This window comes from Miscanthus floridulus, chromosome 18 (assembly GCF_019320115.1).
Source record: "Miscanthus floridulus cultivar M001 chromosome 18, ASM1932011v1, whole genome shotgun sequence".
Taxonomy (NCBI): domain Eukaryota; kingdom Viridiplantae; phylum Streptophyta; class Magnoliopsida; order Poales; family Poaceae; genus Miscanthus; species Miscanthus floridulus.
This window is the reverse complement of record NC_089597.1, coordinates 91,828,384-91,900,472: the sequence shown is the minus strand read 5'-3', so window position 1 is coordinate 91,900,472 and position 72,089 is coordinate 91,828,384. Positions and strand designations below refer to the sequence as shown.

General features: G+C 42.1%; 1 protein-coding gene across 1 annotated transcript; it reads left to right on the top strand.

The window, feature by feature from the left end:
* The first annotated feature begins 32,957 nt into the window (after nucleotides 1–32,957).
* On the top strand, nucleotides 32,958–68,797 carry LOC136521073 (achilleol B synthase-like). Its single transcript, XM_066514792.1, has 19 exons — nucleotides 32,958–33,155; nucleotides 33,337–33,525; nucleotides 33,673–33,762; nucleotides 33,982–34,167; nucleotides 43,396–43,480; nucleotides 44,326–44,492; nucleotides 45,972–46,160; nucleotides 59,533–59,646; nucleotides 62,999–63,121; nucleotides 63,201–63,323; nucleotides 63,441–63,533; nucleotides 64,050–64,106; nucleotides 65,791–65,837; nucleotides 65,926–66,069; nucleotides 66,148–66,325; nucleotides 67,475–67,549; nucleotides 67,787–67,826; nucleotides 68,102–68,145; nucleotides 68,681–68,797. The coding sequence occupies exons 1-19, from the start codon at nucleotides 32,958–32,960 to the stop codon at nucleotides 68,795–68,797; spliced, it is 2,259 nt and encodes a 752-aa protein (XP_066370889.1).
* Nucleotides 68,798–72,089: the final 3,292 nt, after the last annotated feature.

Below are 72,089 nucleotides of genomic sequence, written 5' to 3'. Positions count from 1 at the left end.
GAGTACAAAAGTACTCAACAAGACTTAACTGGAATAAAAACTGAGAAGACTCAGGAATGCAGGCTCAGGGATTCAAGGTATGGCTTTAGCAATAGTCAAAGTTCTTTTTGCGTAAAAGCTCTTTAACAAAATTCTTTATATTAACATTAAAAACTTCGTAAGAACCATATATGAATCTGCCATGATCCGTAATGAGACCATGAACCTCATATCAAACTCTTTCTCAAAATCCAGCTTAAGTTTCATTTATTAACTATGATGATGAATAGTGAGTTGATTCTCCATAACCGAGGAGCAACGATGATTCGAACTGATTAAAACTTAGCTGGGGATTATAGACCACATGACATATGCAGGTCCCCAACCTACATATACCAACCTACCCTCAGGTCCCTAAAACAAGAATAGGTCTGTGCCACCCGAGAATACAGTACTCCACCATTCCAGCCCATGGCCACGTGGGTACACGCTACTCCCGCCATCTCTCGACTCCCAGTGCGTGAGTAGCCATTCTCGTAATAGAATAGCCGAGTTAAGGCTTACCGGAGTATGTGGTTAGTACTACAAAGTCTCACCTCATGCAATTCAACAACGGACGGACCTTAATCGACACAGGCGGAAAGAAGCCGCTCACAAGACCTCCACGTCTTGTGGCTCTCACACAGTAGGCATATACGAATTAAAATTGGTAATAGGGTAGATATGGAAAAACAAGGTTGGTAATGCACCAATTAGGTTCTCACTTAACTCCTAATCACTCAATGCAGTAAAGAAGAGCAAAAGCAAAATCAATTTGTAAATCACAAGGTAGGTTTAAATGCATCCGGGGCTTACCTTCGTTGACGGAAAAGTATGGTTCCTGAGACGTTCCACAATTATCAGATCCGACCTCAACAGATGGATTAACCACCTCCGCAACTTGATTAACTACCATGTGTTCACCTTTGTTCACTACACATAGTAACAATACCATGTTTAACATGATGCGAAATATAAAACATGATGCTCGATAATGGATGCAAAAATTAACAGCTTGAATACAACTTTCCTTCGTGGGACAGTTACAAGTCAAACTAATTAAACCTTTTTCATAACACTTAATTCCATTGCCAAGAATCATTATCAACTAATTACCCAAGGTCATCACTCAATCCAAAATTTCAAACAAAACCTAAATCATTAAAGGTTACTATTTGCTTTTATGAATTAATTATTTTATTCAAAATTATGAAATAAATCAACTTATTCTAATTGAGCTCAAATTTTTTGTAAATGTTCATCACATGATAACTAAGTGGTAAAACAAGTTTCATAATTTTTGGATAATTAATTAAGCCTAGAAAAATCATGGAAACTCATTTATTAATTAATTGAGAAATTTTTATCACATTCAAAAATACTGAAAATAAACATTTTATATTTTTCCTAAATAATATACATCATATAGAAGTCACACAAAAATTTTCATAATTTTTGAAGCTCTAAATAAATCTACACAAAAATAACAAAAACATATACTATTCATTCATCTCTGAAAATTGAAAAACTCATTTTCAAACCGCTGAGTCACTGACAAGGTGACCCCACCCGTCATCCCCTTCCTCCCGCTTTGACTATGGCGATGACGGCTCTGACCGACGATTTCTCGTCGCCGGTGAGACCAACGGCGATGGCGAAGACATCAACACGTTCACCATGACTAGGCGCACCTACTAATGTCCCTACTTGCACCGATTACGGCACAACCCGAGCTCGGCACCGGCCATGGCAGACACGGTGGCTCGGCGACACTATGCCAGTGATAGGAGCCTAGTAGCAATTAAATAAATGGCATAGGAAGGTCCACCAGCTCACCCCAAACATGACTGAGCAGAGAGCAAGGCCGGAGGAGCAATGGAGACGCGGTTCGACGGTCACAGCGGCCACGGCGGAGCAAGCAATGACGACGGTGGTGCTCCAGTGACTGCGGTGGACAAAAGGAGCAATCAACAGGTCATAGAGCATCACGGGAACAAGGTAGAGCTAGAGGTACACTAAGCAAGAGCAATGGCTCACCGGAGAGCGCTGGCCACGATGACGTGCTTGCGACGGTGACGCTGCCGGCCATGAGGAAGAAAAGCATCGAGAGGCATTTCCCGGTGATAGCAAGCGATCAGGGCTAGATGGCTAGGTGCGCAAGGATGAGGCGAAGCTGGGACTAGCTTTGCCAAGACGATGGAGGCACTACGGCGACAACACGGGCTCGCCGGAGTTGAGCGGTGGCGACGGGAAAAGCAGAGGAAGAGAAAGGAGACGAATGACGACGGCACCAGGGCTTTATAGGCGGCTAGGATGCAAAGAGAAGCCACACAGGGCCTTCTCTGCACCAGCGTGATGCCAAAGACGGCCACGCGTGCGCCTGGAATCGAGAAGAAGGTCGCCGGCGGTGTAGCTTGAGCGGCGAGCACTGTTCACCATATTTATAGAATTGCCATCTGATTTGAAACTCAATTTACTCCCAAATTTATGTAACAACTCAAAAATCTCCAAAAATAAAAGTTGTTCAAAACCTAAAGTTCTACAACTTTGCCTTTATAACCACCCCCTAATTTGGTCCACATTTTGAAATGCAAATTTGAATTCAAATAGGGGACATTTAAAGAATTTCGCATTTTCAAATTACTTCAAATTTTTCATAACAACTTTGAAAACTCCAAAAACAAACTTTGTATAACTTGACAAGCTCTACACTTTTGCTTTTAGGCTCAACCCCAAAATATGCTTAGATTTTGAAATGAGTTTTCAGGGTAGGATTTAAATACTGAAAATCAGGGTTTTCTTGAAAATTCAAATCCAAACAAAATTTTTAACTTGATTCAAACAATACAATTCAACACATACCACATAAAGGTAAACTTGTTTTAGTGTATGCATATCAAAATTTTCACTACACATGAATGATGTGCTATGCATATGATGACATGGCATATTTTAGTATTTAAACACCCGAGGTGTTACAAGGCTCCCCTTCGAATATTGGTTCTCCAGCACCTCCTAGATTGGATCTATGCCATCCTTTTATGTCGGCTTGATCCGAGCGTCCAAAATTGATGCTATCCCCTATATATACAGCCATGTACCCCCTCTAGGAGAGCCATCTTGAAACCCTAATTCATATCCTCCTCATCAGGATCAGAGCTAGCTCTCCAGATGTAGAAGTAGAATAGCTCTAGTTGAGAGTTAGGGAGAGTTGAGCCATGCTCAGGTTCTAGAGAAATCTTCAAAGATTGGATATATCTTTGTATCTCATCTTTGCAAGACTTATGCTTTAATATAATTATCTTCTCTATCTACTTTATGCCTTTCATGTGTATGGTTAGTATAGTTATCATACCTTAGCATGGGATCTCCGCTCGCATCGAGTGCTTTAGTTATTATATGTGACTAAAGTAGTAATCAATAGTGTAGATGTGGTGTCTAGACTATAGGTTACCTGAGATTGCGCTCAATCCTACAGTTAGTTGTGGAAGCCTCAGGGGTGACAGCTTTGTCAGGCCATTGTAATCCACTATGTTAGGATTGGTGTTCGTAGAGCTTTAGGCAGACTTCCCCTAACTACATTTTCTCACCCTCTCGAGAGTTGGAAAGGTATTGTTGCTCTAAAGTGTTATTTTATGTGATTGCTATATCTACACATGAATTAGTTATACCAGAAGTATTTAGGAACCTTGAACTCACCCGTTATCCTCTCAATTTAGTTAGACTGCTCACTTAATTTACCATGGGACTCTCTTATGTGTGTGTTATTATTCATAACTCTTATCATTATCAACACTTACCCCCACTTTAGTTTAGTCAGTATACTAGTTAGTAGATATATGATGGTGATCTATCAAGTTCTTTAACTATTGTTTCCCTGTGGATAAATATGATACTCTGGAATACTCCTGGATGAAAGCTACATTGGTATCTGTGCACTCTACCATCAACATAAGAAACAAAACATAAAAAGAGAGTAGAAAACTATAAGGGAAAAATCAGCCAAGGAGAAAAGACTAACCATGGCACACCGAGCCTCCGCCATCAAACAAGCGTCCACACGGCCAAACTTCACCTAGAAGGACTTCATGAAATTGCGGACCAATCTTGCTAGGGCTCAGGAAGTCTCCCTAAGGGCGGTCGGGCTCTCAATATCCTTCTTTACAATGCCTCCAGTGTGCGTACAACCAAACTAGGCCAGCATCTTCGATAGATTCGTAGCAGCAGAAAGAGCTCCAAAATTAATAGCCCCGCCAATGAAATCTAGAAGCTTCACAAAATTGGACTTCAACCAAGAGAGGATGATGAACGCCAAGGGCTCAGGGGTTAGCTAAGAGGTAACACCCCCAAACTAGCCAAGCACACCAATATAAACTTCAGTTGCGGCCAACCCAACAACCTTGGCATCCTCCAACCATTTGGCCAGCATATCCACCTATGCCTTCAAAGCCACGCTCGACTCCCTTTCTACATTTACTTCCTTGCAAAGGTTCTCGGCAGTCTCAATGGCCTTTAGGGCACACTCAGTAGCAAGTTGCTCAGCGCCCTCAAGATCCTTGCCCAAGGACTCCGCCTTTCCCTGCAATTCTTCAAGATCAGCACAGACCATTTGAAGGCCCATAGTTTCCCCTGCAAGCTGGGTCTTTTTGGCCTCTAGGTTGTCTAGCTCTTTCTTTAGGGCCTCAATGGCCAAGTTCTAGTTGACCACCTCCTGAGTGTCGTGTTCCTCAAGAGCCTCCATGAGATGGTGACTCTATGGAAGCAAAGGTCACTAGCATTACATAAACCATGGAAAAACAAGAGAGACAAAAGCCGCAATGATAATACACACCATGCATTGCTGCTCCAAGTTGTACCACAGTAGCTTGAAGTAGTCTACATGCCTCAAATGGTGGCGAAGGCGGCCTAACAACAAACAAAACGTAAGAAAGGTAAGACCAAAAAATAAGAAAAAATGTAGAAAAAAACAACCTCCTATATCATTGTAAATAGCCTCAAGGCACTCTGCCCACCCACTTATTGTGTTGTCCAAAGTCCCTTGAATAGCAACCAAACATCATAAAAAACTCACATAAAAATGAGATAGCACTTAAACAAAGGATAGAAGCGAATGTAACCTTCGCCACTAGCCTGGCCTGACCCAAAAGGACTAGGAGTCACCCCAGCAAGTGGCAGCCTCGGGGGAGCTCCCAAACCGACCTAAGCAAGATCTTGGTTAACAGGCTCGGTAGGGTTCCCGATAGCCTTTGTCAAATCAGCTAAAGCAGCCAAATTATGCAAACTTTAGAAAACACAAAGAAAAAAGACCAAACATAACGAAAGATTAAAGAACAACTCACTAAGAAACAGAGGGCTGGGAACAACCTTCGTAGTACCAGCATCTTCGGTGCACTGCGCTGCGGCCTAGAACGCCACACTATGGAATTGAGTAGGCGGAGAGCGCTCCTCCGCCTCATCCTCAGACACTTCCAAAGCACCCGCAACATGACGGCGGTTCACACTACCTACCTCCACATCTTTAGGCGGGGAAGCACCACCACCACCAATGTCTTCGCCCTTGAAGTCGGATGACTCATCACCCAAGACATCGGGCATAGGCACCACAATGGAGGGCTCAGCAATATAGATAGCACGCATCCCCTAGAGGTCAGTGGATGTCGCAGAGTGTTTGCCCCCCATGCCGACCACCATAGAAGCAGAGCCCCCATGAATGCCCTTCGCGACTTATTCATCAAAGCCAGTAGAAGCAACAGTGGAGGTGGCCCCAACCTTCCGTTTCTTGCTGACGGCCTTCGCCGCACCAGTACCCCTCCTCTTCTTAGACTCGACCGCTATGGTGTTGTTCTTCATAGCAGCCTTCTTGCCCTTGTCCTCAAGGGACTTCAACACCTTTGTAGGAACCTTGTGTTCCTCATGGTGTATCCCCAACTCCTCAAACACTCGGTTAAGCTGAGGCATCATGCCTACAACAACCCTCCTAGTGAGAAACTCCTTATCAGAGATATCCCCAACAATCCCCCGCACCTCTTGTTCCATGACTACAACAAAATCTTTAGGAGTTTCATCCTCCGACAGCTCTATCCCAAAACAAGGAAAAGGAACCCCACTAGCTTCACCATAAACAAGGAGATTCACCATCTCCACATTGAATGAAGGCCTAGACTTACCGAGATGACAGAACCTGGCAGCCACCATCTCCTCCACAAGATCACGGCCTCCGGTGTGCCAGAAAGCCAAAATGAAGGACTTGTCACAAGCCTATCGATGAGGGGTAACCTCGCTGCTAGGTGCCACCTTCATTAAAGGCTTCATATTTGTCATAACAGAGGCAAGAGGATACATAGTAACCTTCTTCCCATCCTGATGAGTAGAAGTAACGCCGAAGGTGATGTAGACTCAGCCCGATCTTCTGAAAGGTATGACAGCGTCGATTGGTGGAGACTCGACGTTCACGATCTAGGCTTCGAACCAAGACTAATTCAGACCCCTGCAACCATTACACCACTGCTCCATTGGTTATCAACAACGCAAACGCGATTGACCTCACCGAGAAGGCTTTCCTGCAAGCGAATCGAGAACACAAGCAAGAACGAGATAAACGCAATCTGAAATTGCAAATAAATATGAGGCTTATGATAATGAGAAAGAGTTCAAGTCTTTATTTGAAAGGACTAATCACCACAGGCGAACAAGATCAAGAACTGGGGCCCTGGTTCACAGCAAGCGGCCTTAGCGGCGACAGTTGCAGCAAAACGACGTCTGTTTCATGAGAAAATCAAGAACTAAACAAAACCCAAACCCTAAGGAGAGCGACAGCTGCTATTTATAGAGTCTTGGGTGTCACCCCCCTGGACGCGCCCCCTAATGGGCCCAAACACGATACACGGTCCAACGGACCAAAAGACGGTGTCGTAGCACCCTGGCAGATTCTGGACGTTGATTTGTTTCGATGATTCCTGATGATTCCGTAGGTCTTTTGACCTGAAACCAATTGGGTTGGCTTCCTTATCCAATTATCTTTCCATCCATATGTGGATCATTGAAAATGGAGTCCGAATGCCTCCTGGGTGACCAGTTTAAGGCAGACTAGTCCTGGAACCCGAGATGGGCTCGAACTTGAGTTGCTTTGGGCCTCCACCTCAGGGACTCGAACCGAATTAGCCTCAGACCTCCTTCTTGACTTGGACACCCTCGCTGATCTCCTTGGTATCCATATGGTTCTCCAAGCATGGTCATATGTATGGAGGTCATGTCCTCATCATCCTCCCTTTCTTGATGAAAAGCTGTCCTCGGCGTCGATTTTGTTTGAAGGCGATCCTGCACAACATGAGGACAAACGATGTTTCCAAAATAATGGGAATGGACAATGTTGTGAGAAAGAATATGACCACATGTGCAGATTTGTAGCATGTCTTGTCCTACAGACATGTAGTCTGCTCGATTGAAATACACACGATCTTTGCCAATACTATCCTACAAAAGATTAGTACTAACAAGAAATATATGCTCCCTTTCTTTGAATTCCACTCGTGTTCGAAAAGCAAAACTAGAGGAATATGGCATACCAACAGTGTTGATTTTACGGTCCTCTAGTTGATCATTAATTTGTACAACAAAAGGAGAATTTAGATTTGTACAAATGTAACCTCGTTGTATCAAATATTGCCCTTGGTTGTTATATTTACCAAAAACATAATATGTATGTCTAGAGAACCATGGCAAATCAGCATATGCATAAAGTTTCTCCTCTAAAGAACTAAGATTACACGGAACATCAAATTCAATGTAACCCAAAGTATTTAAAGAAGACAACAATTTCAGTTCATCAACTTCACTATCATTATGAATAACAAGTCTATTTTCAGCATAAGTGCTCGATTTCAGCACACATATAGCATGGTCATTCTTCAATGATTGCATGGGTATAACATAAATATCATCATGCAAGTCATCTTCATCACAAGAAACATCAAGCAAATCATCTTGTGACAAAGGTAAATCAAGCGAAGGCTCCACTAAAATTTGCTCTATCATAGCATGATTGGTGAAAAAATTCAGCACATCAAGAGAACTCTCACTTTCCGTGAGTTTAGCATCGTGGGCTTTACCTTTGCTCTCATGTTCAGCAGGAGTAATAGTTGATGGTTCTGAATTGTCACATAAGACTGTAGGCATCTCATTTTCTATCATGTCATCCTCGCTCTTTTGTACTTGTCCTACAAAAGGTTAGGCATAGCAGGAGGAATAACAAGAGATTGATCTAGTTGATGCACCTCATCATTTGAATTAATTACAAGAGATGGATTAACAAAATTTTCACTCATAAGATCTTTCATATCATTCCAAGTTTGAGGTTTATCAAAAGGATCTAAAGACTCCCACCAAGATAAAGCAGAATGTCGCAAAACACTAGATGCATTTTTTTACCTTCCTCCTTGGACACATAAAGCGAGTAGCAAATATGTTATCTATGGCAATTTCCCACTCTATGTACTCATCAGCACCTATACCATCATAAGTCGGTGGATATGAACAACATGTCATTGTTAGAATCAAACAAAAAAACACATAAGTATGTATTTTCCTATGAACTACTATAGGATGTGGTCAAGGAGTAAAGTCACACACTCTCAAGCGTCTTACCACGGTCTTACAAGTGTTCTTACCAAAGCAACAGGCGGTGCAATCGGTCGGTGACTGTGATACCATTGTAGCTTGAGTGTAACAATTGCAAGGTGAACCTGTACTTGGTTAGAAGAAAGTGGAGCTCGAACAGGCACAATATAGTAGCAAGGAATAGGAAAATTCGCAACTAAATAGCAAAGCTGAATAAGTATCCTAAGTACTTGTCTTAGTTGCTGGCCTACTCACGTTCCAAGTACCAGATGTATCAAGTGATGTGAACAACAAGAATATGATTAGGAACAAGGTAGAAATTAGCACACGCAAACATAGCTCAAATGGCGCTCTCTATGTGCTCCTCTAGATATTGTTCCACTTTTGCCCCTCTCTTTTTTTCTCTATTTTTGGGCTATCATTGTTTTTTTGGGATTCTTTGACTTTTTCTTTTTTTTGATATTTTTTCTTCACTTAGGAGCACAAAAGAAGTAACCACAGAAAATATGAGCTTAAACAAGTGAAAGACGTGGCCCGTGGAATTTCCAGAAGACGTGCTCGAAATCGATAAAGACCTTGTGACCATGAAAAGAGGATCTTGTGACCACTTTTTGACCAAAATAAAAATCTCCAACCCCAGCAACATAGGGGATGGACGGATCCAAAAAAAATTTCTAATTGATTTTGATATATGGAACGTCGAAATCCGAGTTCGTATGCAAAAACTAGACCAGTTTTAAGAACGGACTCCGAATTAGAGGACAAAGCGGGAACAATGCATGCAAAATTGGTCACGGCAGCAAGGATTTGATGGAAACAGTGAAGACAAGTATAACAAATAAGATGGCATGGACTAGAGTTTGATGAATACAAAGGAAACTCAATATGACTTGGAGATGTTCATGGATTTTGATGAAAAACAAAGGGGAAAACACAAACTGGACTAAAAACGATCTAAAACCAGCAACAAGAACTTGACCTAGGGCACAAACTCAACAACGAGAAATAGAGATGAAATTGCATGGCACAATGAGGCTATAGGACAGGGAATATGTGACGATGTATATTTTTTTGGCTTTTTGTGGACTGTATGTAATGCAAAAACAGTAACAATCTAAAGGGGAAACAAAGTTATACCTAACGGGCGACATGGTCTCTGATACCACTTGATGTAGACTCGGCCCGATCTTCTGAAAGGTATGATAGTGTCGATTGGTGGAGACTCGATGTTCACGATCTAGGCTTCGAACCAAGACTGATTCGGACCCCCGCAACCGTTACACCACTGCTCCGTTGGTTATCAACCTCGCGAACGCGATTGACCTCGCCGAGAAGGCTTTCCTGCAAGCGAATCGAGAACACAAGCAAGAACGAGATAAACACAATCTGAAATTGCAAATAAATATGAGGCTTATGATAATAAGAAAGAGTTCAAGTCTTTATTCGAAAGGACTAATCGCCACAGGCGAACAAGATCCAGAACTGGGGCCCTGGTTCACAGCAAGCGGCCTTGGCGACGACAGTTGCAGCAAAACGACGTCTGTTTCATGAGGAAATCAAGAACTAAACAAAACCCAAACCCTAAGGAGAGCGACGGCAGCTATTTATAGAGTCTTGGGCATCACCCCCCTGGACGTGCCCCCTAATGGGCCCAAACACGATACACGGTCCAATGGACCAAAAGACGGTGTTGCAGCACCCTGGCAGATTCTGAATGCTGATTGTTTCGACGATTCCTGTTGATTCCGAAGGTCTTTTGATGTGAAACTAATTGAGTTGGCTTCCTTATCCAATTAGCTTTCCATCCATATGTGGATCATCGAAAATGGAGTCCGGATACGTCCTGGGTGACCAGTTTAAGGCAGACTAGTCCTAGAACCCAAGATGGGCTCGAACTTGAGTTGCTTTGGGCCTCCACCTTGGGGACTCGAACCGAATTAGCCTCAGACCCCCTTCTTGACTTGGACACCCTCGCTGATCTCCTTGGTATCCATATGGTTCTCCAAGCATGGTCATATGTATGGAGGTCATGTCCTCATCATCCTCCCATTCTTGACGAAAAGCCGTCCTCGGCGTCGATTTTGTTTGAAGGCGATCCTGCACAACATGAGGACAAACAATGTTTCCAAAATAATGGGAATGGACAATGTTGTGAGAAAGAATATGACCACATGTGCAGATTTGTAGCATATCTTATCCTACAGACATGTAGTCTGCTCGATTGAAATACACACGATCTTTGCCAATACTATCCTGCAAAAGATTAGTACTAACAAGAAATATATGCTCCCTTTCTTTGAATTCCACTCATGTTCAAAAAGCAAAACTAGAGGAATATGGCATACCAACAGTGTTGATTTTACTGTCCTCTAGTTGATCATTAATTTGTACAACAAAAGGAGAATTCGGATTTGTACAAATGTAAACTCGTTGTATCAAATATTGCCCTTGGTTGTTATATTTACCAAAAACATAATATGTATGTCTAGAGAACCATGGCAAATCAGCATATGCATAAAGTTTCTCCTCTAAAGAACTAAGATTACATGGAACATCAAATTCAATGTAACCCAAAGTATTTAAAGAAGACAACAATTTCAGTTCATCAACTTCACTAGCATTATGAATAACAAGTCTATTTTCAGCATAAGTGCTCGATTTCAGCACACATATAGCATGGTCATTCTTCAATGATTGCATGGGTATAACATAAATATCATCATGCAAGTCATCTTCATCATAAGAAACATCAAGCAAATCATCTTGTGACAAAGGTAAATCAAGCGAAGGCTCCACTAAAATTTGCTCTATCATAGCATGATTGGTGAAAAAATTCAGCACATCAAGACAACTCTCACCTTCCGTGAGTTTAGCATCGTGGGCTTTACCTTTGCTCTCATGTTCAGCAGGAGTAATAGTTGATGGTTCTGAATTGTCACATGAGACTGTAAGCATCTCATTTTCTATCACGTCATCCTCGCACTTTTGTACATTGTCCTACAAAAGTTTAGGCATAGCAGGAGGAATAACAAGAGATTGATCTAGTTGATGCACCTCATCATTTGAATTAATTACAAGAGATGGATTAACAAAATTTTCTCTCATAAGATCTTTCATATCATTCCAAGTTTGAGGTTTATCAGAAGGATCTAAAGACTCCCACAAAGATAAAGCAGAATATCGCAAAACACTAGATGCATTTTTTACCTTCCTCCTTGGACACATAAAGCGAGTAGCAAATATGTTATCTATGGCAATTTCCCACTCCATGTACTTATCAGCACCTATACCATCATAAGTCGGTGGATATGAACAACCTATCATTGTTAGAATCAAACAAGGAAACACATAAGTATGTATTTTCCGATGAACTACTATAGGATATGGCCAAGGAGTAACGTCACACACTCTCAAGCGTCTTACCACGGTCTTACAAGTGTTCTTACCAAAGCAACAGGCGGTGCAATCGGTTGGTGACTATGATACCGTTGTAGCTTGAGTGTAACAGTTGCATGATGAACCTATACTTGGTTAGAATAAAGTGGAGCTCGAACAGGCACAATATAGTAGCAAGGAATAGGAAAATTCGCAACTGAATAGCAAAGCTGAATAAGTATCCTAAGTACTTGTCTTAGTTGCTGGCCTACTCACATTCCAAGTACCAAATGTATCAAGTGATGTGAACAACAAGAATATATTAGGAACAAGGTAGAAATCAGCACACGCAAACACAGCTCAAATGACGCTCTCTATGCGCTCCTCTAGATATTGTTCCACTTTTGCCCTTTGCCCTCTCTTTTTTCTCTATTTTTGGGCTGTCGTTGTTTTTTTGGGATTCTTTGACTTTTTCTTTTTATTTTTTTGATATTTTTTCTTCACTTAGGAGTACAAAAGAAGTAACCATAGAAAATATGAGCTTAAACAAGTGAAAGACGTGGCCCGTGGAATTTCCAGAAGACGTGCTCAAAATCGACAAAGACCTTGTGACCACGAAAAGAGGATCTTGTGACCACTTTTTGTCCAAAATAAAAATCTTTGACCCTAGCAACGCAGGGGACGAATGGATCCTAAAAAAATTTTTGATCGATTTTGATATATGGAACATCGAAATCTGAGTTCGTATGCAAAAACTAGACCAGTTTTAAGAACGGACTCTGAATTAGAGGACAAAACGGGAACAATGCGCGCAAAATTGGTCATGGCAGCAAGGATTTGATGAAAACAGTGAAGACAAGTATAACAAATAAGATGGCATGGACTAGGGTTTGATGAATACAAAGGAAACTCAACAAAACTTGGAGATGTTCACGGATTATGATGAAAAACAAAGGGAAATACACAAACTGGACTAAAAAACGATCTAAAACCAGCAACAAGAACTTAACCTAGGCACAAACTCAACAACGCGAAACAGAGACAAAATTGCATGGGACAATGAGGCTATAGGACAGGGAATATGTGATGATGTATATTTTTTTGGCTTTCTTGTGACTGTAGGTAACGAAAAAATAGTAACAATCTAAAGGGGGAAACAAAGTTATACCTAACCGGCAACAAGGTCTCTGATACCACTTGATGTAGACTAGGCCCGATCTTCCGAAAGGTATGATAGCGTCGATTGGTGGAGACTTGACGTTCATGATCTAGGCTTCGAACCAAGACTGATTCGGACCCCCGCAACCATTACACCACTGTTCCGTTGGTTATCAACCACGCGAACGCGATTGACCTCGCCGAGAAGGTTTTCCTGCAAGCGAATCGAGAACACAAGCAAGAATGAGATAAACGCAATCTAAAATTGCAAATAAATATGAGGCTTATGATAATGAGAAAGAGTTCAAGTCTTTATTCGAAAGGACTAATCGTCATAGGCGAACAAGATCAAGAACAGGGGTCCTGGTTCACAGCAAGCGGCCTTGGCGGCGATAGTTGCAGCAAAATGACGTCTGTTTCACGAGGAAATCAAGAACTAAACAAAACCTAAACCCTAAGGAGAGTGACGGCTGCTATTTATAGAGTCTTGGGCGTCACCCCCCTGGACGCGCCCCTAATGGGCCCAAACACGATACACGGTCCAAGGGACCAAAAGTTGGTGTCGCAGCACCCTGGCAGATTCTGGATGCTGACTTGTTTCAATGATTCCTGTTGATTTTAAAGGTCTTTTGACATGAAACTAATTGGGTTGGCTTCCTTATCCAATTATCTTTCCATCCATATGTGGATCATCGAAAACGGAGTCTGGATGCGTCCTGGGTGACTAGTTTAATGCAGACTGGTCCTAGAACCCGAGATGGGGTCGAACTTGAGTTGCTTTGGGCCGCCACCTCGGGGACTCGAACCGAATTAGCCTCAGATCTCCTTCTTGACTTGGACACCCTCGCTGATCTCCTTGGTATCCATATGGTTCTCCAAGCATGGTCATATGTATGGAGGTCATGTCCTCATTAGAAGGTCTGCACGTAAAACCAATAGCGCATCCAATCCTTATCCCACTTGTTCTGGCAATACAAGATTTCCAGCCTAGAATCCCCCTGCTACCTCTTCGCCATAAATGTGTAGCTCCCATACTGAGCTATAAGCATGTCATCACCAACCTTATTGGGCTGGTGCTGAAGCTCGTAATACTAACAAAAGGTGTCTAGATCCAGCTCAACACCATAGGACTCACAAGCCCAGCAAAACATACTCAAAGCAAGGAAGCCATTAGGAGTAAGATGATGGATCTGCACATCAAACTCCTCTAGCACTTCACAAAGAAATCAGACGGAGGGAAGGCGAAGGCCGTAGGAAAAGTAATCCTTAAAGACAACAGCATAATCCTTACCAGGCGTTGGGACAGTCTTGCCCTACGAAAGTTTAGATCTGCCTACGGGAATGCAGCCATCCTTCTCGAGTTCAAGAATCATCTTCTTGGTCATGAGTGAAGGCCCAAAATCCTAGGTCTTGCCAGCCATAACCTCTGCTTCTTCCGCCCTAACCAAATCACCAAGTGAGACCTCAACACTAGCTAGATCCTCCTCAAGCTCCTGGACCTCCGTAATAGCAACCATACACTCCTCAAAGTGCATGGACCACCCACTTGCCCTAACACCAAGGAGGCAGGAGTAAGGACCAAAAATGGTAGCCCGGTGGGGAGAGGGGCTGACAGCAGAAGCCACCACTAAAATGCTAAGAAGACCAAAGAAAAAGCAGAGGCAAGTCGCAAACCAAGCGAAGGCTAAATGCAAAAGAAGGCTTAGACAATGAAAGAAATGAAAGTGATTGCTTAGGTAGGCATGGGGGGTCTTCACCCACCGCCCCCTTATATAGGCCATGGACGGACGCTTCAACTTCTAGACCCAACGGTCATGTCCGCTCAGCAACACGTCAGTTCTAGAGCCACCATAACCAATAAGAAAGTGACATGTCATGGCAACAACAGTCTGATACGGGCGACCTAGGGGGAAAGGGGGGAAGCCTCCGCAGCTCAATATCAAATGTGAAAATTGAGGGTCATGGCCCGCTCGCATCCGACCACACCCTCAAGGGGGGAACTGTTGGGACATAGACATATGAGTAGCGGAGGCCCCTATGTAACAACAACTGATTACATGTTCCATGGTGCGCAGGTATACCAGGAGGAGCCTTTGGGTCCAACCACTGGCGTGGTGAAGGTCAAAGCACAGGAACGCTAAGGAAAGCCTTCGCCTCTGACCACCTGAAAGGTGAAGGTCCAAGCGTAGACCCCAAAGGTGCCCGAAGGAGCTCCTCGGTGGAGGTCGTAGAGCGTAGGCGGAGGCTCTAGCGGTTTAGGCGAAGGCCGTGTGATCCCCGCCTGGGAGAAGGGAGCTCTTATAGCACTATGGCCCAGAGTTAGAAATGGGCCTCCCTGTCACACCCAATTTTAAGGATAAAATTGAATGCACTAACTCATGTGTGCCCAGGGATCAATCACACACATAAGCTGACAAATTATAAGAGAGTATCATCACAGTGTATCTTACATCATGATAATAACAATACATAGTCTTATACATCACAGCGGAATATAAAAGATAATCTCTCTCACATGGAACACCATCACAAGGAAGGTCAACTGGTTGACCACAAGCCTAATAATCCTCAGGGAATTCCTCATACCCGTTGTCATCTGTTACCCATTCGGGATTTTTGTCCAAATAAAGAAATAAACAAGCATAAGTACTCCCCGTACTTAACAAGATAACATGGGGTTATGTAGCTCAAAAAGGACGACACTGGCTTACTACAGTTAGCACTTTTAGTAAGTCAAAATTTTATTACCAATTATTATCAAGTTATGCTTAAGCTCCCATTTAAACCCACTTAATCAGATATCAGCACCATTTGGATCATATCATCATAAACCATCATAACTGAACAACAATGAGTAACCAATTATTCTATGAGTTTTTTGGGCCGCTCGTGACCATGAGCACGGCTGTTATAACAGTTTGTAACCCTCTGTAGAGGTGGTGCAATTCACCACAAGTCGTGATTCCCATATGCTTGGGTTAATTACTCCCATGTCACTGCCAAGGTGAGCAGGCAAGGTACACTATGAAGCCATTTCATAGGTTTCTCTAACAAGTTAGGGCCGCTAGGTTTCCTCGGTAGGCAGATGTAGGAACCCCCCTTTCCTATGGCACATATCCATCGTGGCTATACACATAGGAACAGAGGTAGCACTATACCCAACATGGCAAGCCCCTTTTGTGCCATAAAGGTAATCTCTAATAAGATAGAAAAGGTCATATTATTGAGCTAAAGTCAGAGCCATATGACTCTCATGGTTGCACTATCAGTCCTAGCTTTTGCCGACAGATAAGTCCTTATGGAGGGCCAAGAGCAACATGATCAAAAGTCATTTGCACCTTCGCCCTATGGATCAGTTGTTATGATTCATGTTATACTTTTAGTTCCATAGAACCATTCACCATCATATAGATCATGTTTAGTTAGAGCACTAGCAATCTACCCATATGCAATTAACCCATAGGAGTCAAGGGAACAAGTCATCAAGTGACTAGAATGTCCTTATGGTTATCAAAATTAGACACATGCACATGAGTAAATGATTAAAGTGAATAGGACATCAAGGTAGGCCCATGCTATAATTGCCTTGGTTCACAAACTCTTGCTGGTCCTGCTGGTCGTCGAAGAACTCTTGATCTCCAACTTTCTCCTCACCGTCTGAACGCGACCAACACGGCAACATACAACATTCCAAAAGCATTCATACAAAGCAAACAATCCTATAGTTAGAACAGTACACCAACAGTATAGAAAACAAGATAAAATGTTTATGAAAAGAACCTACGTCTCGCTACGATCATGTCAACGCGAAGTTCACGGAAATCAGAGCTAAAACGCGAAAGTTATGAATTAAACGGGGTTTTCTATAGCACTTTATGTAATTAAAACTAATCATGAAATTTAAAAGTTGCAAACTTGATTAACAGTGGTACTAACATGTAGATTATGAAATTACGAAGCTAATGCATTTTGAACGGATCAATTCGGAGCTAAAATGACGATTTTATAAGCAAAACAATATAAATGGCATTTCTGTAAATACTGAAAACGTACTTTGGACTAAAACAGTTTAGTTTATGTTTTCAAAAGAAGAAAGCGTACTCAGGGAAATGTGCTATGGACTGCGGGTCCAATTTATTGAAAACTGAGGGGTTCTTTAGCAAAACCACCCACGAAGGGGTATCGGCCAACGGTGGCCGTTGGATCAAGATCGGACGGCCCAGAACAGATGGGAGGGAGAGAGAAAGTGGCGCCAGCGCCGAAATAGTGCGGCCAGCGGCAAGGCGCCATCGCCAGTGGTGTGGAGGTCACCGAAGCACGCAGTTCAGGGGCTAGGGGCCACGGTTCGGAGAACCAAGGGCACCGGGGAGTTGTAGAGGAGCAGGGGATCTCAGCTTGGCCTATACGGCGGCCGGAGAAGAGGGCCGACACGGCGGTCGCCATGGCCAGTGAGCAAGAGCTCACGAGCACACTCGTCTAAGGCACAAAGGACCACAAAATAAGAAAGTAACGGCACTGGAGGAGAGAGGGGAGCACGAGGATTCTCACCGCGGTGCAAAACGGGGATGAAGGCGGCTCGAGGACGACGGACGACGCGGATGGCGGACGGCGGACCTCGGGGTCACGGCGGTTACATCTTCCATGCACAGCGAGCGCGAAGGAGGGAGCGGGGGTAGCAGGGGGGCGCGTGGGGGGTCTCAGCTTCGTTTTAAAGAGGCCAAAGAGTGGGCGACACGCCCACGATGCGCGAGGAGCGGGCGCAGTTCGGTGGCGGTTTCTCCAGGCGCGAGCGGGCGGTTGCGGGACACGCGGAAGGAGGAGGGGGGAGGAGCTGATAGGCGGGGCTGGGATGTCAGCCGCTGAAGAGGGAAGGAGGCGCGGTGGTAGTTGCCTGGCCAAGATGGGCCGGCGCGGCGACGGTTGCTGGGCTGACGCGCTTGCTAGGCTCGGCGGGGCTGGGCTGGCACGGAGGCAAGGAGGGCCAGCGGCCAACTAGGCCAGCGGGAGGGAGAAATGCCATGGGTCAAAATGAAAAAGAAGAGGGGAGAGAAATGAAGAAACCTTTTTCTTTTTATTTTTAGAGTTTTTCAAAAGTATTTTCAAATGGATTTGAATTCTTTTGAGTTTAAATCAAAAACCACTCAACATATTAAATACAATGCTCCAGCATGAGTGCATCAACATGTTACTAACCTTATATTTGATTTTATTTTCACAAAAAATATTTCTTTCCTATATTTCAATGTTCATATAATAACATAATTAAATCGAGTTTTCTTATTTCAAAAAGGCTGAAATTTTGGGTGTTACAATTCTACCCCCCTTAAGATGAATCTCATCCTCGAGATTCGGATGATTGCTTACTCAAACAGTTGGGGATAAGACTTTCTCAGATCCTCTTCTCTTTCCCAAGTAGCTTCATCCTCTGTATACCGATTCCACTGCACCTTGCACATCTTTATAGTTCGGCTTCTTGTAACTCTTTTGGCAGTTTACAAGATCTTTATCGGATACTCTTCATAAGTAAGATCTTCCTTAACAGCAAGTTCTTCCCAAGGAATCTGCTCTTCTGGTACCCTCAAACACTTTTTCAATTGGGAAACTTGGAACATGTCGTGCACACCTGACAAACTCTTAGGCAGTTCCAACTGATAAGCTACTTCTCCACGTCTCTCTAGGATCTTAAAAGGTCCTATATACCTTGGTGCTAACTTTCCCTTCATATTGAATCTTTTCACACTTCTCATTGGTGACACCTTCAAGTACACATAATCACCAACTTCGAAACTCAGCTCTCTTCTGCGAGTATCAGCGTAACTCTTCTGTCGGGACTGAGCCACTCTCAAATTGTCTCTAATCATTCTCACTTGTTCTTCCGCGTCTCTAAGGACATCAGGTCGAAACACTTGAGTTTCACCAGTCTGATTCCAGAACAAAGGTGTTCTACATATACGTCCATACAACGCCTCGAAAGGTGCCATCTTGAGACTCTTCTAGTAACTGTTGTTGTACGAGAACTCTGCGTATGGCAGACTCTTATCCCAACTATCACCATACTGTAGTGCACAGGCTCTCAACATATCTTCCAAAATCTGGTTGATACTTTCAGTCTGTCCATCAGTTTGCGGATGGTAAGCAGAACAGAAATTCAACTTTGTCCCCAAAGATCTATGTACTTTATGCCAGAATTGCGATGTAAACTGAGTGCCTCTATCCGACACAATTTTCTTGGGAACACCATGTAAGCACACTATTCTTTCCATGTACAACTCTGCTAATCTTGCACCCGTATAGGTAGTCTTGACTGGTAAAAAGTGAGCAACCTTGGTGAGTCGATTCACTATTACCCATATTGAATCATAACCTCTTTGAGTGTGGGGCAAACCTACGATAAAATCCATACTAACTTCTTCCCATTTCCATTTAGGAATCTTCATTGGTTGTAGCAACCCTGCAGGTCTTTGATGCTCAGCTTTCACTCTTTGACAAGTGTCACACAAGGCCACATACTCTGTCACATCTCTCTTCAAACCATACCACCAATACTTCTCCTTGAGATCCAAATACATCTTGGTACTTTCGGGATGTATAGAATAAGCAGACTCATGGGCCTCTTGTAGAATTGCATCACGGATAACCTTCACTTCAGGTACACATATCCTTTTTCCAAACCAAAGAGTATCATTCTCATCCATCCTGAATCCTGGTGCCTTTCCAAGCACTACATTCTCCGCTATCTCTTTTAGTTTTTCATCCTCCAATTGACCTTTGCATATCTCTTGTTCCAATGTAGGCTCTATGACCAATTCCATTGCATTAGTGACAAAACTCAAGTTGAGATGCTCCATTTCAGCACACAACTCTGCTGACATAAATGTCATCCCAAGTCCATTAACATAACTCTTCCTGCTAAGTGCATCAGCTACGACGTTTGCTTTTCCCGGATGATAATGCACTTCCAAGTCATAGTCTTTGATCAATTCTAACCAACGACGTTATCTTAGATTCAGATCTGATTGGGTAAAGATATACTTCAAACTCTTGTGATCTGTATAGATATCACTCTTATGCCCAATTAGATAATGTCTCCAGATTTTCAAAGCATGTACCACAGCTGCCAATTCCAAGTCATGAGTAGGGTAATTCAACTCATGCTTCCTCAATTGTCTAGATGCATATGCCACCACTCTTCCTTCTTGCATAAGCACACATCCAAGGGCCAAACGGGATGCATCACAATATATAGAGAAGTTCTTGCTTAAATCGGGCAAAATTAATACTGGCGCTGTAGTCAACCTCTTCTTTAGCTCATCAAAGTTTGCCTGGCATTTATCCAACCATACATACTTGGCATTCTTTTCCATTAGAGCTGTCATAGGCTTAGAAAGTTTGGAAAAACCTTCAATGAACCTCCTGTAGTATCCAGCCAATCCCAAAAAGCTACGAATCTCACTTACATTGGTTGGTGGTTTCCAATTCAACACATCTTGTACCTTGCCTGGATCCACTGCTATTCCACCATTGGAGACAACATGACCCATAAAAGAGACTTCCTTCAACCAAAACTCACACTTGCTCTGCTTAGCATACAACTTATGTTCTCTAAGCTTTTGCAAGACTAACCTTATATGTTTAGCATGTTCTTCTTCAGTCTTGGAGAATATCAGTATGTCATCTATGAATACCACCACAAATTTATCTAGAAACTCCATGAACACCTTATTCATCAGATACATGAAGTATGCAGGTGCATTGGTCAATCCAAAAGACATAATGGTATACTCATACAATCCATACTGTGTAGTGAATGTTGTCTTGGGTATGTCCGAGTTTCAAATCTTTAGCTGATGGTACCCTGAGCAGAGATCAATCTTGGAGAACACATGGGCTCCTCTCAACTGATCAAACAAATCATCAATCCAAGGCAAAGGGTATTTATTCTTGATTGTAACCGCATTAAGTGAACAGTAATCCACACACATCCATTGACTACCATCCTTCTTATCCACAAAGATCACAGGTGCCCTCCATGGGGAAGAACTAGGGCGTATGAAACCTTTTTCTTGCAACTCTTTTAGTTGTTTCTTAAGCTCTTCTAATTCATTAACCCCCATTCTATATGGACATTTAGCTATTGGTGCAGTTCCAGGTAATAATTCAATAATGAATTCAATGTCTCGGTCAGGTGGCATACCTGGCAAGTCATCAGGGAAGACATCCAGGAACTCCTCCACGACACGATCTTGTTTATTGGCTTCACCATCTAGCTGGTTCACTGTGGCTATAGGCTGAGCTTGCACTACCACTTCTACATAGATTCTATCTCCATTGAGTGATATCACAACCATAGATTTCTCCTGATACTGAATCACTGCCCGATGTTGTTTCATCCAATCCATTCCCAGAATAAGATCAATTCCCGCTGTTCTCAACACAATTGGTTTCACTTTGAAGTCTATCCCACTTAAGGAAATGCTAGTTGAGGGACTCCAATATGAAGCGGGCATCCGACCTCCCGGTGAATTTACTAGTATGGGTTTTTTCATGGCACACAAAGGTATGCTATGCATTCTAACAAACGCTTGGGAAATAAAAGAATGCGAAGCACTAGAATCAAAAAGTACTGTAGCAGAGATAGAGTTGACGCTGAACGTACCCAACATGACCTCGGGCGTCTCCTGAGCTGCATCAGATGACACATAGTTTACTATCGTAGTGTGAGGTGGTTGGGCATTGAACTTCTGATTGCCAGTCTGGTTCTGAGGTGCTTGTTGGTTCTGCTTCTTAGGACACTAATGAGCATAGTGACCTACTTCTCCACAGCAGTAGCATGCATTGGGGTTATTGCGTGCACCACTCTTCACAGGAGCATTGTTGGATGGTCCCTGGCATGTTGTCAGATTGTCAGTCTGTTGTAGGGGATGTTGATTACCATACTATTGCTGGTACTGAGAGCGTTGCTGGAACTGATTACGTTGAGGATACTGACCACGGTTTCTCTGGTTAGATGGTCCTTGATTCCTTTGTTGAAAACCCTGCTGTGGATATGCATGTGGGCAAGTGTTACTTCCAGAAGCTTGCCCTTGAAGCCTCCTCTTCTTGGCTTCCATCTCTTTACGCTTATCGTCGATCACAATAGCGCGGTTCACTAATGACTAAAAGTTGGGGTAGGTGTTGGACATCAGTTGAAGCTGCAGCCCATCATAGAGTCCCTTGAGGAAATGACATTGCTTATCCTTGTCCTCAGCTACATCATTTGGAGCATAGCGTGACAGTTGAGCAAACTTGTCACGATACTCCGCCACAGTCATGGATCCTTGCTTGAGGGACCTGAATTCCTCCTGCTTCAATTCCATGAGTCCATCCAGGATATGATAAAGACCGGAAATTGTCCTTGAATTCCTGCCAGGTGACAATAGGAGCATTGTTGGGACGTCCATACTGGAAAGAATCCCACCAATCTTGAGCTGCTCCCTGGAGTTGACCAGAAGCATACAACACCTTCTCAAGATCGTTGCATTGTGCTATGTTAAGTTGCTTCTCTACAGCATGCAACCAATCATCTGCCTCCATAGGGTCTGAGGCATGAGTGAACATCAGTGGACGACCCTTCATAAACTCTCTACGCTTATCTCTGACCTGAACAGGCGGTGGTCCTCTTGCAGGTTCATTGTCCAAGTGCTGCATCATAGCTTGCATCAACTATGCTTGTATTCCCAATATTTGTTCCATGGTCATAGGCGGTGGCGGTGGTGGATTTTTGAGAGCATCACGCCCACGACCACGGCCTCTACCTCTTCCTCCTCTTGCGGCCATCTGTTTTCCAACAAATGCACAAAATTTAGAGATTTTCCAAATTATAGAGAGCTTACAAAAGATAAGAAACAATGCTGAGAATTTTCTGGACAAGATTCAATTTTAGCAGTTCAGTAAAACTGTTATAACTCGAGTTTTAGAGATCCAACAGAGGTGTACCAAGAACGGTTGGAGAGCTTAGGAGATTAGCTACAACTTTTATTTAGATCACTTTTACAGATTCTGACATACACATGGTCAAAAATAGAGCTAAACCGAATCTGTTCTGGGTTCCAGTCTGCACAGAAACCACAACTTGTGACAGCTAGATCCCACAAACCTGAACATCTATTGACATGATTCCAGAGACATTTGAAAGATACAGAAGTCTAGTTATCTCCACAAAAATTTCAGAATTTTTGACAGCATAGATTTCAAGATACAAGATAAAGATCACAGGCTGCTCCAGAAAACAGCACAGCAGAGATAAGATAAAGCAAACCATCTGCATTAAGATTTCATCTAAACTTAAGGTTTCAATCTAAGAAAGTTGTGGACATGCCCACAAACTTCCAGCAAACAACCAAACTCCAAATCAACCAAGTTCACAAATTAAAACATCTAATCATCCAAGTTCACAAGACCAAACAAGACTAAATATGAAACACGAACTAACGATGTTGTAATCTAAATCAAGGCACCTAACACCTATGGGGCGGTGTCAATCATGGTGAACGACCGGCGCTTCTTCTTGTAGATCGATGGCTGCCCAAGTTGAGCATGTAGTTCATTAACTTGCTTCTGGAGGCGTCTTCTGGCCCTTTGTGAAGCACGCAGTTCTCCTTTGACTTCTTCATCCACCCCCTGCATGGCATGGACATGCTGCACTGTTGCTTCTAGAGTTGGGTCACTCTCTGGTGGAGCCAGGACCTGCCAAACACCCTCATGATCATTGCAAGGAAGCAACCTGAAGCGATCCTCCCTCATGGCCTCAAAGTGACGACCATGGTAGTAGATGTAGGCGTCCTACGCTGCATCTTCCATGCCATCCAAGGCATGGGCCCTTCTAGCAGTGGCATGGTGGACAGTCTCCACCTCATATCCATTCTTGATGTCGTTCCAAGCGGTGACCACTAGCTCTACCTTCCAGAAGGTGGCCTCCAATGGATGCTGGTACTCTGCACAGTGATAGCTAATGGAGGCGTGTAGGTCGGGGTAATAGTCGTCCAACACATGGGTGAGGAGGGTGTGGTAGTAGGCCATCTCTGGGGCTGGCTTGAAGTAGTACTTGCACTTCTAGCCTATCTCCTCATCCACCACAAGGACAGCTAGGGATGGCGCAGGTGTAGGTGAAGTAGCCGATGACTCCTCAGGTGTAGCTACAATAGGATAGACCGGTGCGACAGCTGGGGTAGGAGCAGGTGCAGGTGTCGGGGTAGCCATCTCCTCATCGTTGGAGATGATCACAATCTCCTTCTCCGCCTGTGGAGCACGTGGGGTGAACAGGGCACGGTAGCCAGCAGTGCTGAGGCGGGCAGTCTTCGGGTTATGAGACATCTATAGATTTAAAGTGACATAGAATTAGAATCAACAATTTTATATAATAGATTAAGGTATGAAAAGCATAAATGTTTTAATAAAATAACAAGAATAAGACAGTAAGCAAGAAACCAGAGGAGCAAAGATGCTAAAATGACCGTTTCTAACTAGGCTTGCGTCCTATAGTCAACACGGCTCTGATACCAATTTGTCACACCCAATTTTAATGATAAAATTGAATGCACTAACTCATGTGTGCCTAGGGATCAATCACACACACAAGCTGACAAATTATAAGAGAGTATCATCACAGTGTATCTTACATCACGATAATAACAATACATAGTCTTATACATCATAGCGGAATATAAAAGATAATCTCTCTCATGTGGAACACCATCACAGGGAAGGTCAGCTGGTTGACCACAAGCCTAATAATCCTCAGGGAATTCCTCATACCCGTTGTCATCTGTTACCCATCCGGGATTTTCATCCAAATAAAGAAATAAAAAAGCGTAAGTACTCCCTGTACTTAACAAGATAACATGGGGTTATGTAGCTCAAAAAGGACGACACTAGCTTACCGCAGTTAGCACTTTTAGTAAGTCAGAATTTTATTACCAATTATTATCAAGTTATGCTTAAGCTCGCATTTAAACCCACTTAATCAGATATCAACACCATTTGGATCATATCATCATAAACCATCATAACTGAACAACAATGAGTAACCAATTATTCTATGAGTTTTATAGGCCGCTCATGACTGTGAGCACGATGTTTATAACAGTTTGTAACCCTCTGCAGAGGTGGTGCACATTCACCGCGAGTCATGATTCCCATATGCCCAGGTTAATTACTCCCATGTCACTGCCAAGGTGAGCGGGCATGGTACACTATGAAGCCATTTCATAGGTTTCTCTAACAAGTTAGGGCCGCTAGGTTTCCTCGGCAGGCAGATGTAGGAACCCCCCTTTCCTATGGCACATATCCATCGCGGCTATACACATAGGAACAGAGGCAGCCCTATACCCAACGTGGCAAGCCCCTTTTGCGCCATAGCGGTAACCTCTAACAAGCTAGAAAAGGTCCTATTACTGAGCTAAAGTCAGAGCCATATGACTCTCACGGTTGCACTGTCAATCCCAGCTTTTGCCGACAGATAAGTCCTTATGGAGGGCCAGGAGCAACATGATCAAAAGTCATTTGCACCTTCGCCCTATGGATCAGTTGTTATGATTTATGTTATACTTTTAGTTCCATAGAACCATTCACCATCATATAGATCATATTTAGTTAGAGCACTAGCAATCTATCCATATGCAATTAACCCATAGGAGTCAAGGGAACAAGTCATCAAGTGACTAGAATGTCCTTATGGTTATCAAAATTAGACACATGCACATGAGTAAATGATTAAAGTGAATAGGACATCAAGGTAGGCCCATGCAATACTTGCCTTGGTTCACAAACTCTTGCTAGTCCTGCTAGTCGTCGAAGAACTCTTGATCTCCAACGTTCTCCTCACCGTCTGAACGCGACCAACACGGCAACATACAACATTCCAAAAGCATTCATACAAAGCAAACAATCTTATAGTTAGAACAGTACACCAATAGTATAGAAAACAAGATAAAATGTTTATGAAAAGAACCTACGTCTCGCTACGATCATGTCAACGTGAAGTTCACGAAAATCGGAGCTAAAACGCGAAAGTTATGAATTAAACGGGGTTTTCTATAGCACTTTATGTAATTAAAACTAATCATGAAATTTAAAAGTTGCAAACTTGATTAATAGTGGTACTAACATGTAGATTATGAAATTACGAAGCTAACGCATTTTGAACGGATCAATTCGGAGCTAAAATGACTATTTTATAAGCAAAACAGTATAAATGGCATTTCTGTAAATACTGAAAACGTACTTTGGACTAAAACAGTTTAGTTTTAGTTTTCAAAAGAAGAAAGCGTACTCAGGGAAATGCGCTATGGACTGGGGTCCAATTTGCTGAAAACTGAGGGGTTCTTTAGCAAAACCACCCGCGAAGGGGTATCGGACAACGGTGGCCGTTGGATCAAGATCGGACGGCCCAGAACAAATGGGAGGGAGAGAGAAAGGGGCGCCAGCGCTGGAATAGTGTGGCCGGCGGCAAGGCGCCATCGCCGACGGCGTGGAGGTCGCTGGAGCACGCGGTTCTGGGGCTAGGGGCCACGGTTCGGAGAACCGAGGGCACCGGGGAGTTGCGGAGGAGCAGGGGATCTTGGCTAGGCCTATACGGCGGCCGGAGAAGAGGGCCGATGCAGCGGTCACCATGGCCGGTGAGCAAGAGCTCACGGGCGCACTTGTCTAAAGCACAAACGACCATGAAATAAGAAAGTAACGGCACTGGAGGAGAGAGGGGAGCACGGGGATTCTCACCGCGGTGCAAAACGGGGATGGAGGCGGCTCGAGGATGACGGACGACACGGATGGTTGACGACGGACCTCGGCGTCATGGTGGTTGCGTCTTCCATGCACAGCGAGCGCGAAGGAGGGAGCGGGGGCAGCAGGGGGGTGCGCGGGGGGTCTCAGCTTTGTTTTAAAGAGGCCTGGGAGCGGGCGACACGCCCACGATGCGCGAGGAGCGGGCGCAGTTCGGCGGTGGTTTCTCCAGGCGCATGCTGGCGGTTGCGGGATGCGCGGAAGGAGGAGGGGGGAGGAGCTGATAGGCGGGGCTAGGATGTCAACCGCTGAAGAGGGAAGGAGGCGCGACGGCAGTTGCCTGGCCGAGATGGGCCGATGCGGCGACGGTTGCTGGGCCAGCGCGCTTGCTGGGCTGGGCGGGGCTGGGCTGGTGCGGAGGCAAAGAGGGCCAGCGGCCAACTGGGCCAGCGGGAGGGAGAAAGGCCATGGGCCAAAATGAAAAAGAAGAGGGGAGAGAAATGAAGAAACCTTTTTATTTTTATTTTTAGAGTTTTTCAAAAGTATTTTCAAATGGATTTGAATTCTTTTGAGTTTAAATCAAAAACCACTCAACATATTAAATACAATGCTCCAGCATGAGTGCATCAACATGTTACTAACCTTATATTTGATTTTATTTTCACAAAAATTATTTCTTTCCTATATTTCAATGTTCACATAATAACATAATTAAATCAAGTTTTCTTATTTCAAAAAGGCTAAAATTTTGGGTGTTACACTCCCACGAGCCTGCAGCCAAGGCCCAAGAGGCAAAGGTAGTGCAGAAGGAAAAGATCTGAGATGCCCCTATAGATTTGAACTAGTCTTAGGATATTCTATGAATGTACCTTAGCTAGCATAGGGCAAAGATGTACAATGAAATAGTAGTAAACAGTGCTATGCGGGAGGCTGTCGCTTCATTTCAGGCCATAAGCGGCCCCTAAGCGGCGCTGGTGCTTTAGCGGATGCGGGCGCGCGCGGAAGCCGCTGAGGCGGAGAAAGGTGTCATGGAAGCCCTGCTCCATGTCCGCTCAGCGAGCCAGCGACCGGGTAGGAAAGGCAGCGCGGGAATGCAGTGTAGGAGATGGATGCGCACGTCGTGCAGAAGTTCCAATCGGGCGCGCGCCGTGCGGAACTCGATTAGGGGCACGGGAGAGGAGGGGATAAAAACAGAAGAGACTTCCCGCCGCCGCGCGCCAACCGACGCCCGTAGACCAACGTGGGACGCCCATCGATGCTAGACCGACGCTCGACGCCCGCCGACTACTGATTCAAGTCGTCGCTAGAGGAGGTTGAGCTCATTGGTCTCTTCCCCAAGGTCGAGCTCGAGCCACCCCCATCTCCGGTGTTGTCCTCTCGATTCTCTTCCCCACGCTTGGCAAGGTGAGCTCCTCTGCCTCTGCTTGACTTCTTCACTGTCTGCTCCTGTCTCCTCTGCTTCTCTGTTCTCCACTCTGGTTCTCCCTTCCCTTCTCCTCCCTCCCCCTCCTTTGAGTCCTAATGTGTGCTACACTGCTAGGCTCCAGTTCCATATAGGTGTGCGCATGTGCAGTCTTGGATTGCTAGATTAGTTTATGCCTAATTCCTTCCCTACTTTTGTTGTACATATTAGTAGAATACAGATTTCTTGTTTTGTTTTGTGCTTTTAGATTTCTTGTTGTGTTGTGCAGCACTACAGATTAGTGATTAGTTAGTCTATGCCTAATTCCTTTGCTTCTTGTCCTTGTCTAGATTAATAGAATACTAATTAAGTAATTATATGATGGAGGTTGCTGGGACACAAGCAGTAGGAGAACCCCAGTCAGCAGTAGAGAAAACTTTGTCTCTCAAGAGGAAGTTAGATGATGTAGGATGGGAATATGGGTATATATGTGATCCTACCAATCTTAACAAGTTGAAGTGCAAGCTATGTAAACATGTGAGCAAAGGGGGGTTTCGTATGAAGTAACACATAGCAGGTGTTGGGAATTCTATGGCTAAATGTGAAAAGAGCATAGAAGAAGATAAAGCAAAGTGTAAGAAAGCACTAGATACAGCAGCAAATAAGAGGAATGAAAAGGCTATTCATGAGCTCAATCTTAGAGAAGAAGTGTCTGTTTCTCGAGTTTCAGGAGGAGAGAAAGAAGGATCCTGTCTTGGCAGCTCAGAGCCTCACAAGTTAGGTCCCATTGATAAGTGGACAAGGCCAATTGATCCTAAATCAACACAAGCTGAAGCCTTGAAGCAACAAAAGATAAACAAGGAACTTTGGAAACAGAGAACACATGAGGTGCAGCAGTATGTTGCAAGATGGATGTATACAAATGGTAATTCACTAATCACCTCCCTTGCATATACTATTCCAGTATTCTTCATGTACATTATTGTTTGAAAATACACATGGTAATTAACTTGTATTCTTTTCTCTATTTCACAGCCATACCATTTAATGCTATTGACAATGATGAGTTTGTACAAATGTGTGAAGCAATTGGTCAATTTGGTGTTGGATTTGAACCTCCTTCTCAAGATCATTTAAGGGGGGTTTTGTTGAATGAGGAATATGCAAGAACCAAGAGTTTGCTGCAGGAATGTGATGCTGGTGAAGAATGGATGCTCTATCATGACTGATACCTGGTCTGATAAGAAGAGAAGCATAATGAACTTGTGCACAAATTGTGTTGATGGAACAAGTTTTATCAGCTCAAAGGAGATGTTAGATGTGTCACACACAAGTGAAGTCATCTTTGAACTAGTGGACAAAGCAATTAAAGAAATTAGCCCTGATGATGTAGTGCAAGTAGTGACTGATAATGCTTCTAATAACATGGGTGCAAAGAAGTTGTTGCATGAGAAGAGACCAAACATATTTTGGACCTCATGTGCAACTCACACAATCAACTTGATACCGCAAGGAATTGGCAGCCAAAAGAGGTTCTAGAAGGTAATTGACCAAGCAAAGGCATTCACTACCTTTGTGTATGGGCACACAAGAACCTTGGAATGCATGAGACACTTCATAGAGCATAGAGATATAGTCAGGCCGCGAGTAAAAGGGTTTGTTTCCTGCATTTTTTATTTATTTCAGCAAAACTTAGTTCTTTTAGTGTTTGTTTCGGCATCTTGGTGGAAACTCTATGGAAATGAAACACCTGTTCTACAAAGGATGGCTATGAGAATTCTTTCACTAACTTCAAGCTTCTCAGGTGGCGAAAGAAACTAGAATGTTCTTTATTTGGTCAGTGACCTATAATCTCAAGTCTAAATATTCAGTTTATTCTCCAACCTGATTTGCTTATGTTCTTAATTCTTATGTTTATTTGTAGGTACATACTAAGAAAAGAAATAGACTAACTACAGCCCGCCTAAACTCTCTTGTCTTCATACAATTCAATTCCAAACTCATGAGCAGGAGACAACAGATTAAGTCAAAGAAGATTACTGATGTTCTCTTATCCAATGATGTCATGCAAGCTCAAGGTTTCATGTTTGATGGTGGAGATGAGTGTGCAACAGTTGTCTATGAGGATGATGATGATGAAGAAATGCCCGGTACAGGGATACGTTGGACTGTTATTGGAGAAGCAATGGGAGCAAGTGAACAACTAGAGCTGCGTCGAAGTTCAAGAATAAGAGAGCTCTATGCAGAAGAGGAATTTGATTCTGAAGAAGAGGAATTTGACAACAAGGATGGGCCGGATGGCATGGATGAAGATGAATGAGTCAGCTGGAATGATGGCGTCATTTGTTATGTCTATCTATGCATTGCCATCATTGATGTTTTATCAATTTATCAGTTGTGTTGTACTATCATGCTCATGAGTGGGCTATAATATGTATCTTTTAATTTGGAACTAAGTAGGACCTCAAACTATGGTTTATGAACTTCAAAAGCAATGTTATGTTCTTATGAACTAAGTAGTACTATTATTGTCATTACTATTTGCATTATCTGTTTATAAATATTTAATCATGAGGTATATTTTTTGTTTTATGAACCTAATCAACATTTGATGTTTCCCATATCTGTGACTGTTAGGAACATTACAACATGAAACCAACAATTGCTGAGCTGTACGTGTACAAGTCCAACAATTGCTCAGCTCTACGAGTCTAGAAATAAGATCAAATAAGGTATGTTTTTATTTATACTTTTCAAGTTCACAGCCTATTACATGAATCTGATTTGCTACAGTACAAAACGCTTAAGCGACGCTATGGACGCTTAAGCCCGCTTAAGCTCTAAGCAGCGGGTCACCGCTCGCTTAGCGCTTAGCGCTTTTTTGAACTTTGCCAATACTTTGACCAAATATAATATCTTAAAACTAATTTTGACAAAAAAAAAACATATTTTCAAGATTTTGACCAAATTTATATAATAAAATAATAATATTTATGGTACCAAATATTTATCATTAGATTCTTCATTAATTATAGTTTTATAGTTTACCTATTTGATGTCATATTTTTTTGTAATTCTCTATGATTTTGATTCTCTATAATTTAGTTAAACTTGAGATGCTTTGATTCTCCAAGAAAGTTAGAATGACCTATAATTTGAATTGGAGGGAGTATTACTTAGATATTTTTTCTAGAAATTATTTTCGCCTGACGAGTATATCTGCTCCTAATTGTTGTCATGATTATCCAACTCATAATTTGTAGGATCTCTAATAGCATAATGTTCCACTGTAGGTTTTGTTCAACGAGGATGAACCCTGCAGATCCAAGTCTTCAAAGACGACTAGTGCAAGATACGCAAACGTTTGTATATATAGCCTTAGTGATATACAGCTGCCAGATTGTTTGCTGAAACATCAGTGGAGTGAAGCTTCAATATATTTTTTATAGATTATAGAGTAGATTATTACTCTTTTTGGACGACATATTTGTCCCAATTTCACATGATATGTCTAATTGTTGGTGTCATTTCTGAACTGAATAATTTGATGACATGGATTGATAGCGATAAAATTCTAGACCTGGTTGGCTGAGAATTTTCCCAATTTCACATGATATCTGTAATTGTTGGTGTCATTTCTGAACTAAATAATTGGATGACATGGATCGACAGCGATAGAGCTGAGAATTTTCCTGTCGATGTTGTGTCGATAACGAAGTTCCTGCACAGGGAAATTTATCCACTCGCAACAAAATTTTGTATTTGTCACTTTTGCCTGTCGGTGTATTCCTCTTGTTATCCCCTCTCGGTGTCCCGACAGGGAAATTGATTTTCTACCTATCGATATTTGGTGTTTTCCTGTCGGTTTCGCACCAACAGGAAATTTCAGTTTCCGGTCGTGGCTGCAAGGCACGCTTACGGCAAGGGGCTATGGATGTGGGCGACACATGCATGGAGCGACATGATGCTTCAGCGGATGTATGCACATGTCATGGGCTTCAAACAGATATAGTGACAGTACACCTTAAAAAAGTACAGAGGGAGCGCCGCAGCTTCAATTTCATCCGTGTCTAAGCCTACGACGACTTATTTACAGCGAACTTGGCGTTTCCAGGCGACCAATACTACGGTAGAAGACCCTTCTCGGATAACGGAGCAGGGTCGCGTGGCTAGCACGGAGACCGTAGGTTTCTGCGCTGCTCTTAGTTCGATGGTTTACTTTTATGTAATATCGAAGTTCGAAATAGTTTGTTAGGAAGGTCCAGTCATAACTGTAAGACCTCCTAGGATACTCATTAGAAGCATATCGTGTGTATAGTTAAACTATTTTTCTTAATTACAATGATACGCAAATCTTTTGCGTATTCGAGAAAAAAAAAAGTAAAGAGGGAGCAGGAGTGTAGGATCCTAGCTACATGCACTTCAATGAGCCAGGACCCGGCCATGATGTGCCCATCCGAGGGATAGAATCTGTTCGTCCAGTCCAACTACCTCTTAATTAGGCCCTCTTTAAATTATATCGTCGGCGCGAGATGACAAATATCATATAAAAAAATATCAGTAGTCTGATAGATGAACCAACCTTTAAAGCTGTTGCAGAAGGTTTCAGTGATGAGCTAGGCGGTGAACCATGTGGAGGCTAAAGATCTCAGAGGGTGGAGGGCCGTGGATGCAGACGGTGAGTGGCTTCCATGGCCGGCAGGTGTGGGACTTCGACCCCGACGCCGGCACTGACCAAGAGCGCGCCAAGGTGGAGGAGCTTCGTCGGCAGTTCACTGAGAACCGCTTCCGAAGGAGGGAATCGCAGGACCTCCTCATGCGCATGCAGGTACCTACATATCCAGCTAAAACCGTTGGTAGATGACACGTCCGCGCGTACCTAGTATAGTTGATACTGCGTGTTATGTTGTTATTTTTTCTCGACCGTAACATGAGGCACGTATTTCATTAAGAGAAAGGTATTACGCTGATCATGAGCTCATGTAGTATGATTGATGTAACGAGCACAGTTCACGGGACAAAAACATCTGCTCGCGGATATGCCTGCCGCCGCGAAGCTAGAAGATGGAGACGAGGTGACGGAAGAGATTCTGCTGCAGTCGCTGACACGAGCGCTTGACTGGATGTCTGCTCTCCAAGCTGAAGATGGCCATTGGCCTGGTGATTACAGTGGGATTATGTACCTGCTGCCGTTCTGGGTTCGTGTATCTGTGCCTCAACCGTTCACAACTTTTTCACATATGCATGCACACACTTACTTATATAATATGGCTCTGCCTATAAAAGAAATTAATTAAAGGGAGCTCTGTTGTAATTTCCTTTTTTCTCTCTCTTTTGTTTTACAGATTTTCGCTTTGCACATCACAAGATCAATCGATGCTGTCCTATCCAGAGAGCATATACGTGAGATATGCCGTCATATCTACAACCATCAGGTATAACAAGACTATTATAACATAATAGAATACATTATTCTTTTTATAAGAAATCATTATATATATATATATATATATTAAAACAATAAAACAAACCATTATTACAATCATCACGAAAGAAACCATAAGACGCAGCTCGCTTCACCTAATTACTAATTAAGTATATACTCCATCACATCAAGTATACTACTCCTTTTTTTTTTGTTCTTGCTTAATTAGAACGAGGACGGCGGATGGGGCTTTAACATCTTCGACGAGAGCGCCATGTTTGGAACTTGCTTAAACTACGCCACCTTGAGGCTTCTCGGTGAGGTGGAAAACGATGGATTAGCAAAAGGTCGCGCATGGATCTTGTCCCATGGCACTGCAACTGCAGCGCCACAATGGGCAAAGATCTTACTATCGGTATGCCTTGATGCTTCTGTAAATAGTACTGTCATATACTTGTGTGTGTGTGTTCTTTTTTAAAGCGTCGTTGTGTGTTTTCTTTTTTCCCTCTATAAAAGCAGGATTTTATCTTCTGAAGGACCCTAATCTAAATTATATCTCATACAATATAATAAAAAAACATGAAGCGTAACCAGGGGTGGTATATGCTGTGACGCGTAATGCTTATCTTTAATACCAATTATTTTCCCTTTTTATTGGCATCGTCAAAAATAAAATGCAACTATTTAGGGGATGTTTGGCAGGCTCCTCCCGAGGGACGCCTTCGAAGGAGCCATTGTGGCTCTTCCAAAACAGCTCCGACTCCTCTGCTTTTCATTGAAAAACGGCTCCTCCTACAAAACATTGGTAGGACTCCTCCGGAGGAGTCAGAGCTAGATCCGAGGAGAAGCCCTGCAGAACAGGCCCTTGATGTACTGAGAGCATCTCAGTGGCACGGTTAGTAGACATATTTTGATGAATATGTTGGATATGGAGTGGTATTCACAACTTACACGATTTTCACTTCTTCAGGATTTAATTAGGCCATTTTTGGCACAACTCAGTTGCTTCAGTATCATGAGCAACTCTACCACTAGAGCTGAAGTTGTTTGATAAAACTTCTCATGATAGACAAATTAAAGAAAAGAATAAAATGACTGTAATGCCCTTTCCCCCCATCTCTCTTTCTTCCTCGTCTCCTTTCCCCATGGCCTCTTTCTTACTCGTGCATGTGTGTCCCCGTGCCCGCGCCTGCATGCTCCGATGATGGCCAGTTTTGGTGAAGTGATAGCAAGATCTTCTGATGGTAAGCGCATGTGACAGATAGCCTGGCGTGGCCCCCTCCGCGAGGACTATCGACGTCCCATCTTCCCTCCCACTATGGCCCCCTCTGCCCTTTCGCAAGTAATGCTGCCCCCCTAGCCGTCTCGCAGCTGCAACCTCCACTATGACCTTTCTTGTGGGGCCCAAGTATGCGAGCACCAACTAGGGGCCAGTGGGCACTAATTCGTGCTAGGAGGTCTTTGATATGTGGCCTGCAGATCTAAAGCTAATCTAGGGTGATGGCGGTACATATCTAGTGGCGTGGCGCGACACAGATAGACAAGTGCAATTTTCTCTATTTCCCCTCAACATGTCAATGCCGATGGCAAGGATTAGGGCAACAGGCATGGGCAAAGGCTGGATCTAGCAACAAGGTGGTGTCGTTATCTTGGACCTTGGGTACCCTCTTCATTAGGGTAAACACCCAAGTGGGACATGGTGCACCGAGCAAGCTATGTAAGAGGCCCAAAACAGACATCTACTTGGTGTACAAGGCATGGCAAGATGTACTTAGAAACCAACTCCATTCAACCAGATTTTGTTGTGACAAACTGGGAAACCAACCTATAAACCAATCAACACTCTATTTGTAACCCTACCCCTGGACTATATAAGGAGGGGTAGGGACAAGCTAATTGGTCATCTCAGATCATCTTGAACCCGAATAGATCGAGATCATCCTCCATATAGCTCCACCCATAGACATATTGTTATGATCCTCTACTCGAAACCGGCTTCAAGTGCACGGTGTGTAATTTAAGAAATAAAGTCATCATCTAAACTAAACATAGGGTACCCTATACCTGTACCTGAACTAGTATAAATATGTGTCCCATGTACTAATTCTTCTAAGCTATTGTCGTGATACACAAATTACCAAGTCGGATGCAAAATTCTATGAAATTTTGCGTGCTAGGTAGGGGACCATCATGCGCAGGCAGATCATACAGATCAGAGGGCTTTGGACCTTTGATAGCCCAAACTATGTCATCGATCATCATCTCACAGCGGCCCTCGTTGGCAGCTTACCACGACCTTTGTTGTCCTACGATAGCCGTCGTTGGCAGACCGTCGTGACCTTTGTTGTCTTACGGTAGCCCACCACAATCTTCATCATCCCATGATGGCCCTCATCAGGAGCCTACAACAACCTTTAAACTCCAATTATTAAAATATATGTAATAAAGTAATCTATCTAGATGTGGAACTAAGTTTTGCTAAGTGTGTAGCTGTCTCTGATGCAAAAGACATATGCATCCTAGGTTCCAATCCTATCACTAGTCTAGCAAGCTAAACTAGGAATGTAAAGCACACAACCTAAGTACACAATATAAATGTGGAAGCTTAATTGAGAAGAGATGCAAACTCCCGTTGATGATTTCGATATTTTTACTGAGGTATCGAGAAGCTCCTCACTTCCCACTTGTCTTCTTTGGAGCCCCTCACAAGAATGCCCTCACAAGGGCCAAGCTTCAGGTTGGGTAACTCCATAGATATCCCCTGAGCCTTCCGAGATGGCCTCTTCCAGACTGCTCCCGGTCGTCTTCACTATCGATCTTCTGGCCAAACCACCATAGGCCTTGTTCCATCTGGTCCACAATGGCGGCCACACCACAAACGTGGTTGGTGTGGTCTCGCAAGACTACAAGTCCCTCCGATGTATAGCAATGACGCGCACAAACACCGAGTGGCAAGAGGTATGAAAACCCCGCTAAACACTAGGCCTAAACATAGAACAAGCATTAATATGGTGTCTAACTAGCCTAAGAACTTTGCAAATCACCTACACTAATAATCTAATCTTCTATTAAGCACTTGTGGTGGCTAGAGCACCTGGGAGAGTGTCTCTACACTCCAATATCTTCCGCACACTCTAACACCATTAAAAGGGTCGACCATGGGGGTATAAATACGCCCCAAAAGAAACTAGCCATTGGGCAAACGCAGCTGCGTCCTGTATAGTCACCAGATGATCCAGTGGTTATTATTCAGTACAGCTCTGCGTATGATACGACCTGGGGCTTTCCTAGGGTTACGCGACCTCGACGGCCACTACAAGGATTTACCCCTGATACAACGGCCTAAAAGTGTTGCAATATGCCAAAAATGGTTGCAATAGACAAAATTACAACATAAAAATTTGGTTGGGAGGCGTTGCCACAGTAACTGTGGTCTAGAGTTTGCACAACAGTTTATTCTGGTGTTGCAATAAGTTTTTCCCTATTGCAACACAATGGAGTGTTGTTGCAACACCATATAGTGTTGCAAGCCATAGCATAAGCAACCAACGTGGTTGTTGCAATAGTAACTATTGCAACACACCCAGTGTTACCAGAGATACCTGTTACCACATACCCATAGAGTGGCAATAGGTGCACTAGCAACGACAATAGGTGTTGCAATAGACCTTATTACCACGCATCATTAACATTGCAATAGATGGACCGTCTATTGCCACACTATCTCTGTGGTTGCTATAGATGGAACCCTCTATTGCCACGACAAATATTTGGTTGCTATAAGCAAAACCCTCTATTGCCACACTAGATGTTTTGGTTGCTATAGGTGCACTCTCTATTGCCACGATCAATGCTTGTCTGCCATAGGTTGAAGCCTCTATTGCCACGATCAATGCTTGGTTGCTATAGATGGAGTCTTATATTGCCACACTAAATATTTAGTTGCTATAGTTGAACCCTCTATTGTCACATGTATTGTTGTGTTGTTAGTCTTTTACCACACCCATTTGTTGCTATAGCATATATTGCCATAGCAAATGATTATTCCAATAGTTGATATTGCAACGCTTTTAGTAGCATGAAACAATATTTGCACGCAATTAATTTTTAGAACAACAATATATGGTAAATAAAGCATTTAGACAACCATTAAACCAAAATATGCTTTGTTTGTATAAATCATTAATAAAATCATCCAAATCTAATAAGTTGTCTAGCACACGCACAACTCACACATAAGGTATCAAACACACTTCACATCAAAATCTAATAAGTTGTCTAGCACTGCAACAAAGGTTTATGAAGCTGGTCACATCAGTTTTGTTCTCAGTTCAGCTCAATGGTGACTGCCTGGAATCTTTTGTGCCAACACGAGGAATTAGACAAGGCGGCCCAATTTCACCGTATCTTTTCTTGTTAGCAACAGAGGGACTTTCGTGCCTCTTAAGATCAAGGAATCAATCATCAGCACTCAATGGCATTAGGGTGGCACTGTCAGCTCCGATGGTTAACCACCTACTCTTTGCAGATGATAGCCTGCTATTTTTCAAGGCGGATGGGGCAAATGCTCTAGCGGTGAAGGATGTGTTGAGCATTTATTGTCAAGCTTTAGGCCAGCAAATTAATATGGAAAAATCCTCAATCCATTTTGCTAAGGGTTGCGGCCAAAGCTTGAGGGAAGAGATCAAGGATATTCTTGAGGTACAGACCGAAACATTAAATAAGAAATATTTAGGCATGCCATCGGATGTGGGCTCATCGATAAACGGAGCTTTCAAATACTTAAAGGATGGGGTTTGGGACAAAGTTCAAGGATGGATGGATCAATGCCTTTTGGCTGGTGGGAAAGAGGTTCTCATCAAATCAGTTGCTCAAGCTATTCCGACATTCTCCATGCCCTGCTTGAAATTGCCCCGCGGACTATGCCAACATATAGATGGTTTGTTGCGCAAAATTTTGTGGGGATGCAAAGATGGTAAGCGAAAGACATGTTGGGTGGCATGGGATGACATGACTCAACCAAAGGGCCTCGGTGGTCTTGGTTTTAGAGACATGGAATTGTTCAACCTTGCACTCTTAGCGAAACAAGCATGGAGGATGTTACATGATGGTAACTTGCTGAGTGCCAGGGTGTTAAAATCGGTCTACTTCCCAGACAGAGACTTTCTGGCAGCTGAGATCGGATCATCACCCTCTCGTATTTGGTGCTCAATTCTTGAAGGCCGAGAGGTGTTGAATGGAGGCCTAATAAGGCAGATAGGGACAGGAGAAATGACCAACATTTGGTCGATGGATTGGCTACCATTAGCTTGATTGAGGAGGCTGGTTCCCACCAATTGGGTTAACCCTCCTCAATTGGTCAGTGAACTTATAGACTCAACATCGGCGTCCTAGGATCGGGAGAAGCTGATGGAATTCTTTACAACGGCGGATATGGTTGTGATCACAAGCATTCCACTCAGTACAAGGTGACAATAGGATTTCTAGGCCTGGCACTTTGAGAAGTGTGGTCTCTTCTCGGTCCGTTCGGCATATAGAATGCTTGCACACCGTAAGTCTCTAGCTAGATCAGCGGGTGCCTCGGATAGACAGGCTATGCAGAAGGAGTGGTCTATGCTGTGGGGAATCAAAGTTCCCTCCAAAGTGTGGGTGTTTTTGTGGAGACTTGCTAGGTGTTCTCTGCCATCAAAAGATGTTCTCCTCCACAGGAACATGTCTGATAGCAGTGCGTGCTCCATTGGTGGTGCTAGAGATTCATGGCAGCACTCTCTCCTTGAGTGTAATATGGCTCATTGTGTCTAGGCACTGGAGAAGGATGAGATAACTGAGCACATTTGTCATATTGATGATCAGGATGCAAAGGGCTGGTTGGCAGTAGTGATGCAATCCCTGAAGCATGAGGACCTAGTCTGGGTCACCGTGACCCTTTGGGCTATTTGATATGCTAGAAGGAAAGCTATTCATGAAGATATTTATCAAAGCCCGCTCTTGACTCATAATTTTGTCACTAGTTTTGTGGCTGACCTTCAATTCGTGCAACCAAAAGTGAAGGGTCGACCCACTGTTCAGAGTAGCAACACTCGTTGGATTCCTCCCCTAGCTAGGCTAATGAAGATTAACGTTGATGCAGCTGTGGCTAAGAACTCAGGAATTGTCGTTGCTGCAGCTGTTGCATGCAACTTTGCTGGACGCTTCTTGGGGCCTCGGCGGTAGTGATGGAAGGAAGCTTGGAGCCAGAGACAGTGGAGGCAATATCATGTAAAGAAGGCCTGGCTCTTGCTAGCGACTTGCTACTTCAGGACTTCAGAGTGGCATGTGACAATGCTGGAGTTGTTGCAAGTATACGTGAAGGTAGTATGGGCTCTTATGGGCACAATGTCCAAGAAATTAGAGCTAGATCGAATGATTTTAGATTTATTAAGTTCATCCATGAGGGGAGATGATCAAATGTGGATGCTCATCATCTTGCTAGGAGTTGTATCTATGCTAATTTAGGGAGACATGTTTGGTTTGTATCTCCGCCTAATGGTGTCTGTACTTCTTATGAAGAATAATAATGGTCTATTCTACTCAAAAAACCAGATGATCCAGTACCACTACTATAGAAAACTTAACCGAGATGGGCATCCCATCTGCCTCCGCAAAAAGGTCACGGTTAATCCGGCCTTAATGGAGGTGGTTGGTCACCCACCTCAGTAAATCAAATAAAAAAACAAAAAATGAAAACCCGTGGACAAGCCCAATGACCCATGGGCCTACCGAGCCCATCCACGTGTCACCGCCATCGTTGCTTGCCGGGTCCACCACCAGGAGGAGCACCACCACTGGATCTGGCCTCCCGACCACCGAATATGGTCTCTTTACCACCGAATTCCTCTCCCCGCCACCAGATTCCTTGTAGATCCACCACTCGGGGTGCCTCCACCAGATCTGTCGTGCCCTCCACCGAATTCACCGCTCACAGATCTACCACTCAAGGAGCCTCCATCGGATCCATAGCGCCTGCGCTGCTGGCCTGGCCCTCCACTAGATTCGCCTCATCCGCTCCACCGTTCGCATCTTGCACCGGATCCGCCCGCACCCGAGGTAGAGACGCTGAGGTGGCACCGAGGTGGAGGCGGAGGAGCTCGCTACTGCCAGGCCCTTGCTTAGAGAGAGAGAGAGAGAGAGGCGCCATTGCGGTGGAGGAAGGGAAGGGGTGCCATCACAGTGATGGAAGGGAAGGGGCACCGTCACGGTGGAAGAGGAAAGGAAGGGGCGCCGCGTGTGGGTGCGACAAAGGGAAGGGCGGTGCTGAGAGAGAGAGGGAGAGTGCGTGGGGCTAAAAGAGAGAGGGAGCACGTAGGGCATTGAGGAGAGCGCGGTCGAGTTGGGGAGGGAGGAACACGGGGGAAGAGAGAGGGCTGCGGCTGAGGGAGGATCGCGGGGGAGAGAGACAAAAGAGAGAGAGAGTGCGGCTGAGGGAGTTAGACGGGTAAGGGAGAGAGTGTTTTAGGGTTTCTGATTTCATTTATATATTGGAGATGATAGTGGGCTGGTGTGGGGTAGCGGGCTGGGCCTGATTTACCGAGGCGGTTGAGTTAGAATGCCCGCCTCGGTTAATGATTTACCGAGGCAGTTGTGTTAGGATGACTGCCTCAATTAATCTATATTAACTGAGGCGGGCACGTTAGGTTGCCCGCCTCCATTAATGATTAACTGAGGCGGTTGCTAGGCATGCTGTCGGCCACCGAATAATGGAGGTGGGCAACCAGCCCGCCCGCCTCCGAGCTCCAAAATGAAATGCCTCGGTTAAGTATTTTCTATAGTAGTGTGGTACCACTGGACTAATCCAGTTCTTGTCCCCGAAGTAGCCATTGGAAACTAGCATTGCCGATCATTGGTGTCGCGCATAGTCTAGTGTGCCAACTCCAGTACCGATGGAATAATCCAATGAGTACAACTCCTCTCGATCCTAGTCTTCTACATTCACCAGACATGATCTATTGATCCGGTGCCTTACACCGGACTAATCGGTGCTCGTTTTTGCTCTCTGGAACCTCTCTGGTGGCGACCTATTGATCCAGTGGTCTTCAACTGTTCACTCCGGACTAATCTAGTGAGTAGTGGTTCCCCTAGTGAATAGTGCCCATGCTTGATTCAGTGAAAGCTTCTTGTGAGCACTAGACTAATCCAGTGAAACTTCAAAACCCTAACTACTGCCCTATTGACTTCATGGTCCGATGTTGTCCTACTGTGAGCACTAGACTAATCTAGTGGTGCTTAAATAATACCATTTGACTTCTTGCATCACTTGTAGGTCTTCAACATGTCTTATAGTGTCTTGCTTGTGGTATTGATCATCTGGATCATCAGTTTGCCTTAGTTCAAGTCCACCTTGTATCCATTTGACCTATACCTTGTATACTAGCAAATATCACTAGTCCAAATGTTCATGTTGTTCATCAAACACCAAACACCAAACCCATAGATACATTGTTCATATAGCCTCTAATCAGTTGTCCTAGATCACCCCGATTAGATTGAGAACATCCTCTAGATATTTTCACTAATAGACACATTGTTGCTATCCCCTACTCGCAACTGACTCTAAGCACATGGCACATATGCATTAAAGATCACCATCTACACTATAAGTAGAGGACACTATACCTAAACCAGTATAAATCTATGGCTTGGGTGCTATGTTCTACACATGGAGGAGATGTAGAGGCGTGGAAGAGGTGGTCCAACTGTCTGTGACATCCACACCATTGGTGGTGGCCCATGTGGACCTGACGTGGTGATGAGAACCTCGTGGTCTGGCCCACATGGAGTTATTTTTATCGATTTATAGAGGCAGGCATGCACCCTACTTATGTTGCTTCTTATTAACACATACATCTTACCAAAGATGAGCTAGGCGCCCGCCTATGGAAAGTGGAACCCAAGGTCAAGAGCTAAGGCATAGACAATATACCAACACATGCAACATCTGGCGTGGAGTGGGTCAGGGCTTGTTCGGACCTAGACAACATCCTTTGGCACCATTGGAGACCTTGATGACATACTAAGACAAGTTTAGGGACCTAAAATTGTATTTTTGGGACATTGAGGCCTGAATGGCACTATAGGACATGTTTAGGGACCCAAAAGTACATTTTCTATGATTGGGGACCAAAATGATACCAAGGGCAAGTTTAGGGAATAATTTTGTATTTTACTTTGAGTATAAAGTTTATCTTCATCCTACTTCACTTGGAAAAAGCTTTCGCGCTGTAAATATTTGTAGAGATGGGCCACCTTACTAACTACCCTTCAAAAATTGATTAGGTGCAATGCATAAGGTAGTCCTCTAAAACTGCTCATATTTCTAGAGATAGACACCTAATGGACCACTACTAGACATTCACATTTCTAATCGTATTTCTAGAGATGCGCTACCTTACAAACTTCCCATAGAAACTGATTTTAGATTTGGTTTGTAAGATAGGCCTAGATATAGTTCATTTTCACAACCACGTGGAAAAAATGGAGGTGTATATAGAAATCAAATTTAGAGGTGTGATATGTTATTTTATCGAATTTCTAATGATTAACATTCTAATAGGTGATGCATGTACCAGCTACATTTATATAACTCAACTCTTCTGCTTAACTGAAGGTTATCGGCGTGTATGATTGGTCTGGAAATGATCCAGTGATTCCTGAACTTTGGTTGGTCCCACGGTTTCTCCCCATTCATCCAGGTACTTATCCTTCCTGCTAGTTCCTTTGATTATTGTCAAGATTATACTATTTACAAGAAAACACTATGAATTTCAAATACTACATCAACAATGAGGATGGGATAACTTCAGAGTAATGGGAATTAGTCCACAGGAGAACGCACCAAGAGGTGATATTTGGCTCGGGAGGCAGTCAACAAAGTTTCTTTTTATATCGATAAAGATGAAGAGAAAATTAAACCCATACTAGGCCATATATATCCAACAACAAGAGGAACAACAAGAGAAGTGACCGAAGGACGATAACTATATTACCAAACATCCAGAAAGAATTAACACAAAACAACACAAACATCCACAATAAACAAAGTCTAACGTAGAGACATAGAAGTCCCTGCCACAAAGTTTGAGAAGGCATGATCTTTCAAAACACATGAGTGACTTGAGGAGTCTGGTATTAGTAGTTACTTCACAATCTGCATAGTCTTGAATTGCATCCTCATCAAGTTGTCCCTTGTATGCCTAAGTCTTTTAGTAAATAGCATTGGCCAAGGCAAACAATCCAACAAAACGACTATCATAAGGCTTATGCCTGCATCTTGCTAACATAAAAGGAACTCATCAATCTTCAAGACAGTGACATCTTAAGAGGACATTTGAAGGTGATCGAAGTGCCTCATGCATGTAACCGTGACATAAGAGGGGCAAGTTGTCGTTTTATGAAATTTACTTCATTAGGTTTACGTACCAATCATTTAGTGGTAAATAAATTACAAGGAGCATATAAAATGCCCTCACAATAGTTGTATTTGGTGCGCATCTACATTCATATAATGCATCTCATGTGAAATGTGCTTCCCTCGCAGGCCGGTTCTGGTGCTTCACAAGGATTACTTACATGTCAATAGCTTTTCTTTATGCTAAAAGATTTGTTGGTCCAATTACACCAACTATATTAGCACTGAGGAATGAAATTTATGATTTGCCTTATGATGAGATTGATTGGAATAAGGCTCGTAATACTTGTGCCAAGGTTAGCCACTATCCTTCATAGTTGTATAAATATTATTGCAAGCCCATGTGACATTTATCCTTTTGTAGCGTCTATGGATCATATCCTACCTCAAATGACCATGTATAAATCCTTTGTGAATTTAGTACTAAGTTTTAAAGATTTTACTCCGTCCATTACAAATTAGAAGTCATTTTTTGTTTCTTCTAGGTATATATCTTTTGCTCCACTCCTAGGTATATATTATATCTAGATACACATAAAAAAAACTATGCCTAGAAAAGTCAAAACCACTTATATTTTACAAAGGCGCGAGTATATCATTCTTTCATCACTAACATCAAATTGGTGGAACTTTATCGACCAGTTAAGCACAAAAAATATACACATAAATTCTGGTCAAAGAGGATATTTCTCACTTCACAATACAAAAACAAATTGATATATAGCTCCAAACACCATCTGAAACAAGGTAGTATTACTTGATTGTTTAATTGGGGCTCCAAAGTTCTAGAATTAATAATGACAAAACAAAATTGCAAGGAAATATCTCTATCTCTACGTACCCAATACCAAAAGCAAGAGCATTTTTCCTCCGTACATCGTTCCTTCCACCCAACGACAGGTGGACAGGACTCCACTAACACTTTTATTTTATTACTACTATCATTTAATTAACAGCCTTTTGTTCATGATCAAATAGCCACTATATGAGTTGCTGCAAGGCTCTTACATCACGGCAAATTCACTCTCTACGCCTAGGTTTTACGTGTTCTACTGGGTTTAGGCCTAATATAGCCTGGTTCGTGAAGTTGCTTTTTTTCTTTTTATTTAAGCCATTGGGAACGGAAAAAGGAATAGTTTGCCAAACTGAGTTATGAGCTTAATTCTATAGTTTTTATATTACTGTTTTAAATATACAAATAAATATTATTGTCTAACAACGATGTATAGTTTTGGGCCATGTCGATCTATTGGCTATGGGCATGCTAGGGATTTTTCACAACAAGAATATGAAACTTCTCCTGGTGACGTGGTGTTCTCCTAGTGTTTAGCATTCAATATTTAGTATAAGTTTTTCCCTACCAAATACTTCCTAGTAAGGATTCTCATGTGTTATGATTGGTAGTAGTGTTATTATTACTACTTAAAAACACAAGAACTCCACCATTTTGGTAGTGTTTCTTTTATTGTAATTGACGGACATACTTGCTACTACACATAGATTAAATATTGCTAAAATATAGTTATAAGAAATGTGTTACACCATTACCTAAAATTACTATCACATCTAAGATTTGGAGATTTTGTATCGCGATCGTGTGTGTTAACTTTTTTTTACTTATTCATGCCCACGTACTCAACACATTTCTTTCCGATTAAAAATGCATGTATGCACTCAGACATTGCTTTTGCCGTAGGTGAATTCTTCCAACATTTAATTTGCTTGTGATTTGACGACATTATTTCTTTATATTAATCTAGCTTTTCATTTCATAGGAGGACATGCGCTACAGACCTTCAGCAATATACAAAACTATTTCAAATTTTTTGAACACGTTTGTGGAGCCAATGTTGAACAGTTGGCCGATGAATAAGCTAAGAGAGAGAGCTTTGAACCACATATTGGAACATATCCACTATGAAGATGAAACTACTCAATACATTGGTTTATGTCCTGTTACAAAGGTTGCCTGCTTCTCTGATTTTCTCTCACATATACTCTCTCGAAGTAATGCATTTAATTTTCCGTTCTACTCATAAACGTTTATGCATGAACGAGCCGATGAAATCATGAATGTGCCGGTATATGCATGGATGAGACGACCTTGTGGATCCACCTAGCTAATGGACCATGGTAGAAACATACTAAAATTCCTTACTGGAATTTCATGTCTGTACCTGTGATAGTCCCAAGATACTTTGGCTATCACATACATCTATCACTTATTAATCTATTTACAGAAAAAAAACATGCATGAGACAATATTCACAGTATACCATCATTACATCACGTAGGTATACAAGTCGATAGAACTAAATCAAGGAGACACATGACATAAGAGTAGACTATGTCTTGTTAGCAAACCAGAAGGAAACCATCTAGCCTTAATTTTCCACCCGAGACCCATCAGTACTAAAATGCACTAGCATTGTATCCACCTACTCCCTTGCTCTATTTTTTAAAATATATATGAAGCCATTGAACCTTTTTGCCTAAACTTATTTGACCAACAACATTTGTTCAATTCCCTCTAGTCCAGTTTATAAGGCGTAATCTAACATAGCATGATCTTATAAATTATATTTTGACCATCTATTTTATTTTATTTATGATAATAAACTTATCATTATCATATAGTACATTTGATTATAAATTTAATAGTATCAAGTTTGTATTGCAGTAGTTAAAACATGCTGGCCAAATTATTGATCAAATATTATAAAGTTTGACTCTTAAACTACTCGAAATGTCTTATAAACTGGACTGGGCGGAGTACTTAGTTATGTAAAGTGAAAACAGTACCCCCCTAGATTTTTCATCAAACGTACATTAATTAAGCATGCCTTGTATGTTTGTCTATTTGTGCAAGTATTTATAGAAAAAATGAATAGTTGTCGCACCCAATTTTAAGGATAAAATTGAATGCACAAAACTCGTATGTACCCAGAGATCAATCACACACACAAGCTGACAAATTACATAAAGTATCATCACAGTGTCTCTTACATCAAGAACCATAATATAACTTAGACTTACATCACATAGCGGAATAATAAAAGATAACCCTCTCGTGAGGCTTCATCACAGGGAAGGTCAACTGGTTGACCACAAGCCTAAAAATCCTCAGGAAAATCCTCATACCCATTGTCACCTGTTACCCATCCGGGATTTTTATCCAAATAAAGAAAATAAACAAACGTAAGTACATCCCGTACTTAACAAGTTAACATGGGGTTATAAAGCTCAAAAAGGTTGACACTGGTTTACTGCAGTTAGCATTTTTAGTAAGTCAAGCTTTTATTATCAGGTATTATCAAATTATGCTTAAGCTCCCATTTAATCCCATATGAACAGATATCAGGGTCAAGTGTATCATATATCATCATAGAACAACTTAAATGATCATCAACAAGTAACCAGTTATTATGTGAGTTTTCTGGGCCGCTCGTGACCATGAGCACGGCTGTTATAACAGTTTGTTACCCTCTGCAGAGGTGATGCACATTCACCGCGAGTCGTGATTCCCATATGCCCGGGTTAATTACTCCCATGTCACTGCCAAGGTGAGCGGGCAGGGTACACTATGAAGCCATTTCATGGGTTTCTCTAACAAGTTAGAGCCGCTAGGTTTCCTCAGCAGGCAGATGTAGGAACCCCCTTTCCTATGGCACATATCCATCGTGGCTATGCACATAGGAACAGAGGCAGCCCTATAACCAACGTGGCAAGCCCCTCTTGTGCCATAAAGGTAACCTCTAACAAGCTAGAAAAGGTCCTATTACTGAGCTAAAGTTAGAGCCATATGACTCTCCCGGTTGCACTGTCAGTCCCAGCTTTTGCCGACAGATAAGTCCTTATAGAGGGCCGGGAGCAACATGATCAAAAGTCATTTGCCCCTTCGCCCTATGGATCAGTTGTTATAAATCATGTTATACTTTTGGTTCCATAGAACCATTCATCATCATGTAGATCATGTTTAGTTAGAGCACTAGCAATCTACCCATATGCAATTAACCCATAGGAGACAAGGAACATGATAATCAATCACTAGGATATCCTTACGGGTATCAAAATTAGACACATGCAAATGAGTAATTAATAATGGTGAATAGGCATCAAGGTAAATCCCATGCTATACTTGCCTTGGTTCACAAAGCCTTGCTGATCCTGCTGCTCTTCGAAGAAATCCGAGTTCCCGAAGTACTCCTCACCGTCTGAACTCGATCAACATGGACCAACAACACGCATTCCAAAGACAATCATGCAAGCAAACAATCCTATGGTTAGAATAGTATACCAGCAGTAAATAAAACAAGATAAAAGGTTTATGAAAATCATCTACGTATCGCTACAATCACATAGACGCGAAGTTCACGAAAATCGGAGCTAGAACGCGAAAGTTATGAATTAAATGAGTTTTCCTATAGCAATTTAATTAATTAAATCTAACCTCAAAATTTAAAAGTTGCATCCATGACTAACAGTGACACTAACATGTAGAGAACTTAATTACAAATCTAACGCAATTTGAACGGATCAAATCGGAGCTAAAAAGAAGTTTTTATGAGTAAAACAAAATTAGTGGCAAAACTATAATTAAGGGAAATGTATTTTGAATCTGATAACGGAGATCTGCGCTTTTAGAAAGAGAAAGCATAAAACTAGAGTACGCTAAGGACCACGGGTTCTATTTTGGGAAAAGGGAGGGGCTCTTTAACAAATTTGCCACGCGCGAAAGGGTATCGGCCATCCTAGGCCGTTGGATCGAGGACGAATGGCTCCGATTAGAGATGGGAAGGAGAGAGAGAGAGAGTGCGCCGGCAGGGAACAGGGCAGCCGCGGTGGCTCTCCATTGCCGGCGGCGAGGAGCGCGCCGGCATGGTCGGTTAAGGCTCTACGGGCCATGGTTCGATGAACCGAGGGCACCAGAAGGAAGCGGGGATGGTGGCGAGCCCACCACGGGGTCCAGCGCGGCCGGGAATTGGCCCGCGCACCGCGCGCCATGGCCGGCAGCGAGAAGGCTCAACTGCGCACATGGAACCGGCCCTAGGGGCCACGAACCGATGCGAGAGATGCACGGGGAGACAGAGAAGGACACGGCGAGCTCACCACGGGCGATACCGGTGGCAGAGACAGAACGAGGACGGCATGTGACACGGGAGGGTGGACGGCAAATTCGACAAGCCTCTGCGATGCAGTTTCTACAGCGAGCGCGAGGAGAACTAGGGAACGGAGCAGCAGGGGGAGTGGCGGTGGGTACGGGCTCCCATTTAACGTGGCCGAGGAGCGGGGGACGCTCCCACGACTTGGAGCATGGGCGCGGTGGCAGTTGATGTTTTGGCTGCGCACGACACGGAGGAGGGAGGGGAAGCTGACCAATGGGCCCGGCTGGCAGCGAGAGAGGAAGGTGCGGCGGCAGTTTCCAGTGGCGCGCGCGACTTGGGCCGGCCCAGGAAGGAAGGAGGAAGGGGAGAGGCGGGCGGCCGGCGCTGGGCTAGGCCTTGGCTAGAAATGAGAAGAAGGGGGAGGGGAGAGGGAGCTGGGCTGGCGGGAGGAGCAGGCCGAGAATCAAGGAAGGGAGGGAGAGGAAAAAAATAATTCTTTTCCTTTTTCCAACAATTTTCCAAATTCATTTTCAATTAGATTTTGAATTCATTTGGACTTTGAATCAAAACCATTCATCACAAAAATAAATATGCAGCAGCATGTATGCATCACTTGTAGCTAATCTTATATTTGATTTTAGTTTTATAAAAATTATTACTTTCCTATGTTTGAATGCTCACATAAATGCTTTAGATAAATCAATTTAGCTATTCTTGGAATAATGCAAATTTTAGGGTGTTACAATTCTACCCCCCTTAAAAAGAATCTCGTCCTCGAGATTTGGTTGATCGCTTACTCTAACAGTTGGGGATAAGTTTTTCTCAGATCCTCTTCTCTTTGTCAAGTAGCCTCATCCTCTGTATATCGATTCCACTGCACCTTGCACATCTTTATAGTTTGGCTTCTTGTAACTCTTTCGGCAGTTTCCAAGATCTTTATCGGATACTCTTCATAAGTAAGATCTTCCTTAACAGCAAGTTCTTCCAAAGGAATCTGCTCTTCTGGTACCCTCAAACACTTTTTCAATTGGGAAACTTGGAACACGTCGTGCACACCTGACAAACTCTTAGGCAGTTCCAACTGATAAGCTACTTCTCCACGTCTCTCTAGGATCTTAAAAGGTCCTATATACCTTGGTGCTAACTTTCCCTTCATATTGAATCTTTTCACACTTCTCATTGGTGACACCTTCAAGTACACATAATCACCAACTTTGAAACTCAGCTCTCTTCTGCGAGTATCAGCGTAACTCTTCTGTCGGGACTGAGCCACTCTCAAATTGTCTCTAATCATTCTCACTTGTTCTTCCGCGTCTCTAAGGACATCAGGTCGAAACACTTGAGTTTCACCAGTCTGATTCCAGAACAAAGGTGTTCTACATATATGTCCATACAACGCCTCGAAAGGTGCCATCTTGAGACTCTTCTGGTAACTGTTGTTGTACGAGAACTCTGCGTATGGCAGACTCTTATCCCAACTATCACCATACTGTAGTGCACAAGCTCTCAACATATCTTCCAAAATCTGGTTGATCCTTTTAGTCTGTCCATCAGTTTGCGGGTGGTAAGCAGAACTAAAATTCAACTTTGTCCCCAAAGACCTATGTACTTTATGCCAGAATTGCGATATAAACTAAGTGCCTCTATCCGACACAATTTTCTTGGGAACACCATATAAGCACACTATTCTTTCCATGTACAACTCTGCTAGTCTTGCACCCGTATAGGTAGTCTTGACTGGTAAAAAGTGAGCAACCTTGGTGAGTCGATCCACTATTACCCATATTGAATCATAACCTCTTTGAGTGCGGGGCAATCCTACAATAAAATCCATACCAACTTCTTCCCATTTCCATTCAGGAATCTTTATTGGTTGTAGTAATCCTACAGGTCTTTGATGCTCAGCTTTCACTCTTTGACAAGTGTCACACAAAGCCACATACTCTGCCACATCTCTCTTCAAACCATACCACCAATACTTCTCCTTGAGATCCAAATACATCTTGGTACTTCCGGGATGTATAGAATAAGCAGACTCATGGGCCTCTTGCAGAATTGCATCACGGATAGCCTTCACTTTAGGTACACATATCCTTTTTCCGAACCAAAGGGTGCCATTCTCATCCATTCTGAATCCTGGTGTCTTTCCAAGCACTACATTCTCTGCTATCTCCTTAAGTTTTTCATCCTCCAATTAACCTTTGCGTATCTCTTGTTCCAATGTAGGCTCTATCACCAATTTCATTGCATTAGTGACAAGGCTCAAGTTGAGATACTCCATTTCAACACACAACTCTGCTGACATAGATGTCATCTGAAGTCCATTGGCATAGCTCTTTCTGCTAAGTGCATCAGCTACGACGTTTGCTTTTCCCGGGTGATAATGCACTTCCAAATCATAGTCTTTGATCAATTTCAACCAACGACGTTGTCTCAGATTCAGATCTGATTGGGTAAAGATATACTTCAAACTCTTATGATCGGTATAGATATCACTCTTATGTCCAATTAGATAATGTCTCCAGATCTTCAAAGCATGAACCACAGCTGCCAATTCCAAGTCATGAGTAGGGTAATTCAACTCATGCTTCCTCAATTGTCTAGATGCATATGCCACCACTCTTCCCTCTTGCATAAGCACACATCCATGGCCCAAACGGGATGCATCACAATATATAGAGAAGTTCTTGCTTAAATCAGGCAAAATTAATACTGGAGCTGTAGTCAACCTCTTCTTTAGCTCATCAAAGTTTGTCTGGCATTTATCCGACCATACATACTTAGCATTCTTTTCCAATAGAGCTGTCATACGCTTAGCTAGCTTGGAAAAACCTTCAATGAACCTCCTGTAGTATCCAGCCAATCCCAAAAAGCTACGGATCTCACTTACATTGGTTGGTGGTTTCTAATTTAATACATCTTGCACTTTGCCTGGATCCACTGCTATTCCCCCATTGGAGACAATATGACCCAGAAAAGAGACTTCCTTCATCCAAAACTCACACTTGCTCCGCTTAGCATACAACTTATGTTCTCTAAGCTTTTGCAAGACTAACCTTATATGTTCAGCATGTTCTTCTTCAGTCTTAGAGAATATCAGTATGTCATCTATGAATACCACCACAAATTTATCTAGAAACTCCATGAACACCTTATTCATCAGATACATGAAGTATGCAGGTACATTGGTCAAACCAAAAGACATAACGGTATACTCATACAATCCATACCATGTAGTGAATGTTGTCTTGGGTATGTCTAAGTTTCAAATCTTTAGCTGATGGTACCCTGAGCGGAGATCAATCTTGGAGAACACATGGGCTCCTCTCAACTGATCAAACAAATCATCAATCCTAGGCAAAGGGTATTTATTCTTGATTGTAACCTCATTAAGTGAACGGTAATCCACACACATCCGTTGACTACCATCCTTCTTATCCACAAAGATCATAGGTGCACCCCATGGGGAAGAACTAGGGCGTATGAAACCTTTTTCTTCCAACTCTTTTAGTTGTTTCTTAAGCTCTTCTAATTCATTAACCCCTATTCTATATGGACATTTAGCTATTGGTGCAGTTCAAGGTAATAATTCAATAATGAATTTAATATCTCGGTCAGGTGGCATACCTGGCAAGTCATTGGGGAAGACATCTAGGAACTCCTCCATGACATGATCTTGTTCATTGGCTTCACCATCTAGCTGGTTCATTGTGGCTGTAGGCTGAGCTTGCACTACCACTTCTACATAGATTCTATCTCCATTGAGTGATGTCACAACCACAAATTTCTCCTGACACTGAATCACTGCCCGGTGTTGTTTCATCCAATCCATTCCCAGAATAAGATCAATTCCCGTTGTTCTCAACACAATTGGTTTCACTTTGAAGTCTACCCCCCTTAAGGAAATGCTAGTTGAGGGACTCCAATATGAAGCGGGCATACTACCTCCCAGTGAATTTACTAGTATGGGGTTTTTCATGGCACACAAAGGTATGCTATGCATTCTAACAAAAGCTTGGGAAATAAAAGAATGCGAAGCACCAGAATCAAAAAGTATTGTAGCAGAGATATAGTTGACGCTGAACGTACCCAACATGAGCTCTGGCATCTCTTGAGCTGCATCAGATGACACATAGTTCACCTTCGCAGTGTGATGTGGTTGGGCGTTGAACTTCTGATTGCCAGTCTGGTTCTGAGGTGCTTGTTGGTTCTGCTTCTTAGGACACTGATGAGCATAGTGACCTACTTCTTCGCAGCGGTAGCAGGCATTGGGGTTATTGGTTGCACCACTCTTCATAGGTGCATTGTTGGATGGTCCTTGGTGGGTTGCCGGATTGCCAGTCTGTTGCGGGGGACGCTGATTACCATACTGTTGCTGGTACTGAGGGCATTGCTGGAACTGGTTCTTTTGAGGATACTGACCACGGTTTCCCCAGTTAGTTGGTCCTAGATTCCTTTGCTGAAAACCCTGCTGGGGATAGGCACACGGGCGGGTGTTACTTCCAGAAGCTTGCCCTTGAAGCCTCCTCTTCTTAGCTTCCATCTCTTTGCGCTTATCATCGATCACAATAGCGCGGTTCACTAATGACTGAAAGTTAGGGTAGGTGTTGGACATCAGTTGAAGCTGCAGTCCATCATAGAGTCCCTTGAGGAAATGGCGTTGCTTATCCTTGTCCTCAGCCACATCATTTGGAGCATAGCATGACAGTTGAGCAAACTTGTCACGATACTCCACCACAGTCATGGATCCTTGTTTGAGGGGCCTGAATTCCTCCTGCTTCAATTCCATGAGTCCATCAGGGATATGATAAGACCAGAAATTGTCCTTGAATTCCTGCTAGGTGATAGCAGGAGCATTGTTGGGATGTCCATACTGGAAAGAATCCCACCAATCCTGAGCTGCTCCCTGGAGTTGACCAGAAGCATACAACACCTTCTCAAGATCGTTGCATTGTGCTATGTTAAGTTGCTTCTCTACAGCACACAGCCAATCATCTACCTCCATAGGGTCTAAGGCATGAGTGAACACCGGTGGACGACCCTTCATAAACTCTCCACGCTTATCTCTGACCTGAACAGGCGGTGGTCCTCTTGCAGGTTCATTGTCCAAGCGCTGCATCATAGCTTGCATCAACTGCGCTTGCATTCCCAATATTTGTTCCATGGTCATAGGTGGCGGTGGTGGTGGATTTATGAGAGCATTCACGTCCACGACCATGGCCTCTGCCTCTTCCTCCTCTTGCGGCCATCTATTTTCCAACAAATGCGCAAAATTTAGAGATTTTCCAAATTATAGAGAGCTTACAAAAGATAAGAAATAATGCTGAGAATTTTCTGGACAAGATTCAAATTCAGCAGTTCAGTAAAACTGTTATAACTTGAGTTTCAGAGATCCAACAGAGGTGTACCAAGAATTGTTAGAAAGCTTAGGAGATCAGCTACAACTTTTATGTAGATCACTTTTACAGATTCTGATACACACATGGTCAAAAGTAGTGCTAAACTAAATCTGTTCTGGGTTCTAGACTGTGCAGGAACCACAACTTGTGACAGCTAGATCTCATAAACCTGAATAGCTATTGACGTGATTCTAAAGACATTTGAAAGATACAGAAGTCTAGTTGTCTCCACAAAAATTTCAGAATTTTTGATAGCCCAGATTTCGAGATACAAGATAAAGATCACAGGCTGCTCCAGAAAACAGCACAGCAGAGATAAGATAAAGCAAACCATCTGCATTAAGATTTCATCTAATCTTAAGGTTCCAATCTAAGGAAGTTGTGGACATGCCCACAAACTTCCAGCAATCAAACAAATACCAAATCAACCAAGTTCACAAATTAAAACATCTAATCATCCAAGTTCACAAGACCAAACAAGACTAAATATGAAACACGAACTAACGACATAGTAATCTAAATCAAGGCACCTAACACCTATGGAGCGATGTCAATCATGGTGAAGGACCGGCGCTTCTTCTTGTAGATTGATGGCTGCCCAAGTTGAGCTCGAAGTTCATCCACTTGCTTCTGGAGGCATCTCTCAGCCCTCTGGGATGCACGCAGTTCTCCTTTGACTTCCTCATCTACCCCTTGCATAGCATGGACATGCTGCACCATTGCTTCCAGAGTTGGGTCACTCTCTGGTGGAGCCAAGACCTGCCAAACACCCTCATGATCATTGTGAGGAAGGAACACCTGAAACAATCCTCCCTCATGGCCTCAAAGCGATGACCATGGTAGTGGATGTAGGCGTCCTGTGCTGCATCTCCATGCCATCCAAGGCATGGGCCCTCCTAGCAGTGGCACGGTGGACAGTCTCCACCTCATGTCCATTCTTGATGTCGTTCCAAGCGGTGACCACCAGTTCTACCTTCCAGAAGGTGGCCTCCAATGGATGCTGGTACTCTGCACAGTGGTAGCTGATGGAGGCGTGCAGGTCGGGGTGTGGTAGTAGGCCGTCTCTAGGGCTGGCTTGAAGTAGTACTTGCACTTCTAGCCTATCTCCTCATCCACCATGGGGACAACTAGGGATGGCGCAGGTAAAGGTGAAGTAGCCGATGACTCCTCAGGTGTAGCTACCACAGGATAGACCGGTGCGACAGCTGGGGTAGGAGCAGGTGCAGATGTTGGGGTAGCCATCTCCTCATCGTCGGAGATGATCACAATCTCCTTCTCCGCCTGTGGAGCACGTGGGGTGAACAGGGCACGGTAGCCAGCAGTGCTGAGGCTGACAGTCTTCGGGTTATGAGACATCTATAGATTTAAAGTGAGATAGAATTAGAATCAACAATTTTATATAATAGATTAAGGTATGAAAAGCATAAATGTTTTAATAAAATAACAAGAATAAGACAGTAAGCAAGAAACCAGAGGAGCAAAGATGCTAAAACGACCGTTTTCTAACTAGGCTTGCGTCCTATAGTCAACACGGCTTTGATACCAATTTGTCACACCCAATTTTAAGGATAAAATTGAATGCACAAAACTCGTGTGTGCCTAGAGATCAATCACACACACAAGCTGACAAATTACATAAAGTATCATCACAGTGTCTCTTATATCAAGAACCATAATATAACTTAGACTTACATCACATAGCGGAATAATAAAAGATAACTCTCTCGTGAGGATTCATCATAGGAAAGGTCAACTGGTTGACCACAAGCCTAAAAATCCTCAGGAAAATCCTCATACCCATTGTCATCTGTTACCCATCCGGGATTTTTATCCAAATAAAGAAAATAAACAAGCGTAAGTACATCCCGTACTTAACAAGTTAACATGGGGTTATGTAGCTCAAAAAGGTTGACACTGGTTTACTGCAGTTAGCATTTTTAGTAAGCCAAGCTTTTATTATAAGGTATTATCAAATTATGCTTAAGCTCCCATTTAATCCCATATGAACAGATATCAGCGTCAAGTGTATCATATATCATCATAGAACAATTTAAATGATCATCAACAAGTAACCAGTTATTCTGTGAGTTTTCCGGGCCGCTCGTGACCGTGAGCACGGCTGTTATAACAGTTTGTTACCCTCTACAGAGGTGGTGCACATTCACCGTGAGTCGTGATTCCCATATGCCCGGGTTAATTACTCCCATGTCACTGCCAAGGTGAGCGGGCAGGGTACACTATGAAGCCATTTCATAGGTTTCTCTAACAAGTTAGGGCCGCTAGGTTTCCTCGACAGGCAGATGTAGGAAACCACCTTTCCTATGGCACATATCCATCGCGGCTATACACATAGGAACAGAGGCAACCCTATACCCAACGTGGCAAGCCCCTCTTGTGCCATAAAGGTAACCTCTAACAAGCTAGAAAGGTCCTATTACTGAGCTAAAGTCAGAGCCATATGACTCTCTCGGTTGCACTATCAGTCCTAGCTTTTGCCCATAGATAAGTCCTTATGGAGGGCCAGGAGCAACATGATCAAAAGTCATTTGCCCCTTCGCCCTATGGATCAGTTGTTATAAATCATGTTATACTTTTGGTTCCATAGAACCATTCATCATCATGTAGATCATATTTAGTTAGAGCACTAGCAATCTACCCATATGCAATTAACCCATAGCAGACAAGGAACAGGATAATCAATCACTAGGAAGTCCTTACGGGTATCAAAATTAGACACATGCAAATGAGTAATTAATAATGGTGAATCGGCATCAAGGTAAATCCCATGCTATACTTGCCTTGGTTCACAAAGCCTTGCTGATCCTGCTGCTCTTCGAAGAAATCCGAGTTCCTAAAGTACTCACTGTCTGAACTCGATCAACACAGACCAACAACACGCTACGATCACATAGACGCGAAGTTCACGAAAATCGGAGCTAGAACACGAAAGTTATGAATTAAACGAGATTCCTATAGCAATTTAATTAATTAAATCTAACCTCAAAATTTAAAAGTTTCATTCATGACTAACAGTGACACTAACATGTAGAGAACTTAATTACGAATCTAACGCAATTTGAACGGATCAAATCAGAGCTAAAACAAAGTTTTTATGAGTAAAACAAAATCAGTGGCAAAACTGTAATTAAGGGAAACGTATTTTGAATCTGATAACGAAGATCTGCGCTTTTAGAAAGAGAAAGCGTAAAACTAGAGTACGCTAAGGACCGTGGGTTCTATTTCAGGAAAAGGGAGGGGCTCTTTAACAAATTTGCCACGGCGTAAGGGTATCGGCCATCCTAGGCCGTTGGATCGAGGACGAATGGCTCCGATTAGAGATGGGAAGGAGAGAGAGAGTGCGCCGGCAGGGAACAGGGGCAGCCGCGGCGGCTCTCCATTGCCGACGGCGAGGAGCGCGCCGGCATGGTCAGTTAAGGCCCTACGGGCCACGGTTCGATGAACCGAGGGCACCGGAAGGAAGCGGGGACCGTGGCGAGTCCACCACGGGGTCCAGCGCGGTCGGGAATCGGCCCGCGCGGCGCGCGCCATGGCCGGCAGCGAGAATGCTCGACTGTGCACATGGAACCGGCCCTAGGAACCACGAACCGATGCGAGAGATGCACGGGGAGACAGAGAAGGACACGGCGAGCTCACCACGGGTGATACCGGCGGCAGAGACGGAACGAGGACGGCGTGCGACACGGGAGGGCGGATGGCAAATCTGACGAGCCTCTGTGATGCGGTTTCTGCGGTGAGCGCGAGGAGAACTGGGGAAGGGAGCAGCAAGGGGAGTGGCGGTGGGTATGGGCTCCCATTTAACGTGGCCAAGGAGCGGGGGACGCTCCCACGACTTGGAGCGTGGGCGCGGCGGCGGTTGCTGTTTTGGCTACGCACGACGCGGAGGAGGGAGGGGAAGCTGACCAGCGGGCCTGGCTGGCAGCGAGAGAGGAAGGTGCGGTGGTGGTTTCCAGCGGCGCGCGCGACTTGGGCCGGCCCAGGAAGGAAGGAGGAAGGGGAGAGGCGGGCGGCCGGCGCTAGGCTGGGCCTCGGCCAGAAATGAGAAGAAGGGGGAGGGGAGAGGGAGCTGGGCTGGCGGAAGGAGCGGGCCGAGAATCAAGTAAGGGAGGGAGAGGAAAAAAATAATTCTTTTCCTTTTTCCAACAATTTTCCAAATTCATTTTCAATTAGATTTTGAATTCATTTGGACTTTGAATCAAAACCATTCATCACAAAAATAAATATGCAGCAGCATGTATGCATCACTTGTAGCTAATCTTATATTTGATTTTAGTTTTATAAAAATTATTACTTTCCTATGTTTGAATGCTCACATAAATGCTTTAGATAAATCAATTTAGCTATTCTTGGAATAATGCAAATTTTAGGGTGTTGCAATAGTCAAATGAATGAAAAGAAAGGATCAATTAAATGTGTCATATATTCAAAAGTGGAGAGGGAGTATGAGTTTTGCCAATGTAGTATAACAGGAATATAGAGGTGCAAAGTATACCCTAGATTTTCCATCAAAAATACATTAAGCATGAAAACCATTGCAGAGGCCACACACCAATTGTTATCAAATGGCGTTTGTGTACAAATATAACACACCCAATTTAACCCTTTTATAGGAAGGGGTGACAAAAACATAATAGATGTACTTAAACAAAAAATCATGTCTATTTTAATGGTCCGTATCTTCATAATATTAGTAAGCATAGGGCTTCACCTCTGTATTATGTTACTCTTTACTAGTTGCATATTCCTGTTTTTATAAATGTTCATCCTGATCATAGGACCTTAGAACTAAAATATCTACAAACATTGACAATCAGGCATTGAACATGATTTGTTGTTGGGTGGAAAATCCCACTTCAGATGTACTCAAACAACATCTTTCAAGGATACATGATTACCTGTGGATTGCTGAAGATGGCATGAAGACCAAAGTACAATTCTGCCCTACTCCTGCTATCTTTACCCCTTCTTGCACTATATATTTCAAGCATTTGCAATTACTAGCACTTGACTGACCGTACCTAAGCATTTTAAAATTGAACTGGACACAAAGGCCATTTTGAAACACATATACATTTTTTGTGTTAAAAACATCATACATCTGGTTTAAACACGGTGTGCCATGAAGTCTTATTAAGTAAGAATTTTGATTTGACATAGGTTTTTAGTCATGCAGTCCTTTTGTTTTCCCTTTTGTGAATCAATATTACAGCTTTTGTTAGTAAATACAGAAAATCAATATTACGGCTTCTTACCCTCAAGGCAGCTGGCTCCTCACTTGGAGACTATTTGCCAATTGCACTACTACGGCTTCTTAGTGAAATGATATAGCGGAATAGCCATTTTGTCCCTAAACTATTACTTGTGCTCAATTTTACCCTTGAACTGCCAAAATGGCCATTTCGGTTGTCAGAGTTTACTTTTAGGCTTAATTTCCTCCTTGAATATCAAAGTGCCTAATTCACTTCTCAAATTTACTTTTCGGCTCAATTTCATCTATAAACTATTGAAGTGGTCGTTCAACCCTTGAACTTTTCTTTTGGTCTAATCGCCACTCCTCATCCTATGTGGCTTGCTATGCCTTTCGTGCCTCAGTAACTCCAGCACCATTTCTCATCCTATGTATATATGTGGCACCACCACGTTTACTTTTCTTAAGAAAATCCCAAAAGCGTTGTAGCTCAAAGGCCTCCTCTACCACAACACTACACCATCTAAACTAATCATCGAACCGGCCAGCTATGTCAAGCATGCCTATCCTAGCCTCCCCTGCTTGCGGTGGTGATGTTGATCATGACGGGGCATCATAACATGGCGTGCCACATAGGATGAGTAGCAAGGATGAGCCTAAAAGAAAAGGTTTCAGGGCTGAATCATCTATTTTAATAGTTGATGGATGAAATTGAGCTGAAAGCAAGGTTTGAGAATTGAAATAACCACTGTTATAGTTTTTAAACGAACAAATGACAAATGTTTCAAGTGTAACAAAACTTAAACATGTGGAACAAATAACTGTTTCACTAGTGAGCTTTCAAATATGAGCAAAAATGGACAAGAGAAGCAAAAATAAGTATAAAATGTTTCTTTACTGAGTTATTGAGAGTCGAACAATCAAATGTAATAGGAGGAATTGGAACTTAACGTAAGAGCATCTCTAACATATCTAAAAAAATTGAGTCCTAAGAGCAACTCCAAGAGCCTCTTGGTACCTTTCTTTATTGATAGGAATAGACATTTTGGTAAAAAGAATGCCCTCCAATTGCTTCTTTAATTTGATCTCCAATGCAAATATTGTCATTATCTATTCTGGATTTCTCACTAGTCAAAGATAGAGGGTGGGGTTGATGCTCTGGAGTAATGATATAGAGAAGTTGGAGGGTGGAAAGATACAGAGGGTAATTTTTATTCAAATGACTCCAAATCATGAGTTAGAGAACGGGTTTAAGAAAGAAACTTGCAGATGCTGTAAAAGTCTAGTTTTGGAACATTTCTAAAAATCATTGGTTATGGAAACATATACTTCACCAATTAGTTCCATTTTCTTCGTTCATAAAAACATACATGTTGTCATCTCCCATATATACTAACTTGGACGAAATAACTTGCTGCCCTGGTCAGTCATCCCGACACCCTACCTCATTCCTAAACCCTTAAAACAGAATCGTCATTGCTTGCTATACCTCCAAGTATTTTTATACGTAAAATTAGTGGTCAGAGATCCAATTTTGACGAACCTCCCAGGCAGTCGTCGGGCCATAGCTGGCCATCCTAGCAACATATTTAGCTCTAAAAATAGTTGCGAGAGATCCAATTCCAATAAAAACTCCAGGCGTTGGTGTCATAATCATAGGCAACGGAGTGTGTCGTGGACAAAAAAACGGATAGGGAGTATCGAGACTATCCTAGTATATTTTCACGTGGATGCCTCTGCTTTCTCAAAAGCAGATAAATAGGAGTTATAATAAGAAATTGTTGGAAATGAGTATATTTATATTTAAAAAAATAAGATTGGAACTGTTAGAGATGCTCTTATGCATCCTTCGTGGGCTGCATAAACATCGAGTCAGACTTGTGTGGGCCAAAACGATTGAATCCGACTCTTTAAGGCAATACCATAAGGAATCATTTTTTTTTAAAATGAACTAAGGCAATGTCAGTTTTTTTTTTGTTTCACTTTCACTAAAATGAACTAAGACGCACTTCTCGTGCACCACCATAGTAATAAGACGCACTTCTCGAGCACGACTATGCACTGCCTACGCGTGGACTATATGATTGGGGCGCAACTTAAATGGGTATGATAGAGCGTGCCAAATTGCTCAGTATAATTGTATGCAAATACATACTCCCCCGTTCCAAAAAGCCTTTTATTTTAGATTTAGACTAATTTAGTTTTTTTGTTTAACTAAGTTTATAAAAATATTTGTATCTCTAAATAGTTTATTATGAAAATATTGCATAATTTATTTAATGATATTTGTTATGAAATATGAATATTTGTACTTTTTATATATTTGATAAACCTCTAATGTTTATTGACTCTTTAAAAGGTGAGAATAATATTCTTTTTTGGACAGAAGGAGTACACTATATATAAAGTCTAAACTCACGCAAAAGAAATGTCTTGCTCTATTAAAACTTCCTGCTAGCAAGTTTCCTAGAATGGATACTATTTCTTAGTAAAACCACGATATAGAAAATACCACTCAAGAGATAACTCATGCATATTGTGGCCATATACTCAGTTAATTAATTTAACATTCCTAGCAATGGCTTCTCAATTTAACAATTTAAATCAATTTTGAAGACAATCTAGTGTGAATAATATATATATATATATATATATATATATATATATATATATATATATATACACGTACTACTTATTTTCATTTTTCTCAATAATTAGTTGATAGATCATTCATTTCATTTCTATTATGGATGCAATTGAACTAACATCTTGACAAGTAAGTAATTGATTAGTGATCGATTCTTTGCTTTTTGGAACTAATCTGCATAAATGTACTAGGAATTGTGGTATTTTCTTTTTCTTAGTTTATATATAGAACGGTTCTCTTGAAAGTGCTGGGATGATATGTAAAACACTACTGTTTTTTGGGTTCATTGTCGGCTATATTATACTATATATTTCCTTTTTAATCAAATGGTACCTCATCGTGAAATAGTCATACAGTGCTAGTATTTGTTTTCCTCAAGTGACTCAAGGGAACCTTCATTTAAGAGAGAAACTGAGACAAATTTGATGTGCGATTCTCAATATAGATATACGATGGTACCCAAAACTGGGAGATAGCCCTTATTATTCAAGCCTTCTTGTCAGCGGACATTATTGACAAATATGTGCCAGAAATGGATAAGGCCCTCAGATATATCAAGAAAGCACAAGTATGTTGCTCTTCCTCTTCAATTAATATATTATCAAATTTGATTAACTTGAATTTTAATTTTTTTACAATATAATAAGGTTACACGAAACCCCCCTGGCGACCCAAGATATTGGTTTCGGCATAGATCAAAAGGTTCGTGGACACTTTCAACTGTAGACAATAGCTGGGCCTCAAGTGATAGTTCTGCTGAAGTAATTAAGGTTAGCAGAAGTTTGTTTCTTCTTCAATGTACATGAGTTAGAATAATTGTTTTCCTTGTACAAGCATGTCAAACAATTATTTCTTTGACTTCAATTATTCTGTATATATACCTTCAGGCTATACTGCTGCTGTCAAAGGTGTCTCCTAACCTTATTGGGAACTCAAAAGAATGGCTATTCGATGCTATTGATTGCCTTCTTACCTTCAGGGTATGATTTTAATATGTTATGAATTTCTATTTTCAGAACAAGTTAAACTGCACATGTCAAATTCTTTTAGTAATAAGAACTTAAAAGTTGCGATAGTTCATACCATAATATATATAAAATGAACAGATCTTAACATTAAATGTTCAAAATTTCATGGGATATGTCCGAAATTATACGATCACAATCTTTTTTAACAGTTGCATTGCAAATCAGCAAGAAGACTGTGAACTAACAAAATTATACCTAGCAAAATTACAAAAGGGTTTTTTGGAGAACATGAGTAATATTCTGCACCGCATGCAACTAAAATATATTTTCTCATTTTTATGTATTAGCTGCTCCAATTTATGTTGCACCCATTTCAAATATTTGGTTGCTTCCACTTGTCTTCTTCAAAATGAATTTTAGTGACATTTATGTCATCCATGGTTTTCATTGACTTCTAGACTTGCAATGGCTTCTCAATTTACTTAACTGCGAAGTTTATTTAACAAACTTTATTTTTGTCCTTTGAAGAACAAAGACGGTTCATTCTCTTCATTTGAGTGCCAAAGAACTTATTCATGGCTGGAGGTAATGTACCAATAGTTAAGATGCAACCTTATCCATCTCACCAGGAATGTATAGCATTGGGCTACATGAGGCTGTTGACATTTGCTTTAATAAGAACAGACAAAACCATTTGTGGAACTACCTTTAATAACTAATTAAGTGCAAACAGCTGCTAACGTACACATGCACACAAAGATTTGACGAAGGGATTGTTAGCGGGATATCACTCCCAATTTATGAAATGTTTTTTGAAAATGGTGTTGCAACCTAATCACTTTAGTATTTAGTGTATTTTTAAATCTTGGAACTAACTAAATCACTTTTAAATTGAACATCCCAAGAACTGGTGGATCAGATAAGATAGTATATTGAGTAATGTTATCAAATTGTAATGTTTGCAATGTCATATTTTTGTACCATTAGCTGATGACATGTACCATTCCTCTCGCCAATCGCCACTAACCTAGCTGCTATAAAATTGTAATGTTTGCAATGTCACATTTTTTTATAACGTTAGTAAGGAAAAGTCACTTCGGGTGAGGATAGTATTAATATGTCACATTTGTAGCTACCAGGTAAATGGATACATAAAAGAACATCTGTCTTTAAGTACACATTTATTTCAAATTTTGCGTTCTTCAACCATTATTGAATTGATTTCAGTAGAAACTAGTTACAACAAAATCACAACCATTATAATAATTGATAGTCCAAATAATATAATAATGTTGTTTTTAGGAATATAGTATATATGCAAACGCTCATATAGATACACATATAAAAAATATCGAAATGAGATCTTTAGGCATCTCATTTTTTCTCGTGTTTGGATCAAAACCTTGCCTCTAAAAAAAATCTAGAAATGGGCCACACCTCCAACAATTAATTGGTGTTCCGAGCGGCCCCTAAAAAGCCCTCCATTTTTAGTGGTGGTTGGTGTTACGAACCACCTCTAGAAGTAGAGGCATTTCTAGAGACAGTTGGAATTGAACTATATTTTTAGTCATGGTAGGTGATTTGACCTGCCTCAAAAAATAGATGCTGCAAAAAATAGTAACTGTTTATTTGAAATTGTTTAGAGCCCAAACTTTTTTGAAATGGCCCTAGATGGAGATATGTCGTATACCTGAGTTATAGTGCTCAATGAGATCCTAGGAACCTCAAGTGCACATATTTCGCATGAAAAAACACTTGACCTGTGATCTTTAGACCAATTTTCATTTTTTTGGAAAATGGTTTTTAGATGCATGCCATGTTACTAACCGTCACCTATACATATCAATTTTTGGAGGTGGCAAAAACACCAACCGCCTCTACCAATCGATTTCTAGAGGTAGTCTTAAGTTTACATATGAAAATCTAGCCACCTCTACAAATCAATTATGTATTACAACAGCACACATGCACGCCCTCACCTACAAAAGCCTATGAGGGATTGTGCCGGTAGAATTTAAGATAGACAAAGTGAATGTAGGCACCTCATAAATAGATGGATTGGTAAGGCGCAAAGGACGTCTAACATAGTGTCTGATCCTAGAGGGGAAGGAGATATAATCACCTCTACTAACCTCCTAGTTAGTGCTTTTTACTCAGTATAATAATGTTGTTGATATCTTATTTGAAAATTAATCTTCAATTTAAGTACTGATTTTCCACATTTTTAGCTACATATGCACTAATATAATTGTTTTGTTTAACAACCTAGATTTTGAATCCTTTGGAGAGTTTTCGAAATCTTGTCGTCGATTACCCATAAGAACTTGGACAACATTTTCTCAATCTGAACTTGATCGAATATTGTACTAGGATGAACTTTGTAACTGAATGAGTCCAATAACAGGACGGTCGAATGTACTTCCTCAATAATGCATGCTCTGATACTCTTTGGAGAGAGTTATCCTGGTTACCGCAGTGAACAGATAAAAGAATATGTAAACAAAGCTACCAAATATATTGAGAACAATCAAAAGAAGGATGGATCCTGGTTTGTATAAATACATCTTTTATTTTTGTACAATGTATATTATGTTCTTTATTAATATTTAAATCAATTTTCATCTAGGTATGGAACTTGGGGCATATGTTTTATCTATGGAACCTTCTTTGCACTAAAAGGCTTAATTGCAGCCGGTAGAACTTACCAAAACAGCGCTTGCATTAGGAAAGCTTGCAACTTTTTGTTGTCAACACAGCTCAAAACAGGTGGATGGGGGGAAAGCTATCTATCATGTGAACGAGAGGTAAATGTGTATACTTGTTTTTTCCCGTTCTATATATAAGTTTAGTTATTAATTGTCATGTATTGTAAGAACCATGCATGTTTGTTGAGAAAAGGTCACAAAAATGTCTAACTTTGTTACTAGCTTCCTCAACTTATGTACCCTATGATTTCATGTATAGACCATTTTGGCCTTCTCAACTATTTTGAAGGTAAGTCATCTTAATGTTCTCGTAATACCCTAGCCTGTTAGTAGTGAAGTTGGTCCATGTGGCTCATGTGTGGTTATAGTTGGCTAGTTTAGTACCACTTTGAAAGTTTAGAAGGCTAATAGCTAGCTTATAATTCTTATCACTCCAAACATAGCACCACTGATAGCTATGCATATGTGGCCTATTCCACTTGAGCAGCTAGGTTGTAAGCAAATTTGGATGCAGAGTGTCAACCCTTGTTGTATGTGATATGCGTTGTGTTGTACGTTTCGTCGAGGGGTACAATGCACACTCATGTGTACCTGTGGAGGGCTGCGTTGCACGTTGCCCATGGAGGGGTACAATGCACACTCTTGTGTTGTGAGTGTGCCCATGAAGGGCTGCGTTGTACATTGCCCATGGAGTGTTGCATTGTATGGGATACAATGCACACTCTTCCATACCCGTGGAAGGGTAAGAATGGCACAACCTTGTACCAATAGGTGATTCTTGGTGTCTCCTGCATATGCGGTGAGCAGCCGAGGGCATTCACACTTAAAGAGGGGTGAATGTAATACTCATAGTAGTGAATATGGTCCATGTGGCCCATATGTGGCTGTAGTTGGTTGGTTTAATACCGCTTTGGAAGTTTAGGAGGGAGATTATGGCTAGGTTATAATCCTGATCGCGCCAAAATTAATGTAGCACCTCAGGTTTAAGAGAGGTGCTACACATATGCCCACTCGTTCCATGAGCTAGATCATAAGCAGATTTGGACACATGTTATTACAGTTCTACCAATGCTACTGATGTTACAAATAAAGAAATGTATTGCCTAAATATATGAGAGTTAACTTATAACTACAGCTCGCCAAAGGAATGAACTAAGTTACCTAGAGTTGTAGGGTTTATCTATTTATTGTATGTTGCTTAGCTAGCTAGTTGTGGTACTAATCAGAGAAAAAATGTAACATGTGCAGATCTATGTAGAGGGTCATAGTACGCATGCGGTACAGACTGCTTGGGCAATGCTAGCTTTGCTTCATGCTGGACAGGTTTGATTTGTACATCAAATATCAGCTACTCCAAAGGAATATTCCCTAGATATAAAAAGTGATGTTTTGAATATATGTAATCAATCGTTGCAACATTTATGAATATGAAGTTTATGTTTTGGATACATCATTTTATTATCTAAAATGTCAATAGCTTGTCAATGACTAGTAGGAATAGCATTTATAAATATATGTTGATTGCATCCACCTTATTATTCTAATTTGTGTAATTAATAGATGGAACGGGACCCAACACCATTACATCATTTTAGCCCTTGTTTAGTTCGCGAAATTTGGATTTTGGGGTTACTGTAGCACCTTCGTTTTTATTTGGCAAATAGTGTCCAAACATTGACTAATTAGACTTAAAACGTTCGTCTCGCAATTTCCCACCAAACTGTGCAATTAGTTTTTCTTTTCGTCTACATTTAATGCTCCATGCACGAGCCGCAAACATTCGATGTGACAGGTACTGTAGCAACTTTTTGGATTTTGGGGTGGAACTAAACAAGGGCTTATTATCTAAAATATCAATAGCTTGTCAATGACTAGTATTGATTAATATGCAGTTGGAGACAGGCGACTATCCTCAGCAAGTTAGTTTTTTCAAATAATCTAGTGATACAACCAATACATTTTATAAAGTTTGTTTGAACAGTCTCTCTTTGTTCAGTTGACTATGCAACTCTTTCTCCCATTATATTTTATGAGAAAAAACCTATATATTAATTTCATGGCTCAAATAAGTAACAAGGTGATTTCTACTCATACTTTGGTCATGCTATGCATATGCTAGGTCTTTTTCTAGTTCATTATTCTGTTTTAGTGTCACATTTCTATGTATTGCCCATTTAGATATGTAGTTGTAGCATTAAAGTTAGAAAGATGCATTCTTTAAAGCATTCTTTAAAGAGGTTATAATTGCATCTTTGTGTTCTACATATGATAGAAGTGTTCATGTACAATATGTTCATCTAGTTAGTACTTTGTAGCTTTATATTTTGTTTTATGCATTTACACCTTATTATGGACATCTTCCTCTTGAATTACTACATAGTAAGACAAAAGATGCATAGTTACATTGTCACATAAACTACCATTACTAACCGTGCGCATGCATTTTGATTATAGGAACATGCTGGCAACACCAACTCTTCCGTTTACTTCAACTACCCTAACTACCGCACTTTATTCCCTATTTGGGCCCTTGGGGAGTATCGTTGTAGACTACTTACCAATATTAACTAAAGGCGACTCATGCAAAGCAAATAGCATACACAACTTTATGTCACACAAGTGAAATATACTAATTGCAATAGATGAAATCCTTATACTTTCTATCATGGTTTGTAATTTTGTATAGCACATACAAGAATATGGTGGCCCCCATAAATGACTAAATTCTATTTTATCTATGAAAATACATGATATTAACTACTCCTTTGGTCATAGATAAGTGAAAATTTTGTTTCTATACAATCACACTATCTATACTTTCATTATAGTTTGGCTTAAATGTTTAAAATTGTTGAGTTCCTCTACCAATAGTTTCATAACAATATACTTTTTCTATACTTCACAAACATGATGCCATATGAATGAATTTGTAGTTAATATTATTTTAGAAAATATGATAAAATCTATAAAAAGCATATATCTAATTCATCTATTTATTGGTGCTCTATTTAGAGTTCTTTGGATCTTGTTCCTGTTGCTAGTGTTTTATTGCTCATGTCCTTGATCAATATTTATTTGAATTGTCGGTGTGTTCTGTACTTTATGTTGGTCTTACATGATTTTTGTGCCCCTGCGTTATTACAAACCTATTACCTAGTCAAGCAATTGTGGCAGAACTGCCTAATCCAATCCCTCCCAGGAGTACTTGTCTTCTATTAGACACTAAGTACTCAAGAGAAGACACTCAACTATGCAGTTTCATCGAGCACACCCCAAGGGAGAACTCAAAAATCCACATTTTTCCATCAGGATCATAAATGAGAGAATAAAGCTTACAACATTCTTAAGTCATTTCTTACATCACTTTATTACGGTACCAAAATATTACCTCAATTTATTATAACAGCAAAATATAACAATGTTATCAGAGTTATAGAGGAAGCATGATTAATTTAATGACATGGTGGAGTATTAACATAGCAGACATTTATATACAAGAGATGCTAACAGATTTTACATCTTTTCTTAGAAAAACCTTTCATGAGGGTTATAAATAAACACTACGGTCATAGCGCAAAAGCAATCCCCGCTGAGCCCACCAGGAGGTTTCCCCACACAAGAGTCAGCTCTATGTGTCATCCGATCACTTGCAATAGGGGAAATAAAACCCTGAGTACTCGATTGTACTCAGCAAGACTTACCCGATAGGAGGAAAACAAAAGACTCCAAGGATATGCAAGGCTATCTGGCTTGTGGGTTATTGCATCTGCGGGGGCATTACTAAATATGCGTCCTTATATTCAATTTCATTAGCAGTCATCATTAGTTTATTAACTAACCATTCTATGTAAGCACCTATGCTACTTTGAAGCAGTGGTAAGCAATCAGAACCATTTTACCATCTTCCATATTCTAGTTCTTACTATGGTGCTAGATCAAAGGCCAAGTCGTACCATATCACATGGCGATTCGCGAACCAATGTATCCCAGCTGGGTACCTTGAAACACACGCCCTGTTTGTACCCCAAGCACAAGCAAGACCAACCCACCACTCTCCTGTCAAGGGGACTTGGTCCCCGTCCAAACTTGGACTCTAAGCCCCCACTCCTGAGTCCTGGACTCAGTGTGGTGCTTAGACCTCCACTATCCTCGCCTCCAATCAGTCAGTCCAAAAAGAGCCAGAACCCATGACAAGAGAGCAATGAGCCTTCCCGCTCCCATAAGCAAGTATGTGCTTAGGATAATAAGTCTGTGACCTGACTATCATCCACAACAATGGACGGTCCTCAATCGACACAGGCAGAACAAGTGCAATCCGAGCCTCGCTCAAATGCCTAACCAAGTCTAGATCCAAAGTACCATTCCGCCTGGTCTCCAATTATCATTCATATATATATATATATTCCATATGATAGTAATATAATAACAACAATAATATCTTTCCTATCTCTCGTGAGTGACAGGTAATCACTCGACTTCTACCGGATCCTATAGCATAGCAATCAACATGATCCTGACATACTAGTAGTACTCATAGGATAAGGATATATATATATATGCAAGTGGTTTTCATTCAACTCCTTAAAACTTAATGCACAAGCATAAGATAAAGTGTAGAATAACAGGGGTTATACACCGGGGCTTACCTGGGTAAGATATAACCAAAAGTTAGCATTCCATCATAGTGACACAATCATCAAGGCATCATCTTTTCTGCTACCTTAGTCGACTCCATGATCCATCGTTGTTCCTATTATGATATACGTGGATACAACACAGAGGCGCAATTAATCAACGGTAACCACAACTCTTAAATATATGATTATGCTCCGTAAGTTAACAAGCTAGATTTAATGAGTAACGTACTGGTCTATGTATCCACGTAGCCAAGTAAGGCTTTGTCTCTAGAAAAATATTCTAGTTTTAAAATCCCAAGGTGTTTTGGCATTCTATTGATTAAACATATATTTTCAAACTAGGGCTCATTTAGCTACCTAGCCAACTAATTATTATGGAGCTACAAAAATTACAGTGTGCACCTAATAATATTAGGAATTTACTGTGAAAGTTTTAGATCCAACACTATCACCAATTTATCACAATAATTTCTACAAGTTTATATTTTAACAATATTAAGCATCTCAATTTAATTAGATCACTTCTAAAAATATTATAAAACTATGTAAATAAAATATACTAGCAGATAGATCATGATTTTAGGAACTTAACAAAATTAGTTTCACAATTTTATATTAAATTTACAAATTTACCTTAGAAGCTAAATTAGAAAATGCTTAGAAAAGAAAAAGGGTCGGTGGCGACCATTTCGGCCCGGTAGCCCAGCGTGGCGCCGCTGCGCATGCGGCACGGTGGCCCAGCAACAGCCCAAGGCTGGGGGCACCCGCGTGCGCTCGCATTTTGGAAAAGAGGGCTCGGGCTTTTGAATAATCACGCTAAGCAACGGAACACTATTACTACAGACTCACGCTTTGGATTAAAGACCCTAGGATTTGTTGCCTTTGCAACAGTGCAGTCCTCGGCGTACCCACGCGCGGTGGCGCGGCACACCGGCGGCAACGATGGTTACGCCGAGCAACCTAGGCTCGCTACGACGGCATTAAAGGGCCGACCACCATCTACAGCTAAACGTGCAAGGATGGGTGGCAGTTATGGACTCGGAGGCACACTATCGCGGGCTGTAGTGTCGAGCGGCTATCCGCGGTGGCGGTGCGACTATTTTGGCAAGCCTACGCCCTCACAGCAAGGTAGAGATGGCGGAGAAGCATCAGTAGCTCACCTTGGTGTATGCCCTACTGATGGTTGAAGCTGGAAAGCATTGTGGCGGTCTGGCCACGTGCGACCG

What these genes read in the sequence shown, in the direction of transcription:
- LOC136521073 (XM_066514792.1), top strand. Translation starts at nt 32,958, where the DNA reads ATGTGGAGGCTAAAGATCTCAGAGGGTGGAGGGCCGTGGATGCAGACG. An exon ending in AAGATGGCATGAAGACCAAA is followed by an intron (nt 59,647 to 62,998) that starts GTACAATTCTGC and finishes TTCTCAATATAG; the next exon opens with ATATACGATGGTACCCAAAA. An exon ending in CAAAAGAAGGATGGATCCTG is followed by an intron (nt 66,070 to 66,147) that starts GTTTGTATAAAT and finishes ATTTTCATCTAG; the next exon opens with GTATGGAACTTGGGGCATAT.